The 69,285-nt window shown below is 44.2% G+C and overlaps 2 protein-coding genes across 2 annotated transcripts; both read left to right on the forward strand.

Moving 5' to 3' along the window:
• Positions 1-16,103: 16,103 nt before the first annotated feature.
• On the forward strand, positions 16,104-20,731 carry LOC138645147 (oncomodulin-like). Its single transcript, XM_069734226.1, has 5 exons — positions 16,104-16,156; positions 16,622-16,683; positions 18,546-18,678; positions 19,022-19,131; positions 20,580-20,731. The coding sequence occupies exons 2-5, from the start codon at positions 16,629-16,631 to the stop codon at positions 20,615-20,617; spliced, it is 336 nt and encodes a 111-aa protein (XP_069590327.1). The 5' UTR covers positions 16,104-16,156; positions 16,622-16,628; the 3' UTR covers positions 20,618-20,731.
• A 7,865-nt stretch (positions 20,732-28,596) lies between these two features.
• LOC138645148 (parvalbumin, thymic CPV3-like) lies at positions 28,597-49,838 on the forward strand. Its single transcript, XM_069734227.1, has 5 exons — positions 28,597-28,641; positions 31,533-31,600; positions 35,703-35,835; positions 47,170-47,279; positions 49,581-49,838. Exons 2-5 carry the CDS (start codon positions 31,540-31,542, stop codon positions 49,604-49,606), a joined length of 330 nt encoding a protein of 109 aa, XP_069590328.1. The 5' UTR covers positions 28,597-28,641; positions 31,533-31,539; the 3' UTR covers positions 49,607-49,838.
• The last annotated feature ends 19,447 nt before the right edge of the window (positions 49,839-69,285 follow it).

Genomic DNA, 69,285 nt, shown 5'->3' on the forward strand with positions numbered 1-69,285 from the left:
CACGTCAATAGCGTTAAACAGCTGCAGCGCCGGCCGCGGTTTTAGAGGGCCCCGGGCGAAAGAGTCTCAGTGGGCCCCCCCTTTAACACATAGCATGATTCATGATGCAGATACAGCAGAGAAATATAGCATAGCCACATAGCATATAACACAGCCCACGTAGCATATAGCACAGCCACGTAGTATATAACACAGACAAGTAGTATATTGCACAGCCCACATAGCATATAACACAGCCACGTAGTATATAACACAGCCATGTAGTATATTGCACAGCCCACGTAGCATATTGCCCAGACACGTAGTATATAACACAGCCATGTAGTATATTGCACAGCCACGTAGTATATAACACAGCCATGTAGTATATTGCACAGCCCACGTAGCATATTGCCCAGCCACATAGTATATTGCCCAGCCACGTAGTATATTGCCCAGCCACGGAGTATATTGCCCAGTCACGTAGTATATTGCCCAGCCACGTAGTATATTGCCCAGTGATGGAGTATACAGCACAGAGCCACGTAGTATACAGACTTAAAATAAAAAATAAACATATACTCACCCTCCGATGAATTCTGGCCCTGTATCGCACGAGGCAGCTTCCAGTCCCAGGGTTGGTATGAGCGTAGGACCTGTGATGACGTTGCGGTCACATGACCGTGACGTCATGGCAGGTCCTTCTCACATACCATCCTTGGCACCGGAAGCTGCCGCTCGCATGGAGCGGGCACTGGAGCGTTGCGAGGAGCGGGAAAGGCGATGGAGGGTGAGTATAGCAGGTTTTTTCATTTTTTTATTATTTTTAACATGACATATTTTTACTATTGATGCTGCATAGGCAGCATCAATAGTAAATAGTTGGGGACACACAGGGTTAATAGCAGCGGTAACGGAGTGCGTTACACCGCGGCCCGTTACCGCTGCTATTAACCCTGTGTGAGTGGTGACTGGAGGGGATTATGGAGCGGGCGCTGATTGTGGGGAGTATAGAGCAGGCGCCGGGCACTGACTGCAGCGGAGGGACTAATCGGACTGTGCCCGTCGCTGATTGGTCGCGGCAGCCATGACAGGCAGCTGCCGAGACCAATCAGCGACGACAGACAGAGGCCGCGACCAATGAATATCCGTGAAAGAAAGAAAGACAGAAGGACAGACAGAAAGACGGAAGTGTGACCCTTAGACAATGATGTAATATATATATATATATATATATATATATATATATATATATATATATATATACAGGTCCTTCTCAAAAAATTAGCATATAGTGTTAAATTTCATTATTTACCATAATGTAATGATTACAATTAAACTTTCATATATTATAGATTCATTATCCACCAACTGAAATTTGTCAGGTCTTTTATTCTTTTAATACTGATGATTTTGGCATACAACTCCTGATAACCCAAAAAACCTGTCTCAATAAATTAGCATATTTCACCCATCCAATCAAATAAAAGTGTTTTTTAATAACAAACAAAAAAACCATCAAATAATAATGTTCAGTTATGCACTCAATACTTGGTCGGGAATCCTTTGGCAGAAATGACTGCTTCAATGCGGCGTGGCATGGAGGCAATCAGCCTGTGACACTGCTGAGATGTTATGGAGGCCCAGGATGCTTCAATAGCGGCCTTAAGCTCATCCAGAGTGTTGGGTCTTGCGTCTCTCAACTTTCTCTTCACAATATCCCACAGATTCTCTATGGGGTTCAGGTCAGGAGAGTTGGCAGGCCAATTGAGCACAGTAATACCATGGTCAGTAAACCATTTACCAGTGGTTTTGGCACTGTGAGCAGGTGCCAGGTCGTGCTGAAAAATGAAATCTTCATCTCCATAAAGCATTTCAGCCGATGGAAGCATGAAGTGCTCCAAAATCTCCTGATAGCTAGCTGCATTGACCCTGCCCTTGATGAAACACAGTGGACCAACATCAGCAGCTGACATGGCACCCCACACCATCACTGACTGTGGGTACTTGACACTGGACTTCAGGCATTTTGGCATTTCCTTCTCCCCAGTCTTCCTCCAGACTCTGGCACCTTGATTTCCGAATGACATGCAAAATTTGCTTTCATCAGAAAAAAATACTTGGGACCACTTAGCAACAGTCCAGTGCTGCTTCTCTGTAGCCCAGGTCAGGCGCCTCTGCCGCTGTTTATGGTTCAAAAGTGGCTTTACCTGGGGAATGCGGCACCTGTAGCCCATTTCCTGCACACGCCTGTGCACGGTGGCTCTGGATGTTTCCACACCAGACTCAGTCCACTGCTTCCTCAGGTTCCCCAAGGTCTGGAATCGGTCCTTCTCCACAATCTTCCTCAGGGTCCGGTCTCCTCTTCTCGTTGTACAGCGTTTTCTGCCACATTGTTTCCTTCCAACAGACTTACCATTGAGGTGCCTTGATACAGCACTCTGGGAACAGCCTATTTGTTGAGAAATTTCTTTCTGGGTCTTACCCTCTTGCTTGAGGGTGTCAATGATGGCCTTCTTGACATCTGTCAGGTCGCTAGTCTTACCCATGATGGGGGTTTTGAGTAATGAACCAGGCAGGGAGTTTATAAAAGCCTCAGGTATCTTTTGCATGTGTTTAGAGTTAATTAGTTGATTCAGAAGATTAGGGTAATAGGTCGTTTAGAGAACCTTTTCTTGATATGCTAATTTATTGAGACAGGTTTTTTGGGTTATCAGGAGTTGTATGCCAAAATCATCAGTATTAAAACAATAAAAGACCTGACAAATTTCAGTTGGTGGATAATGAATCTATAATATATGAAAGTTTAATTGTAATCATTACATTATGGTAAATAATGAAATTTAACACTATATGCTAATTTTTTGAGAAGGACCTGTATATATATATATATACATACATACATATATACTTCTCACCTGTGTCTTGCCTCTCTGTTGTTTTCTGTCTCTGTTCTCACATCTTTTCTGTCTCCCGCTCTGATTTTCATATTTCCTTCTGCCTCTTCTTCCTGCTTGTCCGTGGCTCCGCCCCGACATTTAGCCCCGCCCCTCCATGGCTCTTCGCATTGTGAGAGCTGTGACGCTGCTGGAGGGGCTGGATCGGAGCTTCTGCTGCTGACTGCAGGTGCGGGGTTGAGTCACAGCGTGTGTGACTGTGTGCCCCTGCTACACTGCAGCCAGCAACTCTGCACGGCCGCGCGCACTGCCACGCTCTGCTCCAGTCCTCATAATGCTGGGAGGAAGGAGCAGAGAATGAGTGCGCGCAGCCACGCTGATAGCCGCCCCCGCATTGTGCCGCCCGGGGCGGCCCGCCCCCCCCCCGCACCCCCCTTCCTACGCCACTGGGCGTTCCTCACATCAGAGGGACTCTTTGAAAATCTCGTTATGCCGTTTGGGTTAACTAACGCCCCTGCTATTTTCCAGAACTTTATCAATGTGGTGTTTTCAGACCTGATAGGCCGTTTTGTTGTCATTTATTTGGATGGTATTTTGGTATATTCCCAGGACAGTCAGTCTCACTTGCAACATCTACGTACAGTTCTCCAGAGACTCAGAGAGAACCAATTGTTTGTGAAATTGGAAAAATGTTCATTTTTCGTTCAAGAACTGTCTTTTTTGGGGCTGATTGTGTCCAGTATGGGGTTTCGTATGGATCCTAAGAAGGTGCTGGCAATTGCAGACTGGGTTCAGCCTCGAGATCTCAAGGGGCACCAGCGCTTTTTAGGGTTTGCAAACTATTACCGGAGATTTATTAAAGGTTTCTCACAAGAGGTTAAACCACTGACGGATCTTTCCCGGAAGGGTGCAGACGTAAAATATTGGTCGGGACTTGCTAAGGAGTCCTTCTCTGCACTTAAGAAATGTTTCATGTCAGCCCCGGTGTTGGTTCAGCCTGACCCGTCCAGACCTTTTATTGTGGAGGTGGAAGCTTCTGAAGTGGGGGTGGGGGCAGTGTTGTCCCAGGGTCCGGTCACCCTCACTAATCTTAAACCCTGTGCCTTTTTCTCCAAGAAGTTCTCTTCCGCCGAGAGAAACTATGATGTAGGCAATAGAGAACTTCTTGCGGTCAAGCTGGCATTCGAAGAATGGAGGCACTTTTTGGAAGGGGCGACTCACCCTATCACTGTTATCACGGATCACAAAAATTTAGCATACCTTGAATCTGCTAAGAGGCTTACTCCTAGACAAGCCCGTTGGTCACTTTTTTTTTCACGATTCGATTTCTCCATTACTTTTCGACCGGGGTCCAAAAATGTTAAAGCGGATGCCCTGTCCAGAAGTTTTGACCCGGTGTCTCCCCCCGAGCCGCCGTCCTCCATTCTTCGCCCGGGGGTGGTAGTAGCGGCGATCTCGTCTGAGTTGGAACAAGAAATTTTGAGGGCTCAGTTCCTAGCTCCGACAGCTAGACCAGGGGATAAATTGTTTGTTCCAGATTTATTGCGGCCTAGACTTCTGCAGGAGTTTCATGGGTCTAGGCTCAGTGCTCATCCCGGTATCACAGCAACTAGAGAGGCTGTAACCAGGGTGTTTTGGTGGCCTTCACTTGGGTCTGATGTTAAGAGATTCATTTCTGCTTGTGGTGTTTGTGCCCGTTCCAAAAGCTCGCATAGCCGGCCGGCTGGGGAACTCATACCTTTACCCGTTCCTGATAGACTATGGACTCATCTCTCCATGGACTTTATTACCGGTCTTCCACCTTCCAGGGGTAATACCGTGATCTGGGTGGTGGTGGATAGGTTTTCCAAACAGGCCCATTTCATTCCCTTGGCAGCATTGCCCTCAGCAGAAACTTTGTCAAGGTTGTTTGTGCTGCATGTGGTCCGTTTGCATGGGGTACCCCTGAATGTTGTGTCTGGCAGAGGGGTGCAGTTTGTGGCCAAATTTTGGAGGGCATTCTGTAAGAAATTGGGCATCTCACTCTCCTTCTCGTCGGCATATCACCCGGAGAGCAATGGTCAGACGGAACGCACCAATCAATCCCTGGAACGGATTGATCCCTGGAATCTTTGTTGAAACCCATGGGGTCTGTCAAGGAGGACTCAGAGTCTGTTGTTCCTCCAGTGTTAGTGGAGGGTCACTGGGAGTACGAGGTCGGACATATTGTGGACTCTCGGCGAGTGCTGTAATGAAAGGCAATTCAGTATCAGAATGGACATGGAGGTCAGAGCACATACAGTGATCTGACAATAACCCAAAATCATAGAACGAGCTCTGAGACGTGGGAACTCTGCAGACCGCAATCCCTAATCCTCTCCAAACAACACTAGAGGCAGCCGTGGATTGCGCCTAACTCTGCCTATGCAACTCGGCACAGCCTGAGAAACTAACTAGCCTGAAGATAGAAAATAAGCCTACCTTGCCTCAGAGAAATACCCCAAAGGAAAAGGCAGCCCCCCACATATAATGACTGTGAGTTAAGATGAAACGACAAACGTAGGGATGAAATAGATTCAGCAAAGTGAAGCCCGACTTTCTTAACAGAGCGAGGATAGGAAAGATAACTTTGCGGTCTACACAAAACCCTAAAGAAAACCACGCAAAGGGGGCAAAAAGACCCTCCGTACCGAACTAACGGCACGGAGGTACACCCTTTGCGTCCCAGAGCTTCCAGCAAAACAATAAGACAAGCTGGACAGAAAAAATAGCAAACAAATAGCAAAGAAGAACTTAGCTATGCAGAGCAGCAGGCCACAGGAATGATCCAGGAAAAAACAAGTCCTACACTGGAACATTGACAGGAAGCATGGATCAAAGCATTAGGTGGAGTTAAGTAGAGAAGCACCTAACGAGCTCACAAGATCACCTGAGGGAGGAAACTCAGAAGCCGCAGTACCACTTTCCTCCACAAACGGAAGCTCCCAGAGAGAATCAGCCGAAGTACCACTTGTGACCACAGGAGGGAGCTCTGCCACAGAATTCACAACAGTACCCCCCCCTTGAGGAGGGGTCACCGAACCCTCACCAGAGCCCCCAGGCCGACCAGGATGAGCCACATGAAAGGCACGAACAAGATCGGGAGCATGGACATCAGAGGCAAAAACCCAGGAATTATCTTCCTGAGCATAACCCTTCCATTTAACCAGATATTGGAGTTTCCGTCTTGAAACACGAGAATCCAAAATCTTCTCCACAATATACTCCAATTCCCCCTCCACCAAAACCGGGGCAGGAGGGTCAACAGATGGAACCATAGGTGCCACGTATCTCCGCAACAATGACCTATGGAATACGTTATGTATGGAAAAAGAATCTGGGAGGGTCAGACGAAAAGACACAGGATTAAGAACCTCAGAAATCCTATACGGACCAATGAAACGAGGTTTAAACTTAGGAGAGGAAACCTTCATAGGAATATGACGAGAAGATAACCAAACCAGATCCCCAACACGAAGTCGGGGACCCACACGGCGTCTGCGATTAGCGAAACGTTGAGCGTTCTCCTGGGACAAGGTCAAATTGTCCACTACATGAGTCCAAATCTGCTGCAACCTGTCCACCACAGTATCCACACCAGGACAGTCCGAAGACTCAACCTGTCCTGAAGAGAAACGAGGATGGAACCCAGAATTGCAGAAAAACGGCGAAACCAAGGTAGCCGAGCTGGCCCGATTATTAAGGGCGAACTCAGCCAAAGGCAAAAAGGACACCCAGTCATCCTGATCAGCAGAAACAAAGCATCTCAGATATGTTTCCAAGGTCTGATTGGTTCGTTCGGTCTGGCCATTAGTCTGAGGATGGAAAGCCGAGGAAAAAGACAAGTCAATGCCCATCCTACCACAAAAGGCTCGCCAAAACCTCGAAACAAACTGGGAACCTCTGTCAGAAACAATATTCTCTGGAATGCCATGCAAACGAACCACATGCTGGAAGAACAAAGGCACCAAATCAGAAGAGGAAGGCAATTTAGACAAGGGTACCAGATGGACCATCTTAGAAAAGCGATCACAGACCACCCAAATGACTGACATCTTTTGAGAAATGGGAAGGTCAGAAATAAAATCCATAGAAATATGTGTCCAAGGCCTCTTCGGGACCGGCAAGGGCAAAAGCAACCCACTGGCACGAGAACAGCAGGGCTTAGCCCGAGCACAAATCCCACAGGACTGCACAAAAGTACGCACATCCCGCGACAGAGAGGGCCACCAAAAGGATCTAGCCACTAACTCTCTGGTACCAAAGATTCCAGGATGACCAGCCAACACCGAACAATGAAGTTCAGAGAACTCTATTCGTCCACCTATCAGGGACAAACAGTCTCTCCGCTGGGCAACGATCAGGTTTATTCGCCTGAAATTTTTGCAGCACCCGCCGCAAATCAGGGGAGATGGCAGACACAATTACTCCTTCCTTGAGGATACCCGCCGGCTCAGATAAACCCGGAGAGTCGGGCACAAAACTCCTAGACAGAGCATCCGCCTTCACATTTTTAGAGCCCGGAAGGTACGAAATCACAAAGTCAAAACGGGCAAAAAACAACGACCAACGAGCTTGTCTAGGATTCAAGCGCTTGGCAGACTCGAGATAAGTCAAGTTCTTATGATCAGTCAATACCACCACGCGATGCTTAGCTCCTTCAAGCCAATGACGCCACTCCTCGAATGCCCACTTCATGGCCATCAACTCTCGGTTGCCCACATCATAATTTCGCTCAGCAGGCGAAAACTTCCTGGAAAAGAAAGCGCATGATTTCATCACTGAGCAACCAGAACCTCTCTGTGACAAAACAGCCCCTGCTCCAATCTCAGAAGCATCAACCTCGACCTGGAACGGAAGAGAAACATCTGGTTGACACAACACAGGGGCAGAAGAAAAATGACGCTTCAACTCTTGAAAAGCTTCCACAGCAGCAGAAGACCAATTGACCAAATCAGCACCCTTTTTGGTCAAATCGGTCAATGGTTTGGCAACACTAGAAAAATTGCAGATGAAGCGACGATAAAAATTAGCAAAGCCCAGAAACTTTTGCAGACTTTTCAGAGATGTCGGCTGAGTCCAATCATGGATGGCTTGGACCTTAACCGGATCCATCTCGATAGTAGAAGGGGAAAAGATGAACCCCAAAAATGAAACCTTCTGCACACCAAAGAGACACTTTGATCCCTTCACAAACAAAGAATTAGCACGCAGGACCTGAAAAACCGTTCTGACCTGCTTCACATGAGACTCCCAATCATCCGAGAAGATCAAAATGTCATCCAAGTACACAATCAGGAATTTATCCAGGTACTCACGGAAGATGTCATGCATAAAGGATTGAAACACTGATGGAGCATTGGCAAGTCCGAACGGCATCACTAGATACTCAAAATGACCCTCGGGCGTATTAAATGCAGTTTTCCATTCATCGCCTTGCCTGATTCTCACCAGATTATACGCACCACGAAGATCTATCTTAGTGAACCAACTAGCCCCCTTAATCCGAGCAAACAAATCAGATAACAATGGCAAGGGGTACTGAAATTTAACAGTGATCTTATTAAGAAGGCGGTAATCTATACACGGTCTCAGCGAACCATCCTTCTTGGCCACAAAAAAGAACCCTGCTCCCAATGGCGACGACGACGGGCGAATATGCCCCTTCTCCAGGGTTTCCTTCACATAACTGCGCATAGCGGTGTGCTCAGGCACGGATAAATTAAACAGTCGACCTTTTGGGAATTTACTACCAGGAATCAAATTGATAGCACAATCACAATCCCTATGCGGAGGCAGGGCATCGGACTTGGGCTCATCAAATACATCCCGGTAATCAGACAAGAACTCTGGAACCTCAGAAGGGGTGGATGACGAAATTGACAGAAATGGAACATCACCATGTACCCCCTTGACAACTCCAGCTGGACACCAACATGGAATTCCAATCCAATACTGGATTATGGGCTTGTAGCCATGGCAACCCCAACACGACCACATCATGCAGATTATGCAACACCAGAAAGCGAATATCCTCCTGATGTGCAGGAGCCATGCACATGGTCAGCTGGGTCCAGTACTGAGGCTTATTCTTGGCCAAAGGTGTAGCATCAATTCCTCTCAATGGAATAGGACACTGCAAGGGCTCCAAGACAAACCCACAACGCTTAGCATATTCCAAGTCCATCAAATTCAGGGCAGCGCCCGAATCCACAAACGCCATGACAGAATACGACGACAAGGAGCATATCAAGGTAACGGACAGAAGAAATTTTGACTGTACAGTACCAATGGCGGCAGACCTAGCGAACCGCTTAGTGCGCTTAGGACAATCAGAGATAGCATGAGCGGAATCACCACAGTAGAAACACAGCCCATTCAGACGTCTGTGTTCTTGCCGTTCAACTCTGGTCATAGTCCTATCGCACTGCATAGGCTCAGGTTTAATCTCAGGTAATACCGCCAAATGGTACACAGATTTACGCTCACGCAAGCGTCGACCGATCTGAATGGCCAAAGACATAGACTCATTCAATCCAGCGGGCATAGGAAATCCCACCATGACATCCTTAATGGCTTCAGAGAGACCCTTTCTGAAAATGGCTGCAAGCGCAGATTCATTCCATTGAGTGAGCACGGACCATTTTCTAAATTTCTGGCAATATAGCTCTATCTCATCCTGAGCCTGACAAAGAGCCAGCAAATTTTTTTCTGCCTGATCTACTGAATTAGGCTCATCGTACAGCAATCCAAGCGCCAGGAAAAACGCATTGATATCACTCAATGCAGGATCTCCTGACGCAAGAGAAAACGCCCAGTCCTGAGGGTCGCCACGCAAAAAAGAAATGACGATCCTAACCTGTTGCGCTGGGTCACCTGAGGAACGAGGTTTCAAAGCCAGAAACAGTTTACAATTTTTCTTGAAACTCAGAAATTTAGTTCTATCTCCAAAAAACAAATCTGGAATAGGAATTCTCGGTTCTAACAAAGAATTCTGAACAACAAAATTTTGAATATCTTGAACTCTTGCCGTGAGCTGATCTACACATGAAGACAGACCTTTAATGTCCATTGTAACACCTGTGTCCTGAACCACCCAAATGTCTAGGGGAAAAAAAAGACAAATCACAGTGCAAAGGAAAAAAAATGGTCTCAGAACTTCTTTTTTCCCTCTATTGAGAATCATTAGTACTTTTGGCTTCCTGTACTGTTATGCTAAGCAATTCAGTAACACAATGTACATAGCGATCAGAGCACATACAGTGATCTGACAATAACCCAAAATAATAGAACGAGCTCTGAGACGTGGAAACTCTGTAGACCGCAATTCCTGATCCTCTCCAAACACAACTAGAGGCAGCCGTGGATTGCGCCTAACGCTCCCTATGCAACTCGGCACAGCCTGAGAAACTAACTAGCCTGAAGATAGAAAAATAAGCCTACCTTGCCTCAGAGAAATACCCCAAAGGAAAAGGCAGCCCCCCACATATAATGACTGTGAGTAAGATGAAAAGACAAACGTAGGGATGAAATAGATTCAGCAAAGTGAGGCCCGATATTCTAGACAGAACGAGGATAGGAAAGATAACTTTGCGGTCTACACAAAACCCTAAAGAAAACCATGCAAAGGGGGCAAAAAGACCCTCCGTACCGAACTAACGGCACGGAGGTACACCCTTTGCGTCCCAGAGCTTCCAGCAAAACAAATAGACAAGCTGGACAGAAAAAATAGCAACAAATAGCAAAGAAGCACTTAGCTATGCAGAGCAGCAGGCCACAGGAATGATCCAGAGAAACACAAGTCCAACACTGGAACATTGACAGGAAGCATGGATCAAAGCATCAGGTGGAGTTAAGTAGAGAAGCTGCTAACGACCTCACCAGACACCTGAGGGAGGAAACTCAGAAGCTGCAGTACCACTTTCCTCCACAAATGGAAGCTCCCAGAGAGAATCAGCCGAAGTACCACTTGTGACCACAGGAGTGAACTCTGCCACAGAATTCACAACAGATGTCACAGTACAGAGATAATACACAATGATGTCACAGTACAGGGATAATACACAGTGATGTCACAGTACAAGGATAATACACACAGTGATGTCACAGTACAGGGATAATAAACATAGTGATTTCACAGTACAGGGATAAGGCTATGTGTACACGTTCAGGAATTCATGCAGAAAATTCCTGTGGAAATCCTGACATTTCTGCCAGATTTCCGCATGAAATCCGCATGCATTTTTTTTGCGCGGTTTTGACGCGGTTTTGACGCGGTTTTTGCTGGACATTTCCCAATGCATTAGACAGTGGAAAATACGCAAAAAAAACGCAAAATTAATGAACAGGTTCATTATTTTTCCGCAATGCGTTTTTCATGCGGAAAAACGCACATCATGTGCGCAGAAATTGAGGATTCCATTATAAATGATGGGATGCTTAATGTATGCAGATTATTTGTGGTTTTATAGCATTTTTATAGCGCAAAAATGCTAAAAAACCGCAAATAATCTGCAACGTGTGCACATAGCCTAATACACACAGTGATGTCACAATACAAGGATAATACACACAGTGATGTCACAATACAGGGATAATGCACACAGTGATGTCACAGTACAGAGATAATACACACAGTGATGTCACAGTACAGGGGTAATACACACCGAGATGTCACAGTACAGGAATAATAAGCATAATGATGTCACACTACAGGGATAATTAACATAGTGATTTCACAGTACAGAGATAATAATCACAGTGATGTCACAGTACAGGGATAATAAACACATTGTGAGGGCAAGCCCACCATAGAATTCCCATGGTTCCCCCAGTAGGACATTTCGAGCCTGATGTGTGACAAAAAAAAATAACATTGAACATGTTTTAAAAATGCAATTGGAGGCTTAGGAGTATTTTTTATTCAGTGAATCTGGTGAATTGGAATTATAAAATATTCATTCATCTCTGATAGACTTCAATTATCAAACAGAATCCAAGACATACAACTCTGGACTCCCCTTGGGCTTTTTTGTCGACTACAGTATATGCCTTTGAAGCTGGGAACACTAGCGTAGTAGACTATTCAAAATAGATCAGAGAGCCCCCCACTGATCAGCAAGTTACCAATAATCAAACTTCTTTACGTTTGGGTCATGAAGTTCTCCAGTACACGAAGGTCATGAAGTCATAAATCACTTGAAGTACCTTAACATTTGCCAATTAATTATAAGGAACAAGCGAATGTGATTAATTATAAGGGAGTAGTCTAATAAAACCACAATGTTTGGGTTCAGAGCAGGAAGAAAACTTGATGAACCCTCAACAGGTCACAGAGGTGTCTTCAAAAAATCTAACCTTGTAGTTTAGATGCAGGCATGTCAGGTTTGGTCTTAGAGGGAATCTGTCACCCCATTTTTCGCTTATAAGCTAAGGCCACCGCCATCAGGGGCTTATCTACAGCATTCTATAATGCTGTAGATAAGCCCCCGATGTAACCTGAAAGATAAGAAAAACAAGTTAGATTATACTCACCCAGGGGCGGTCCCAGTCCTATGGGCGTCGTGGTCCGGGTCCAGCTCCTCCCATCTTCATACGATGACGTCCTCTTCTTTGCCAGGAAAGGTCAGAGAGACCCGGCGCCTGCGCACTGCAGTACTTTGCTCTGCCCTCAACAGGGCAGACAAAGTACGCCTGCGCAGGAGCCACAACAGGAAGCAAAGAACAGGACAACATCGTATGAAGATAGGAGGCGCCGGACCGCGATGCCTGTCGGACCGGACCGCTCTGGGACCGCCCATGGGTGAGTATAATCTAACTTATTTTTCTTACCTTTCAGGTTACATTGGGGACTTATCTACAGCATTACAGAATGCTGTAGATAAGCCCCTGATGGCGGTGGCCTTAGCTTATAGGCAAAAAATGAGGTGACAGATTCCTTTTAAGACTTATGACTTATACAAAGAGCATGAACAAAAGAGAAATTTAAATTAAATCCATATTTAATTGACTGCCATTTGCCTTCAAAGCAGAATCAAAGCATTGGTTCTTCTAGTTACACTTCAACATAATGTTGAAGGAACTTGTCAGGGAGGTTGTTCCAAACATCTCGGAGAGCTAACTACATATCTTGGGTGGATGAAGGCTTAAACAAATTCTTCTCTCTTTTCATGTAATACAACCCAGATCTGATGACGTTGAGATCAGGGCTCTCTGGAGGCAATATCTCACTTCCAGGACACCATGATTTTCATTAATATCTAATGATATTTCTTAATGACATTGGTTGTATGTTTGGTTCCATTGTCCTGCTGCAGAATAATTTTGGAGCCAATCAGAAGCCTCCCTGATGGTATTACTTCATTGTATTCATTGTATTTCTTAGGATTGAGGACACCTGACCAAATACACAACTCCATTTGCTGAAATGCAGCCACAAGCTTGCAGAAGTCTACACTGTACTTCACCATTGTCTGCAGACCCTCATTACTGTGCTTCTCTCCAGCACTTTGGTGAACAAGTTGCTTTGCTCTGCTGCTTAATATTTACATTTGACTCATCAGTTCAGAGCACCAGTTGCCATTTTTCTGCACCTCAGCTCCCATGTTTTAGTGCATAATTGAGTTGTTTGGTCTTGTTTCCATGTCGAAGGTATGGCTTAAGGCTTCAATTCTTCCATAAAGACCACTCCTGGCCGTCCACTGCATCTGCAGTCCTCAACGTTGGCCATTTCTTAGTACTTCTTCAAATGAGCTGGAACAGCACATGTTGAAAACCCAGTCTGCTTTAAAATCTTTGTCTGATGCAGTATAACTACCTTGTGTCTTGTTTCTGTGCTTCTTCTTGCCATCATATATGACCTGTGACATGAATTTGTGTATAAGAACCTCACCTTTTCAGCACAGCTGGGCTGTTCCTCACTCAATTCTAAACCACTTGCACTGCTCTTAGTTTCAGCAAAAGGGAACCTGTCATGTTCGATAGCGCTATTAACCTGCAGATATAGGGTGAATCTACAGGTTAATAGCATTATGAAGGTGCCCCGTAGCTGGACTGGAAGTGCAGCATCTGGTGGAAAATGAACTTTATTTCTTCTTACACCCACGAGCTTTTAGTCATGCAAGAGTGGCCAGACGTGACACTTCTTTTTTTTTTTAAGTAAACTTTTCTGTTGCATAGGATAAGTCCACTTGTGGTTAGTTACCATTTGGTATATATGTCTGGAAAATCTCTATGCCCAATGTAATGTGCAAATAGACAATTACCAGTATGAGCAAGGAATGTGCCAAGCAAGTATCCTGTATACATTGGTATACTAATGGAGCGTCCCCAGACGCAGGGCCGTGGGTTACTCGGTACCGGTCCTCTCTGGCTCAGTTCTGGGGTTGTCACGGTGGCTGGATCCGGTCCGTGACCCTGCTAAGGGGCGTCCAATAAAAGGGATGATGAAAGTCGGCTAAGGTTTCGTGACGCCACCTGTGGTATTCGATCAGGTCGACCGATGCTGCTCGGGGTCCAATGGGGTGATGTGATGGCAGCTAGATGGTATACCTTCCCACAGGTGAAGTGAGTCCCCAGGGCTTCCAGTGGTGTAGGTGGCGATGGCGTGAGGTGCAGTCAATAACAAGGACACAGGGTTGCAGTCTCTTTACCTCTTTACTGGTGACTTCAGGATCCTCAATCCAGAGCACTGTTAACAGGGCTGTCTGAGACCGGCCGGTCCGAAGGCACATCCAGAGTTCCCTTTGCAGGTGGAAATCAGTGCCTACCACTAGCGCCTGTGTGTTGTAGTTCTTCCCTGCTGAGCATTCGGGATAGTCCTCACAACTTCTGTTCTCGTTCTTTCTAGTTCTTTCTATTCTCCGTCCCCCAAGTTTGTTATGGCTAGGACGCCACCCGTTTGATGGGAAGGCTCGGAGCTATTCTGGGACCCTAGAAACGCCCCTCTCCACGGTTGCCCCCTATGTCTGCTTAGGTGATGTAAGGTAGACAGCCAACCTATAATTAACTGTCCTGCGGTATTTGAAGTAAGGCATAAAGTCAGTTACTTCCTCGGTGTTCCGGTCACCGGCTACGCGCCTCAGTAGGATGTTGCCGTTCTCGGGGCACGACTCCTACTGGCTCTCCTTTGTGCTTGATCTCGTTTCTCACTGTCCACGATATCCTTCGCTTCGTGTCCTTTCTTTAGATGCTGCCGCAAGGTAGTGCAGGCGCAGCTCTGTAACGATCTGTCCTTATCGCTAAGTCTCTGCCAGGTTCCCACGCCTGACAGGGACTCCTCTGAAGTCTCCCCCGCAACACCCCCTGCCACGGGATGTTGCTTGGGCAAAACCCAGTCAGCTTCTCCCCTAACTTCCTATCCATCCCCTAGTTTTACCAGTGTGAGGAGTGGCCTAATAAATAAAACCTTTTGCTCCCCCTAGTGGCCGGAGTGTGAAGTGTAATGTGTGCTTGTGATACTTGGTCAGATGAACTCTTTTAGTGCCATCAGACGTACCATCACTCCCCTTAGTGGCAGAGCAACATTACTGCAAAGACCAGGTCTCTGGGGCGCTGCACTAATATCTCAAAATTGTAGAATTATCAGCAAATAAAAAAATTTACAAATAATGCACATTATAATTTTTTAATGCTAGTAAGGGAAAAACATACACATCTGTAATGACATCCAATTGGGCATGTCTGGGTCATATATTTGGCTGACCGATTCAATCAATCACACCAACCATGATTGTCAAAAAAGTTGTAAGCCTAGCCACAAAGGGAAGAAATAAAAAGTGCTATATAAGGAAACATTAGATTTACTGTACACAATTCTATAGAAATACTGATGCAGAATTATCAATGTTTTAATTTATGTTTTATTTTCATTTTTACCGCAGTAAAAAAATTAGAAAAATTTGGCACATCTACAAAAACCCTGCTCTTTTTGTAAGAAGTTTCTGGGGAAAGACTAAAAACTGTAATTCACTGTGTCAATAATATCACCCCAAATTAATAAAATTACAGTAACTTTTCTGTAATTACTAAAATATGTTTATCAGCATTAAATAACTAAGACTTTATTGTCACAGTAGAATTTGCAATCAGACATGATGCAATCAGGATTGTAAACTTTTATTAATTATAACTTTGTTACTTTATCATTGTGAAATTAGGGAGTAAGAAGATGTGTCCCACCCTCTATGTGCTATATATTGAGCTAGATGTTATACTAGAATCATGGAATATTTACTACACTGAGAAAACAAGTAAAGTAACATGTAAGTATCTCAAAATATATGGCCAACCTGATAGAATGTGGATAACTGCCATAGGGCAGAAAAGTAAATCTAGAAAATGTTCTGCATTCTTAAGATTGTATTTTTATTGTTTTATGTCTATGTGGAAGTTAATATTAGGCATATATATATGACAGTATGTGTTGCATACATTAAGCAAGCGGTATAAGATTACTGTGCGGTAACATAAATTAAGGCCATCATGTGAACCCCTTTGCCATCCCTCTCTTTCTTAAATCTAAAATAGCATTTGGAACCGTTTTTCTTTCCTGATCTATCAAAATGATAAATAATATGTATGGTTTTATCTTTGGTAATATCTCACTGCTAGGATTTTTCTATTTTTACCCATTTTTCTAATGTATAGATAGCATAGCAAAATACTTGTATTGTACCCCATGCAATGTATATGTCCTTGATTCTTCATGTATATTTATCCATGTATAGATAAAAGATGTGTTCCATTTTAAGTGACTCTGATATCAAAGCAGCTCTCAATGAGTGCAAAGGTAAATATCTCTTTCTGAATTATTTGCTGTTATATAAAGCAAACCTGTTATTTTAAATCATTAGCACTTTTTATTATTGCTACATACTGACCTGGTGATTTCTGAAGACTTACTCTGTTTAGACTATGTTAGCATTTATGTTACTAGCAGATAGATCGAAGTTGGCCTGAATTAGGCATATATGCAGATGAAGTCAAAAGAGTACACCTCCATTCACTGCGTATGCAAAGTGGCACAAGGAGCACTGTTCTCTGCTCATCTGCACAATGTGCATGCACCAGATGCTGGTATAGGACAGTCAGAGAATTAACTCGAGTAACACTAGACCCCAGATGCCTTTTAACATGAAGGTGATTTAGTGCCACAAAACGTTTTAAAGAAAAAATGATAGATAGATTATATATATTAGATAGAAAATAGATACATAATAAATAGATAGATAGATACATAATAGATAGATAGATAGATAGATAGATAGATAGATAGATAGATAAAAGATATATATTAGATAGAAAATAGATAGATACATAATAGATAGATAGATAATAGATAGATCATTGATAGATAATAGATAATAGATATGTAGATAGATGACAGACAGATAGATAATAGATAGATCCGTTTGAAGATTAGAACATTTTTCAAGTCTCATCTTGCACTGAAATGTTGCCTTTATGGGCTATTAAATCATACTTTTTTTTTCTACTTTTCAATCGCTGCCTCCATTTATTGTCTTTATATTGGAGGAACAGTAATTGCCTGTGAGGCTTGGAACCTCTGTTTTCTTTTGCTGGTGCTGCTTCTTTTTTTTTTTTTGGGGGGGGGGATGGATGGATGGATTGACAGATAGATAGATAAATAGATAATATATAGATAGATAAGAGAAATAAATAGATAATAGATAGATAGATAATAGATAGATAGATACTAGATAGATAGATAGATAGATAGATAGATAGATAGATAGATAGATAGATAGATAGATAGATAGATAGATAATAGATACACAGAAAGAAAAAAGATATTAAAATATTTATATTACATAAATAGACATGAGATAGATGAATGAGACAGATGAATAGATAACTAGATATATAGATAATAGACGGATAGATAGATAGATAGATAGATACATAAGAGATAGATAAATCATAGAAAGACAGGGAAAAAATATTTATATTAGCTAAATAAACATGAGATAGATGAATAAGACAGATGGATTGATAATAGATAGATAGATAGATAGATAGATAATAGATGATAAATAGATAATAAACAGATAGATAGATAGATAGATAGATAGATAACAGATAGATAATAGATAGATGATAGATAGATAATAGATAGATGATAGATAATAAATAGATAGATGATTGATGATAGATAATAGATAGATACTAAATTGTAGAGCCCAGACGTAGCTAAGATTAAAATAAGACATTTAAATCTAAATTATAATTGATATATTATTGAAATACAATACAGACAATACATCGGCTTTCTCCTAAACAAGAGATTGATGTAAACAGAAATAATTGAGCTCACATAACCTATCTGCCCCCACTAATGTGATGACGAGCAGCTAATGTACAGTATGCGCTGTGGCGATAGAAATCCACCAGGACCCCTGAATGTGGATGAACCTAAAGTTCTCTCACATCCTATAGAAAGTTGATTTATTTATACATTATTATCTGTCAAGATGGAAACTAGAGATAAGGACACTTCTTTATTGTTTCACTGCTGATTGAAAGCTTTTATTTGGAAAATCCCTTTACATTTATTCCTTTTGTATAATTTTAAATGATAGAAGGATACGAGCAAAGTAAAATCTTATTTCTACCATTTATTTCTGGCTTCAGAACCTGGAACCTTTAAGGCAACAAAATTCTTCCAGACCTCTAAGATAAGTGACCTGACACCTCCGCAAGTCAGAGAAGTCTTTGACTTATTGGACACCAATGGGGATGGAAGTCTGGACGGGGCAGATGTTGGGTAAGATCTTCACATCTTCACGTTCTGTATCAATGGTTTCCGATGTCTCTGCTTGATGTCATTCATCAAGAACCTTTACTGTTCACTTCCAGTTACTAAAACCATTCGTGGTCACGGGACGGTGGTCACACAATACATACGCAGTGTTCACGCCGTGTCAGATGATCAGGACGGATTTTTTTGGCTTCTGCAAGTAAAATGTGAAGATAATTGCAGATTCGTGGAGATTTTGAGAATATTTTACATTCATAATACATTAGAAAATTATAAACAAATTTGCTAATTATATAGAAATATGCTAAATTGGCCAGAAAAATAAAGTGTTTTTGCTTTTTTTCTTTAGTGATTTCCTTCAAAAATTCCAGCCATCGGCAAGACCTTTAACAGAAGAAGAAATATGTAACTTCTTTGCGGAAGGTGATCCAGATAATGATGGGAAGATCGGAGTCTGTGGTAAGTGCATAATAGCATAATAGAAGGATAGCAGTGTCAAAATACAAATTATAGGGGATCTGTAAGAATGACAGACTGTTTTGTATGTGGGAATATTGTCTCATAAAGAATTGATGAAAAAACGGAGACACGGATGACACTGATGGAAAAAACGGAGACACGGATGACACTGATGTTAAAACAGACACACGGATGACACTGATGGTAAAAACAGACACACGGATGACACTGATGTTAAAACAGACACACGGATGACACTGATGGTAAAAACGGAGACACGGATGACACTGATGGTAAAAACAGACACATGGATGACACTGATGGTAAAATTGGAGACACGGATGACACTGATGGTAAAAATGGAGACACGGATGACACTGATGGTAAAAATGGAGACACAGATGACACTGATGGTAAAAATGGAGACATGGATGACACTGATGGTAAATATGGAGACACAGATGACACTGATGGTAAAAATGGAGACATGGATGACACACTGATGGTAAAAATGGACACACGTATGACACTGATGGTAAAAATGGAGACACAGATGACACTGATGTAAAAATGGAGACATGGATGACACTGATGGTAAATATGGAGACACAGATGACACTGATGGTAAAAATGGAGACACAGATGACACTGATGTAAAAATGGAGACATGGATGACACTGATGGTAAATATGGAGACACAGATGACACTGATGGTAAAAATGGAGACACAGATGACACTGATGGTAAATATGGAGACACAGATGACACTGATGGTAAATATGGAGACACAGATGACACTGATGGTAAAAATGGACACACGTATGACACTGATGGTAAAAATGGAGACACAGATGACACTGATGGTAAAAATGGAGACACAGATGACACTGATGTAAAAATGGAGACATGGATGACACTGATGGTAAATATGGAGACACAGATGACACTGATGGTAAATATGGAGACACAGATGACACTGATGGTAAAAATGGAGACATGGATGACACACTGATGGTAAAAATGGATACACGTATGACACTGATGGTAAAAATGGAGACACAGATGACACTGATGTAAAAATGGAGACATGGATGACACTGATGGTAAAAATTGAGACACGGATGACACTGATGGTAAAAATGAACACAAGAATGACACACTGATGATACCATTACAATTTTATCACATACATGTTTCCACACGAACCTCTGAAGGAGGCCTTAATACCATTTTCTCTGACTATATGGAATTAGAACAATTAAACACAGATTCTGGTTGATTGATGTGGGCAGCAGAGACACTTCACAATTTCATGAGACTTAATATTTTATTGCCCTTTCACCACTACAAATAAGTATGAATATAGAGACATAAGAAGCTGTCGTTATCTACATTGAGGACTTTCTATAGATGATTGATTAATTCACTATTTAAATTTGTTTTTGCAGAATTCCAAGACCTGGTTGTAAAGTCAGCGACAAAATAAGAGGATCAATGTCGTCTCCATTTGCTTTTTAATAAGAATATTTCTGGATGTGTTATCAATCTGAAGCAAATAAAAAGTCATAACATTGTCAGCATTATCAGTGGGATTGTGTGTCGCGGTCAGGCCTCTGCGCACCGGCGGCGGTCCACTCTGTTACTATTGGGTTTGGGTTGAACTGGTCCAAGATCCGGGTTTAAGATTCACATTAGCGGATTGTTTTCCAGACAGTATAAAAAAATAAAAGCTGAGGTTATATTGATTGATACAAGTTACACAACCAATTTTTTAGCAAAATTATGGGAGACTTAAAGGGATCCAGTCAACAAACTCATGCTGCCCAAAGCGCGGCCGACATGAGTCAGACATATACGTTTTACTCGGGAACGCAGTGGAGAGAACGATCAGTGTTTGGTCAGTATTTAACATCAGTAAGCCAAAATCAGAAGAAAAGTAGAATAGAAACCCGTCACCACTTCTGTGTTTATCACCCACTCCTGGTTTGGCCTATTACTGACCAAATACTGACCGTGCGAACGTGGCTTAAAACCACCTGCTGAGTTGAGCATAAATATTGCAACTTATTAAGGTGTTTACACCAGATTTCTGGAGTAATCACCTTGATGTATCGGCCCCTATATGCCAAGAGGATTGGGAAACACAGCTGGGCATGACAGTAGCTTCTCCATCACAAGTTCAGACATTTATGTAATGTCTAAGACCCCTTTAATACTTGTTTTACATTTAGTAATTTAATTAATTGTTTGGGTATTTTTTGGGGGTGGGGTGTTAAAAGGGGTTTTCAACTACTAGGACAACCCATTCTCAGATGCTATATTCCCTTGTAGAACAAACATATAAATGGCCTATGCTCAGCTACGGAGCTGTTCCAGTGACCTCCGCACCTAGTCCCCCACGTTGTTATGTCACGTCAGCCCTGAAGCCAATCAATGGCCGCCTCACCCTCATTTCTTTCTGACAAACTTTACACCCGGAAGAAGTGAGAGCTGCTGCAGCTCACTAACTTCCTCCGAACATCTGTTCCATCCGTCAGAGGTGAGAGTGACGTAGCCGCTGATTGTTTGCAGGGCCCATGTGGCCTTACATTATGTGAGCCCCGGGAGACCAGGCGCCGACGTTGCTGGAATATCGCCAGCGTGAGAAGCGAGTATAGTCTGCCCACTATGAGGGTTCTCTGGTGCCAGCATTGAGAGTAAGAGTTCATGTGACTGCAAATATGCGATTTGCACACTTCCGGTCACATTCCAAGTAGACATGTCAAGCCTTGCTCAAAACACTTGCATAGAGGGAGGCCGTACATGTCTAGTCGGCATGTACTTGCAGACAAGGGCTCGTCGCTCCTGGCTCTGGCACCAGAGAATCCTGACAGCTCACACTATGCACACTAAGAGGATCAACACGTATGCAGCATCCTAAGGCTGGAGAACCCCTTTAATGCTAAATCCACTCTCCATGAGCCAATTCACAAAACAAGCACAGTGTGTTAACTCTTTAGGCTTTTACAATGAGCCGATTCTCCAAACAAGCACAGTGTGTGAACTCTTTAGGTTTTTACATTCAGCACGCCAGCCATCACTCATGCTAGTCTGTGCCACGTTGTCTCCATGTTAATCTTGGGGCATTACTCCCACAAAATGTATTGATTCACACATAATGAATCCCTTGCATCATATATGCTGCACTGAATCCTGATAGTGTGAGATGAGAGCGCTATCACGATGCCCTTGTTTTCCTCACGCGGGTCATGTTATTGCATGTATGCGATTTACACACTTGCCATCACTTACCGACCAGTTTTTCAATTATTTTCTGCTGAGAGATTATTGAGACTAGCCGTCAGGTGACCACAAGTATGCAAATTGCGGACCACTCTTCAGTCCGCACGGGGAATACAGGGGAACGGTAATAGTGACTTATGTACCAGAGAACAAAAGGATTGTGTGTTTAAGTTCAGACTTCGTAAACCCTATCTTACCGGACATCTATTCGGAAGAGTTGGGAGGCCCTTATACATATCAGATGACAGGATCGGCCAACTGTAATCTATAGTTGTAGCCAAAACTTTTGAGACCGACACACGTTTTGGTTTTCACACAGTTTGCTGCTTCTTAAATCTTAGTCGGATGTTTCTATGGTTAATAACTTCCAATGATCAGCATTTCATAAATTATTACATTTTTATTGACAAATTCATCAAGTTTTTGCAAAAACTCAATATCTACAGCATTGATCCTTATTTCTCCGGACATCTGCCCTTCGCCCTGGCAGCTGGATATCAACTTCTGGACCAAATCCTCAATGATGACCACACATTCTTGTCTAATCAGAGTTCGGAATTTATCACAATTTCTGTGGTTTTTATGTCCACCCGTTTCTTGAGAATTGACCACACAGATTGTTAATGGGATTCAGATCTGGGGAGTTCCCTGTCCATGGACCCAAAATTTCATTATTATTTTTACTGAGACACTTTTGACTTGTGACATGGTCTCCATCATGCTTGAAAAAGTCTTGTTCATCACCAAATTGCTCTTGAATGGTTGGGAGAAGTTGCTCTTGGAGGATGTTAGATCCAATCATTAATACAGGTCAGTGCTCTTAGTCAAAACTGTGAGTAAGCCCCTTCCATGGATGAAAAGCAACAGCTCACATGAATGGTCTCAGGCTGATTTACTGTTGTCATGACACAGGACTCAAGGCAGCGATCAAATTTTCTTCCCTGAACAGTTGGAGCGCCCCCAGACACAGGGCCATGTGTTACTCAGTACCGGTCCTTTCTGTCTCAGTTCTGGGGTTGTCACGGTGGCTGGACACTGTCCGTGACCCTGCTAAGGGGCGTCCAATAAAAGGGGTGATGGTAGTTTGTCAAGGTTTCGTGACGCCACCTGTGGTGTTCGGTCAGGGCGACCGACGCTGCTTGGGGTCCGCTGGGGTGATGGAATGGCAGCTAGATGGTAAACTTTCCCACAGGTGAAGTATGTCCCCAGGGCTTCCCAGTAAGGTGGATGATGATGGTGTGAGGTGCAGACAATAACGAGGACACAAGGTTGCAGTCTCTTTACCTCTTTACTGAAGACTTCAGGATCCTCAATCCAGAGCACGGTTAACAGGGCTGTCTGAGACCGGCCGGTCCGATGGCACATCCAGAATTCCCTTCGCAGGTGGAAATCGTTGCCTACCACTAGCGCCTGTGTGTTGTATTGCTTCCCTGCTGAGCATTCGGAATAGTCCTCACAACTTCTGTTCTCGTTCGTTCGTTCTTTCTAGTTCTTTCTAATTCTTTCTCTTTCATCCCAGATGTTTCTAGTTTCTTGTCCCCCAGGTATGTTATGGCTAGGACGCACCCGTATGACGGGAAGGCTCGGAGCTCTTCCGGGACCCTAGAGACGCCCCTCTCCACGCGTTGCCCCCTATGTCTGCGTAGGAAATTTAAGGTAGACAGCCAACCTATAATTAACTGTCCTGCGGAGTTTGAAGTAAGGCATAGAGTCAGTTACTTCCTCGGTGTTCCGGCCACCAGCTACGCGCCTCAGTAGGATGTTGCCGTTCTCCGGGCACGACTCCTACTGGCTCTCCTTTGTGCTTGATCTCGTTTCTCACTGTTCCACAATATCCTTTGCTTCGTGTCTCTTTCTTAGGATACCGCCGCGGGGTGTGCAGGCGCGGTTCCGTAACGTTCTATTCTGGTCGCTAGGTACCTGCCAGGTTCCCACGCCTGACAGGGACCCCCTGAATCTTCTCCCTGCAACACCCCCTGCCACGGGATGTTGCCTGAATCCAACCCAGTCAGCTTCTGACTAACTTCCTATCCAACCCCTAGTTTTACCAGTGTGAGGAGTGGCCCAATAAATAAAGCCTTTTTCTCCCCCTAGTGGCCAGAGTGTGAAGTGTAATGTGTGCTGGTGATACCTGGTCAGAAGAACTCCTTTAGTGCCATCAGACGTACCATCACTCCCCTTAGCGGCAGAGCGTCATACTGCAACGACCAGGCCTCTGGGGCGCTGCACAATCATTCTTCCAGATGTCCCAAATAATCTGAAGGTGTATTTATTAGAAAATAACTTTACCCCAGGCGTCTGCAGTCCAATCTCTGAACTTCCTCCAGAATTTTGTTTTGTCCTTGATGTTTTTCTTTGAGTGAAGTGGATTTTTTGTGGGCCTTCTTGACGTCAGACCAACCTCCAAAAGTATTAGGCTCACTGTATTTGCAGCTCCACTGACACCTGCCCGCTCCATTCCTGAGCAAGCTCTGCATTGGTGTTGGACCGATTCCATAAATGAATCCTTCTTGGGAGCCTTAAAGCCTCCTTCACAGCAATTGAACTTCTCACTTTGAAGTTCTTCATGATCTGATAAATGTTTGATCTAGGGAAAATCTTACAATTAGCAATGTCTGTGCCAGAAAAGCTCTTCTGATGTAAAGCAATGATAACTGCCTGCACTTGTTTACTTGAAGGTAACCGTATTTAATAGAAGAACAATGATTTCAAACACCAGCCACCTTTAAAGCAACCGGTCTGCTCCGATAATTCAATCATAAGGAAAGTGACCTCAGCTGCCTTGTCCTCAATAACACTTCCCCGTGAGTTATCAAGAAGATCAGATTACTGAAATGATGTAAGCCGCTCATGTGGCAAGGCTGAAAATCAGTGGAAATGGGCTTTTTTTGTTATATTATTTTTCTTGGAAAGGAATGACATTCCATTGTAAGTGACAAAGAGATCCTATCCCTCCTTGTTCTAAAACAAACTTAAACACCCTTGACAATAATATATACATTGTTAACGTGTAAAGACTCTCTATCAGTTACAAAAGTTCTGCGCAGGTCTTGAACTAGACGAGGGATCAGAACTCCAGCTTTTGAGAGCCACATTCAGCTCCGTATGACATAGATTTCTTCTTCTTTGCTCATTGAATATTCTTATGGACAGTGCAAAAATTGCCATATAGCTTGAAGTGCTATGAGTTACAGTCACAGAATACTAAATTTACACCCATTAAGAAAAATTTAAAAAATTACACATATTTGGTATTTTGGGGTTCAGAAATATCTGATCTATCAAAATATAAAATAAATTAATCCAACTGGTAAACGGCGTAATGAGTGAAAAAATTAAAAAGCCAGAATTACGGATTTTTGGACGCCACAACATTGAAATAAAATGCAATAAGAGGCGTCCAAAACATCGTATCTACCCCAAAATGGTATTAGTAAAAACATCAGCTCAGGGCGCAAAAGATAAGCCCTCACTCAGCACCAGATACCAAAAAATAAAAACGCTACAGGTCTCGGAAGATGGCGACAAAAATGAAATTATTATTTTTTCAAATTTCCAATTTTTTTTCATCACCTAAATAGAAAAACTCAGGGCTGGCTCCAGGTTTTCGAGGGCCCCGGGCGAAAGAGTCTCAGTGGGCCCCCCCCCCCTTTAACACATACCCCGATTTATGATGCACAGATACGGCAGAGAAATGTATAGTACAATGCCAGATTTCGCTTCTTACATGAGTGACAGCTATTGTAGATTCTGCAGTGTGTATATATACAGGAGGAAAGGTGCTGTGCAGTGTATATATACAGGAGAGGTGCTGTGCAGTGTATATATACAGGAGGAAAGGTGCTGTGCAGTGTATATATACAGGAGAGGTGCAGTGTATCTATACAGGAGGAAAGGTGCTGTGCAGTGTATATATGCAGGAGAGGTGCTTTTCTGTTTTGAGTTTTTCTATGAAACAAAGACTTTTCTACATAAACAACGTTGTTTGGTTTTGCGGCCCCAACAGATCTGTGCTACAAAGTAACAGGCGGCTCGGGCATTAATGAGGGGCCTGATGCTGAATCCTTTCCACAAACCCTAATGACCCAATTAGTGCCCTGTCATTAGAAGCTCATTAAACACCTCCCTGTCCTGAGTAGTCATGTACAGTATGGGGGGATCCTGCAGCCCACCCCCTGACTGCTCCATACCATACACTGCCCTCTGTCGCTCTCACTATTATCCTGTGCATTTCTCTGTCATCGTTACCCCATGTTACACTTGTCACCCCCCAATACAGAGTAGCAGGGCAGCGAATGTCACCCCCTCCCGGACCCTAATGGCAGCAGGAAATGTCTGCTCCTCTATTGGGTTGGAACCTGATTTAATCAAGGAATAATGTGGATTTGTTGCCGGTGGCTGCAGGGGAAGGGTTAAGTGATGCCATGTCCTTGGTGGGAGCAGTGGCAGCTGCTGGGACCTGGACAGACACAACCAATGTTGCTGTGACTGCACAGTGTGATGTGGAGGAGAGAAGCTGAGACTCCGAAGCAGAAATCACCCACATGCCAGCACTGGGCAGAGTCCCTCCAGTCACCAGCCTGGGGCCACGGGGCCCCAACCTACAGCCCACAGCTCAGATTTATCCATGGCAGCAGCTCCCCTTCCTCCTGGCATCTGGTTAACCCCATTTATGCGGGTCAGATTGTTATCTTTAAGGTTCAGCAATAACCTTCATACAGATGGGAAGGGGTTAAGCTTCTTCCTACCCCACTGGTGCAGGTTTGGTGCAGCATGCATGTATTCTGGGAGAGCTGGGTGGCTGCAGGTTGCAGGCTGCACCCCACCAGCTGCTCCTCCAGACATCACCCACATTTTTAGGCAGCGGAGACAGACAGCAGACTGAGCCACAACTGCAACCACTGCTGGATACCTTTGCACTCAGGCACTGGTAGGACGGAGCTCCTCGGAATCTGCCTGATAAACTTCAGCACTGTCTGCAGCCACCCAGGGGGGAGAGCAGAGAACGTGCTCTCTCCGCCCACAATGTCACACTGGCTGCCTTCTGTTAACCCCTATGTGTGCCTGCCTGGCTGCACTGACTGAGTGAGAAGATGCTTGTGTCAGAGCTGGCACATAGGGGTTAAGAGAAAGCAGCCAGCAGTGACTTTGTGGGGGGAGAGAGCATGTTATCTCCTGCTCTGCTCTCCCAGCTGTATCTATGACAGTGGGCCCCCCTCTCTCCCCAGGGCCCCGGCATTTGCCTGGGATGCCGGGTGCTGACGCCGGCCCTGGAAAAACTACACATGTTTGGTATCTGTGTACTCATACTGACCTGGGGAATCATATTGCCTGGTCAGTTTTATCACATAGTGAATCCAGTAAATAAAATCCCCCAAAAAACAATTGTTGAATTGCATTTTTTTTTGCAATTTCAACTCACTTGGATTTTTTTCCCCTTTTCCAATGCGTTATATGATAAAATCAATGGTGTCATTCAAAAGTACAACTCGTCCCTCAAAATAACAAGCCCTTATTTAGCTATATGGCCAGAAAAATAAAAAAGAATATGGCTTTTGGAAGAAGGGGATGAAAAAACGGGAAAAAAAAAAAAAAGAAAATCGACGAGTTGTGAAGGGGTTTTATGACTGATGTTATATTAGTACATGGGTAAATGATAACTTTGCGAAGCTTTAGTTTGATTAGTAACCACCCTGGGATAGGGTGAGCTAGCCACAGGGATTAAGTAAACCTGTATATACTACGTGCATAAAAAATGGATGCCTTCCTTTCCGCTATGCGTGAAACTCTAACTTTCCGTTGTGAAATATTGACCTAATATTAATATTGACCTAAAATTAAAGTAAAATCTGAATATACAAAACACTATAATAAATACAAAATACATATATATGTCTTGGGTTCAGCAACAGATACAATGCATGTGACCCAAGATTAAGATTAGTCGTAGGAAGGTATTGGGATAACGTTATCGATAACAATGGACATAAAACCTTTCTTAAGAACTACCCATAGGTCCATGTGTATTCCATGCAGGTATAAATAGCAGAGGTTGATTAGTTGGGTAAGAAACATGAGCTTGTCACCAAATCGTGCACTTGATCCCTGAATTGGTAACCCAAGGAACGCTTATTGTCACCTGTGGAATCCTATATAAACCGGTCTTTTTCCTTCCATCTCCAGTTCTATCACCGTACCTACAGCCATCCTCGTCCTCGACAATTCAAGGTACAGTAAGACGCTTCTTTCTGCTGGGTTAGAATATAGATGTCGTTTTTTCATACTTGTATCTTCTTTTTTTTTCATTTCTTTTTTTTTCTTTTTCATTTTGTTTTTTTCTCTCCATATTTTAAGCACATACGCCTAATTGATAATTACCTTAAAAAAATGCTATTTGTATCTATAAAAATAGTATAAAAGCTGAGAAACATTTGACTATGTTGTTAACAAAATTTTAACAGTAATTTAAATATAAATGCATGCTTATTTTTTTTTATTTTTATTTTTTTTAAAAAGGCATGGAAAAAAGTTTGGCGGGGTGCTGCGGCGCGCTGTGGCGCACACCGGTAATCCTAGCTACCATGGGAGGCTTGGGCTGTGGGGTCACTTGAGCTCGTCAGTTCTGGTGCATCCTGTGCTAGGTGGATCAGGGGTCTTCTCTGTCCTCAGTATCAATATGGTGACTCTGAGCCAGCTGCCGGGAGGAGACACTAAGTTGGTGGAGGATGGGGATGTCCTTGGTCAAAAAAAAATAAAAATTCCCATAATGGATGATAAAAGCACTTAATAAATATATAGAAAAAAAGTTTGCCAAAAACGTACATATGGAAAAACTGTTTATAACTAAAGGACAACCATAAACCAATAGCCTGTTATATAAGCCTTCAAAATATAGATTGTGTATTTTTTTCTTTTTCAAATAACATTTTAATAAAAAAAGTCTATTTTATTCAATTACAGAGATAAGAATCTTTATTATTTCTACTATATTACTATTAATTATAACCATAAATTTTAGTGACTTGACTATATTTGAAAATTAATTCTGCTTAAAAGGGTTTTGTTAAAGATGTTGTCTATTGCTTTAACATTGATGAGCTATCGTTAGGATAGGTCATTGATGTCCGATCTGTGGGGGTGCGACACCCGGTACCCCGCCGATCAGCTGCTCTCGGCGCCGGTAGTAGCCAGAAGTGGTCAGCTATGGAGCTGCTCCGTCTACTGATAGTGGCCGCGGGCGGTAATGCACATCAGCCTCCTATTCAAATCCATAAAGAGTGGATGTGCAGTACCCGGCCGCGGCCACTAGACGGAGCAGCTCCATAACTGAGTACTTCCGGCCACCAAGACCAACTGATCGTCGGGGGGTACTAGGGGGTCGCACCCCTACATAGACGACCTATCCTGAGGAATGTTACAGTAGTGGACAACCTCTTTAAGTTGTATCTTCGGGAGAGTGCAGCTTCCAGCTTTGTCAGGGGGCAGTGCGTCACGCCACTGGTCCACACCATGCACACTCCCAGGCTCCAAGCAAAGGCAGCTGCATGGGAGAAACACAGGGACACCGATCTAGAAATCAGAGTGGCGCGAGCAGGCGGTAACGTATAGAGATTGCTCGTGCCAACCGCTCCTTTCTTAGGTAACTGGACAGACTGGGCTTACAGGGTGTTCGTTAACCCAGGCAATGAGTTGGCCTCTACAAAATTAAAAATCCTTCCCTTCTCGGGAAAGGATAGAATTTTTAATTAGGGTGTAAACTGAAAAGTTGTTTGTTTTTAGAATCACTTTGTAATTTTACCCATTTATGAACCTCAGACAACCTCTTTAAGGGCTTCTTAAGGATATGTATTTTCCTTTATTAAAATAATTTTGAAGTTGTGGGTCACCAGCGCTGCTGATATTGTCTCCAATTCATGAAAGGGTATCAGTGCGGTTTTTTCTCTACGCGTTTCGCAGTGTTCTTTCTTCTTCAGGAGTTCCACAGAGGGATTTCCTATTTTCTTGAATTAGCTCTCTTATTTTTCACAAAAAGAGCTTTTGATTATTATATTTGTAAAATAGAAAAATATATATATTCCCTCCACCACACACTAAACTGAGTCTATACACGCACTGCCTTCCTCCTATACTATGAAGTGTATGAAACAACCCTACATTGCATGTACTGACCTTATCACTGCACGACATCCACAAATAAGAGGGTACAGAGTTGGGCAATGTTGCATGTTTTTTTTTTTTTAGTGTAAAGCCTTCTTAGGAAGGTCACATAAAATCATATATCCTACAGAACCTATTCATATTATAATAAATAAACTAAATCTCATCATTTCCTTGATTTATTCCCTATAGCAATGTAATGTTAAAATTTTTATAAATTCTGTTTTTCTTGAAAACTTTCAATTTTGAAATAATAGTTTCCACAAAAAGATATGAATTACGGTAATTAGATCTAATATAACGAGCAAGTTATTGAGAACATGAAGAATCTGAGAATAAAGTAATAATCACAATAGGTAGATATAGCTACAGTAATAGGGTTGCAGTATGGAAGTGTCCTGAAGGTCAAGGGAGGCAACAAAGTGGGTAACCTCAGTCCCGCGGGCCGTTTATAGCCGTCGATGACCTTTAATCCGGCCCCCAAGCAGATTTCTGGGGACTGCAGTACTTGGGCCTGTAGTTGTATTTTGCTGACCACGGGCCCATTAATTTCTTCTTGCTCTGTGAGCACGCACACGCAGCATTGACTACTAAGCAATCAAAAATTACACCCTGACACCAATACCAGCGGGAGGACGTACCTTGTGGGTGGAGGTAGGGCGCAACTTGTCCGGCCCCCGAAGAATGGTATAAACATCCAAATGGCCCCTGGCAGAAAAAAAAAGATTCCCCACCCCTGCTTTAGATGATATTTCATTTCACACTATTCTGTTGGGGAAATATATGATGAAATGAGCCTTCTTTTGGTGATAAAGGTAAATTAATGGGAGTTATCTGTATACTGCACATCGTCTAATTAAAAGGGACTTTTCATGATTTATAAGGGGAGCGGTATAGAAGGACTTTTTCGTGAGTGCACGTATATTACCCATGTTTCCTACTTTCATGGTGTCTCTTAACAGATTCAACATGACCCTCACGGATATCCTCAGCGCTTCCGATATTGCCGCTGCCCTGAGAGAATGCCAAGGTAAAGTCAAGATTTTTTATTTTCCTAATGTTCCATGAAACAAAGAAAAGCAAAATTACAAGTCTTCCCTAGGAGGGATAATGTACATTTCTAAACATGTTCATCCAAAGAAAGGCAGTGACCTATTTCATACTGGGACACAGGACACCAAAGTAAAAAAAACAAAAACAAAATGTGCGTAATCTGCTACGCTACTCCCTACAACGAATGGGGCCCGATGGAAAGGTTGGGTCTATGCGCCTGGAGCTTTCCTGGGTCATAAAACTGCAGTTCACAAGAAGCTCAAGGACTTGTTCACGCACATGTCTTTCAGTACATGGGCTTCCCATGTGGCCCTGTGGGGTGCACTTATATAGTGCTGAGCAGCTCACCTGGGTGTCACCAATAGGCTGTAGGCCAGACCCTGTACATCACACGTTCCTGTGTGACTGGCGCCCAATATAAGCCTTATCCCAGTGCATTTATTATGCTAGGTCACCACCCCACCATGAATGGTCATTGTGTGAGTGGTCGTTTCATCAGCATTTCGCACCTATGATGCCCCCGCCTTTACCATGGAGCACTGTGAACAAGTGGTGGTAATTGCGGCAGTCTTTATTCTGTGATGTTGTTTGAATTTTACGTCCTTTTCAGTGAATGTTTGCTAAATCTGATGTATCTTTATACTGTCTAGTCTTAGTTTGCGCCACCTATTAGTTGACTTACTTTGTGCCAGAAATTTGTACCTAAATTTTGCCACTCGGTATTATTTTTTAGATTATTATTATTATTATTCTCCAGCGCTTTACACACATTATCATCGCTGTCCCCGATGGGGCTCACAATCTACGTTCCCTATCAGTTTATCTTTGGAGTGTGGGAGGAAACTGGAGAACCAAGAGGAAACCCACATAAACATGGGGAGAACATACAAACTCCTTGCAGATGTTGTACTTGGTGGGATATGAAACCCAGGACCACAATGCTGAAAATAAACGGCGCTAACCACTGATCAACTATACAGTGCTAACCACTGAGCCACTGTGCTTCCCCCACATATAAATACATCCCACTCTATATACTCCCAGCCACAACCACAAAAAATGTCTGAAAACATAATAAATATGGTGCAAGTCGTGAGAGTCAGTTTTTGGTGCGTTTAGCTGGATAAAGTGTTTCCTTTTTGAGTCAGATCTTCACATCAGATATTCTACACTAGCTACTGAACCCGTTCTACGCCCGGGTGGCGACCATTTATATTGGTATATGGTCTCCATCCTGGTATGTCCTGCTCCATCCTGCGCCCCCATCCTGTCATGTGCTGCTCCATCCTGCGCCCCCATCCTGTCATGAGCTGCTCCATCCTGCGCCCCCATCCTGTCATGTGCTGCTCCATCCTGCGCCCCCATCCTGTCATGTGCTGCTCCATCCTGCGCCCCCATCCTGTCATGTGCTGCACCCATCCTGCGCCCCCATTCTGTCATGTGCTGCTCCCATTCTGCGCCCCCATTCTGACATGTGCTGCTCCCATCCTGCGCCCCCATTCTGACATGTGCTGCACCCATCCTGCGCCTCCATTCTGACATGTGCTGCACCCATCCTGCTCCTCCATTCTGATATGTGCTGCACCCATCCTGCGCCTCCATTCTGTCATTTGCTGCTCCCATCCTGCGCCCCTATCCTGTCATGTGCTGCTCCCATCCTGCGCCCCCGTTCTATCATGTGCTGCTTCCATTCTGCACCCCCATTCTGTCATGTGCTGCTCCCATCCCGCACCCCCGTTCTGTTATGTGCTGCTTCCATCCCGCACCCCCGTTCCGTCATGTGCTGCTGCCATCCTGCGCCCCCGTTCTGTCATGTGCTGCTCCCATCCTGCGCCCCCGTTCTGTCATGTGCTGCTGCCATCCTGCTCCCCTGTTCTGTCATGTGCTGCTCCCATCCTGCGCCCCCGTTCTGTCATGTGCTGCTTCCATCCTGCACCCCCGTTCTGTCATGTGCTGCTGCCATCCTGCACCCCCGTTCTGTCATGTGCTGCCCTATTCTGTCATGTGCTGCTCCCATCTTGCGCCCCTATCCTGTCATGTGCTGCTCCCATCCTGCAACCCCGTTCTGTCATGTGCTGCTCCCATCCTGCGCCCCCGTTCTGTCATGTGCTGCTCCCATCCTGCGCCACCGTTCTGTAATTTGCTGCTCCCATCCATATGCCCCATACGCTGCTCCATAAAGGTTTATGGCCCCCCTAAGATGCTCCATAGTATATGCCTCGTACACTGCTCCATAAAGGTTTATGGCCCCCATAAGATGCTCCATATTATATGCCCTGTACACTGCTCCATTATGGTTTATGGCCCCCATAAGATGCTCCATAGTATATGCCCCGTACACTGATCCATTATGGTTGATGGCCCCATAAGATGCTCCATAGTATTATATGCCCCGTATGCTGCTGCGATATATAAAAAAAAATAACATACTCACCTATCGTCGCTGGGCGCCGAGTGCTGGGGGGCCTGAGCAGGCGGGGACACCGGCGCGCTGTGGGGGTCAGGTGCCGGAGTCGCCGCTAGCTCAGGCCCCCCAGCACTTGCTATACTCACCTGGTCCTGATCCAGCGCTGCGTGCCGCTCCGTGTTCCGGGTCCTCTGGCTGTGACTGTTCAGTCAGAAGGTGGCGCGCATTAAGCGCGTCATCGCGCCCTCTGAACTGTGAACATCACAGGCAGAGGATGTGGAGGACGGAGCGGCGGGCAGCGCTGGAATGGGACAGATGAATATAGCATACTCACCCTCCTGGTGCTTCCCTGCTATCCGTTGGAGATCGCGGTGTGCGTTCAGTGCTTACGCACACCGCGATCTCCTGGGAGCGTTGCTCTGTGGGGTCCAGACTGCGCCGGCGCTTGCGCAGTCTATAAAGGCTTCCGACAGAGTGACGCTCCCAGCCTTATATTATAGATGGTGCCGAAAAGTGCGGACTGCTGCTTCAGGAATCGGCGCCGTTGAGGACAGACTGCAGTATTAAAGAAAATGGAGCCGAAAAGTGCGGACTGCTGCTTCAGGAATTGGCGCCTGCGCAGTCTGCGCTTTCCGGCGCCATTTTCTTGAAGACACACTGAGGTATCCAACAAAATGGCGCCGGAAAGCGCGGACTGCGCATGCGCCGATTCCGGGAGCAGGGAGACATTCATGGCCCGGAGTCAGGGGGCCTAAAAGTAAGAAATTGCTGTGGCATGAAGTGCCACAGCGTAATGAGGGCGGGATCCTGTGCACACGCTACCTGATTCCTTTCCGCCGCCATTTTCTTGGTCCTGCTGCCGGAATCGGCGCCTGCTGTGTGTCTTCAAGAAAATGGCGCCGGAAAGCGCGGACTGCGCAGGCGCCGATTCTGGCAGCAGGACCAAGAAAATGGCGGCGGAAAGGAATCAGGTGGCGTAAGTAACAAATTGCTGTGGCATGAAGTGCCACAGTATCATCAGGGCGCAATCATGTGCACGGTGTCCCCACGTCCGGGTTGTCCCCCTGCTCCCGGCAGTCTGCACTTTCCGGCACCATTTTTTTTTTCCTGACACTGGCTATATTGTAACGCTAGGAGCGTCGTGCCTGCTCAGTCTATAAAGGCTTCGGACAGAGTGACGCTCCCAGCGTTATATTATAGATTATTCCCGTTGGTGATTTTTGAAGTTACATGAAATCTTGTATATGTATCCTGTCTGAAAATATGTTCATAATAAGAGTTTATTAACAGTCAGATGGCCAAATAAATCAGACGAGGATCGCAACCCAATCCTCGGACTGGCCATCGGCTCTCCATACCTGAGCGTGAGAGCTGCATAGAAATACGTGCTGTCATGCTCGGGTAGGGAAAGCCGACGGCCAGTCCGAGCATTGCGCTGGGTTCTATAATGCTGTGTCGGAACGGATCAGTGGCTAAGCTACGTGCCGCACCGCTCCATTCATTCCCTGAAGGACTGATGGAAAAAGCGGAGTGCAGTTACTGCTCTGCTGCAGCCGCGCAGCGGGATAGTTTAGAGCCGGGATTTGGGATCCTTTTGGATAGGTGATAATATCAGGAATAATTGATGAAAAAATACTTAAGTGTTTTGTTTTGTTTTTCCTGTGATTTTCAGCCCCTGAATCCTTTAATTTCAAAAAATTCTTCCAAACTTGTGGACTGACTAAAAAGACTGGCGCTCAAGTGAAAGAGGTCTTCCGAATTCTAGATAATGATCAGAGCGGGTTCATCGAAGAGGAAGAGCTCAAGTAAGCCGTAGTGCGTCTTATACAGATATATAATGCTAATATCACCAGGACAGTCATTATTATTAGCGATCCTAATATCACCAGGACAGTCATTGTTATTAGCGACCCTAATACCACCAGGACAGTCATTATTATTAGCGACCCTAATATCACCAGGACAGTCATTATTATTAGCGATCCTAATATCACCAGGACAGTCATTATTATTAGCGACACTAATATCACCAGGACAGTCATTGTTATTAGCGACACTAATATCACCAGGACAGTCATTATTATTAGCGACCCTAATATCACCAGGACAGTCATTGTTATTAGCGACACTAATATCACCAGGACAGTCATTATTATTAGCGACCCTAATATCACCAGGACAGTCATTATTATTAGCGACCCTAATATCACCAGGACAGTCATTATTATTAGCGATCCTAATATCACCAGGACAGTCATTGTTATTAGCGACACTAATATCACCAGGACAGTCATTATTATTAGCGATCCTAATATCACCAGGACAGTCATTGTTATTAGCGACACTAATATCACCAGGACAGTCATTGTTATTAGCGACCCTAATACCACCAGGACAGTCATTATTATTAGCGACCCTAATATCACCAGGACAGTCATTATTATTAGCGACCCTAATATCACCAGGACAGTCATTATTATTAGCGACCCTAATACCACCAGGACAGTCATTGTTATTAGCGACACTAATATCACCAGGACAGTCATTATTATTAGCGACACTAATATCACCAGGACAGTCATTATTATTAGCGATCCTAATATCACCAGGACAGTCATTATTATTAGCGACCCTAATATCACCAGGACAGTCATTATTATTAGCGATCCTAATACCTCCAGGACAGTCATTATTATTAGCGACCCTAATACCACCAGGACAGTCATTATTATTAGCGACCCTAATATCACCAGGACAGTCATTATTATTAGCGACCCTAATATCACCAGGACAGTCATTATTATTAGCGACCCTAATACCACCAGGACAGTCATTGTTATTAGCGACCCTAATATCACCAGGACAGTCATTGTTATTAGCGACACTAATATCACCAGGACAGTCATTATTATTAGCGATCCTAATATCACCAGGACAGTCATTATTATTAGCGACCCTAATATCACCAGGACAGTCATTATTATTAGCGATCCTAATACCTCCAGGACAGTCATTATTATTAGCGACCCTAATACCACCAGGACAGTCATTATCATTAGCGACCCTAATACCACCAGGACAGTCATTATTATTAGCGATCCTAATATCACCAGGACAGTCATTATTATTAGCGATCCTAATATCACCAGGACAGTCATTATTATTAGCGATCCTAATACCTCCAGGACAGTCATTATTATTAGCGACCCTAATATCACCAGGACAGTCATTATTATTAGCGATCCTAATACCACCAGGACAGTCATTATTATTAGCGATCCTAATATCACCAGGACAGTCATTATTATTAGCGACCCTAATATCACCAGGACAGTCATTATTATTAGCGATCCTAATACCACCAGGACAGTCATTATTATTAGCGATCCTAATATCACCAGGACAGTCATTATTATTAGCGACCCTAATATCACCAGGACAGTCATTATTATTAGCGACCCTAATACCACCAGGACAGTCATTATTATTAGCGATCCTAATATCACCAGGACAGTCATTGTTATTAGCGACACTAATATCACCAGGACAGTCATTATTATTAGCGATCCTAATATCACCAGGACAGTCATTATTATTAGCGATCCTAATACCTCCAGGACAGTCATTATTATTAGCGATCCTAATATCACCAGGACAGTCATTGTTATTAGCGACACTAATATCACCAGGACAGTCATTATTATTAGCGATCCTAATACCACCAGGACAGTCATTGTTATTAGCGACACTAATATCACCAGGACAGTCATTGTTATTAGCGATCCTAATATCACCAGGACAGTCATTATTATTAGCGATCCTAATATCACCAGGACAGTCATTATTATTAGCGATCCTAATATCACCAGGACAGTCATTATTATTAGCGATCCTAATATCACCAGGACAGTCATTATTATTAGTGATCCTAATACCACCAGGACAGTCATTGTTATTAGCGACACTAATACCACCAGGACAGTCATTGTTATTAGCGATCCTAATATCACCAGGACAGTCATTATTATTAGCGACCCTAATACCACCAGGACAGTCATTATTATTAGCGACCCTAATACCACCAGGACAGTCATTATTATTAGCGACCCTAATATCACCAGGACAGTCATTATTATTAGCGACCCTAATATCACCAGGACAGTCATTATTATTAGCGACCCTAATATCACCAGGACAGTCATTATTATTAGCGATCCTAATACCTCCAGGACAGTCATTATTATTAGCGACCCTAATACCACCAGGACAGTCATTATTATTAGTGATCCTAATATCACCAGGACAGTCATTATTATTAGCGACCCTAATACCACCAGGACAGTCATTATTATTAGCGACCCTAATATCACCAGGACAGTCATTATTATTAGCGATCCTAATACCTCCAGGACAGTCATTATTATTAGCGACCCTAATACCACCAGGACAGTCATTATTATTAGCGACCCTAATACCACCAGGACAGTCATTATTATTAGCGATCCTAATACCACCAGGACAGTCATTATTATTAGCGATCCTAATATCACCAGGACAGTCATTATTATTAGCGATCCTAATATCACCAGGACAGTCATTATTATTAGCGATCCTAATACCACCAGGACAGTCATTGTTATTAGCGACCCTAATATCACCAGGACAGTCATTATTATTAGTGATCCTAATATCACCAGGACAGTCATTATTATTAGTGATCCTAATACCTCCAGGACAGTCATTATTATTAGCGACCCTAATACCACCAGGACAGTCATTATTATTAGTGATCCTAATATCACCAGGACAGTCATTATTATTAGCGACCCTAATATCACCAGGACAGTCATTATTATTAGCGATCCTAATACCTCCAGGACAGTCATTATTATTAGCGACCCTAATATCACCAGGACAGTCATTATTATTAGCGATCCTAATACCTCCAGGACAGTCATTATTATTAGCGACCCTAATATCACCAGGACAGTCATTATTATTAGTGATCCTAATATCACCAGGACAGTCATTATTATTAGCGATCCTAATATCACCAGGACAGTCATTATTATTAGTGATCCTAATATCACCAGGACAGTCATTATTATTAGCGACCCTAATATCACCAGGACAGTCATTATTATTAGCGATCCTAATATCACCAGGACAGTCATTATTATTAGCGACCCTAATACCACCAGGACAGTCATTATTATTAGCGACCCTAATATCACCAGGACAGTCATTATTATTAGCGACCCTAATATCACCAGGACAGTCATTATTATTAGCGATCCTAATATCACCAGGACAGTCATTATTATTAGCGATCCTAATATCACCAGGACAGTCATTATTATTAGCGACCCTAATATCACCAGGACAGTCATTATTATTAGCGACCCTAATATCACCAGGACAGTCATTATTATTAGCGACCCTAATATCACCAGGACAGTCATTATTATTAGCGATCCTAATATCACCAGGACAGTCATTATTATTAGCGATCCTAATACCACCAGGACAGTCATTATTATTAGCGATCCTAATACCACCAGGACAGTCATTATTATTAGCGATCCTAATATCACCAGGACAGTCATTATTATTAGCGATCCTAATATCACCAGGACAGTCATTATTATTAGCGACCCTAATATCACCAGGACAGTCATTATTATTAGCGACCCTAATATCACCAGGACAGTCATTATTATTAGCGACCCTAATATCACCAGGACAGTCATTATTATTAGCGACCCTAATATCACCAGGACAGTCATTATTATTAGCGACCCTAATATCACCAGGACAGTCATTATTATTAGCGACCCTAATACCACCAGGACAGTCATTATTATTAGCGACCCTAATATCACCAGGACAGTCATTATTATTAGTGATCCTAATATCACCAGGACAGTCATTGTTATTAGCGATCCTAATATCACCAGGACAGTCATTATTATTAGCGACCCTAATATCACCAGGACAGTCATTATTATTAGCGACCCTAATACCACCAGGACAGTCATTATTATTAGCGACCCTAATATCACCAGGACAGTCATTATTATTAGCGACACTAATATCACCAGGACAGTCATTATTATTAGTGATCCTAACAGTGGCGTAACTACAAAGTGAGGGGCCCCGATGCGAACTTTCAAATGGGCCCCCCCCCTTCGCCAAAATATTTCCCACCGAAATTCACATTTTCCCTATTCATTTCGCACACTATAGTCGTGTTGCAATGTTGTGTAGTCTGACCTAATACTGCCCTGTACTCGCTGAGAAAAATGATTTTATAACTAACATGTCCCTATAGTAATATGTCCTCCCTCGCTCTAATTCCAAGCGCACTCCCGCCATTTGAAATTTGTGTGCTGTTTCTTCCTGGTATGACGCTGCAGTGCGTCATTTCCGGACCTGTGCAGTGTGGGGGTGTATTCGGTGTACTGGTCGGCTCCGGAGCATGCGCACTGCACATTCTGATGCTGGCGAGTACACACAATACTCCCCCACAGTGCACATGCTGGGCTCTGCCCACAGCCGTGTACAGCCCGTACACACACGGCTTCGCTCCGAGAACCAGTACACACACGGCTCTGCTCCGTACACCTTGTACACACGCGGCTCTGCTCCGTACACCTTGTACACACGCGGCTCTGCTCCGTACACCTTGTACACACGCGGCTCTGCTCCGTACACCTTGTACACACGCGGCTCTGCTCCGTACACCTTGTACACACGTGGCTCTGCTCCGTACACCTTGTACACACACGGCTCTGCTCCGTACACCTTGTACACACACGGCTCTGCTCCATACACCTTGTACACACACGGCTTCGCTCCGAGAATCCGTACACACACGGCTCTGCTCCGTACACCTTGCACACACACGGCTCTGCTCCATACACCTTGTACACACACGGCTTCGCTCCGAGAACCCGTACACACACGGCTCTGCTCCGTACACCTTGTACACACACGGCTCTGCTCCGTACACCTTGTACACACACGGCTCTGCTCCGTACACCTTGTACACACGCGGCTCTGCTCCGTACACCTTGTACACACGTGGCTCTGCTCCGTACACCTTGTACACACACGGCTCTGCTCCGTACACCTTGTACACACGCGGCTCTGCTCCGTACACCTTGTACACACGCGGCTCTGCTCCGTACACCTTGTACACACGCGGCTCTGCTCCGTACACCTTGTACACACGTGGCTCTGCTCCGTACACCTTGTACACACACGGCTCTGCTCCGTACACCTTGTACACACGCGGCTCTGCTCCGTACACCTTGTACACACACGGCTCTGCTCCGTACACCTTGTACACACGCGGCTCTGCTCCGTACACCTTGTACACACGCGGCTCTGCTCCGTACACCTTGTACACACGCGGCTCTGCTCCGTACACCTTGTACACACGCGGCTCTGCTCCGTACACCTTGTACACACATGGCTCTGCTCCGTACACCTTGTACACACGCGGCTCTGCTCCGTACACCTTGTACACACACGGCTCTGCTCCGTACACCTTGTACACACGCGGCTCTGCTCCGTACACCTTGTACACACGCGGCTCTGCTCCGTACACCTTGTACACACGCGGCTCTGCTCCGTACACCTTGTACACACGCGGCTCTGCTCCGTACACCTTGTACACACGCGGCTCTGCTCCGTACACCTTGTACATACGCGGCTCTGCTCCGTACACCTTGTACACACACGGCTCTGCTCCGTACACCTTGTACACACGCAGCTTTGCCCCATACACCTCACACACACGCTTCTCCGCTCCGTCCACCCCGTCCACACGCGGCTCCGCTCTATACACCTCTTAAACACGCAGCACCACTCCATACACCCCATACATACACGAATCCGCTCACCTCTTTCACCCTCGGCTCAGCTTTGTAGATCTCGTACACACCTGACTCCGCTCCGTACACCTCGTACACATTGCTCCACTACACACATACACAGCTCCGCTCTGTACACCTTGTACACACACGGCTCTGTTACATAAACATCCCCTCATTCAGCACCATGACAATCAAGCACAGCAGAGTCCTGCATAGTGCATACACTGAGGCCACTGATCATGTGACCCCTGACTCCTCCCCTCCAGTGACCTCATCATAGGTCCTGTGCACATAGAACAGGTAGGTGTGTGTGTGTGTGTGTGTGTGTGTGTGTGTGTGTGTGTGTGTGTGTCAGGTGTAAGCAGCACATCACTCACCAGCTGCTGCCTTCTTTCATCTCTCCAGCTTCAGTCAGTGACAGCCCAGCCGTTCTGCTAGGTCACATGTCCTTCACGGACACGCCCACTCGCCCCACACTGCTGAAAGTCTGGGGAAGCTGTGGGCGTGGCCAGCAGGATGCGTGCGTGACTTGTCTCCTAGTCCTTTGTTTCCCCTGCTACTTGTTTTCTGGACTGCACGGGCCCTGAAAGCGCTGCGGGCCCCGTCGCAGTCGCGACCCCTGCGACCGCAGTTGTTACGCCCCTGGATCCTAATATCACCAGGACAGTCATTGTTATTAGCGATCCTAATATCACCAGGACAGTCATTATTATTAGCGATCCTAATATCACCAGGACAGTCATTATTATTAGCGACCCTAATACCTCCAGGACAGTCATTATTATTAGCGATCCTAATATCACCAGGACAGTCATTATTATTAGCGACCCTAATATCACCAGGACAGTCATTATTATTAGTGATCCTAATACCACCAGGACAGTCATTATTATTAGCGATCCTAATATCACCAGGACAGTCATTATTATTAGTGATCCTAATACCACCAGGACAGTCATTGTTATTAGCGACACTAATACCACCAGGACAGTCATTGTTATTAGTGATCCTAATACCACCAGGACAATCATTGTTATTAGTGACACTAATACCACCAGGACAGTCATTATTATTAGCGATCCTAATATCACCAGGACAGTCATTATTATTAGCGACCCTAATACCTCCAGGACAGTCATTATTATTAGTGATCCTAATACCACCAGGACAGTCATTATTATTAGCGACCCTAATATCACCAGGACAGTCATTATTATTAGCGACCCTAATACCACCAGGACAGTCATTATTATTAGTGATCCTAATACCACCAGGACAGTCATTATTATTAGCGACACTAATATCACCAGGACAGTCATTATTATTAGCGACACTAATATCACCAGGACAGTCATTATTATTAGTGATCCTAATACCACCAGGACAGTCATTATTATTAGCGACACTAATACCACCAGGACAGTCATTATTATTAGCGACACTAATATCACCAGGACAGTCATTATTATTAGTGATCCTAATACCACCAGGACAGTCATTATTATTAGCGATCCTAATATCACCAGGACAGTCATTATTATTAGCGACCCTAATACCTCCAGGACAGTCATTATTATTAGCGATCCTAATATCACCAGGACAGTCATTATTATTAGCGACCCTAATATCACCAGGACAGTCATTATTATTAGTGATCCTAATACCACCAGGACAGTCATTGTTATTAGCGACACTAATATCACCAGGACAGTCATTATTATTAGCGACACTAATATCACCAGGACAGTCATTATTATTAGCGACCCTAATATCACCAGGACAGTCATTATTATTAGTGATCCTAATACCACCAGGACAGTCATTGTTATTAGCGACACTAATATCACCAGGACAGTCATTATTATTAGTGATCCTAATACCACCAGGACAGTCATTGTTATTAGTGACACTAATACCACCAGGACAGTCATTATTATTAGCGACACTAATATCACCAGGACAGTCATTATTATTAGTGATCCTAATATCACCAGGACAGTCATTATTATTAGCGATCCTAATATCACCAGGACAGTCATTATTATTAGTGATCCTAATATCACCAGGACAGTCATTATTATTAGTGACCCTAATATCACCAGGACAGTCATTATTATTAGCGACCCTAATATCACCAGGACAGTCATTATTATTAGCGACACTAATATCACCAGGACAGTCATTATTATTAGCGACCCTAATATCACCAGGACAGTCATTATTATTAGCGACCCTAATATCACCAGGACAGTCATTATTATTAGCGACCCTAATATCACCAGGACAGTCATTATTATTAGCGATCCTAATACCACCAGGACAGTCATTATTATTAGCGATCCTAATATCACCAGGACAGTCATTATTATTAGCGACACTAATATCACCAGGACAGTCATTATTATTAGCGATCCTAATATCACCAGGACAGTCATTATTATTAGCGACCCTAATACCACCAGGACAGTCATTATTATTAGCGACCCTAATATCACCAGGACAGTCATTATTATTAGCGACCCTAATATCACCAGGACAGTCATTATTATTAGCGACCCTAATATCACCAGGACAGTCATTATTATTAGCGACCCTAATATCACCAGGACAGTCATTATTATTAGCGATCCTAATACCACCAGGACAGTCATTGTTATTAGCGACACTAATATCACCAGGACAGTCATTATTATTAGCGACCCTAATATCACCAGGACAGTCATTATTATTAGCGACCCTAATATCACCAGGACAGTCATTATTATTAGCGACCCTAATACCTCCAGGACAGTCATTATTATTAGCGATCCTAATATCACCAGGACAGTCATTATTATTAGCGACCCTAATACCACCAGGACAGTCATTGTTATTAGTGACACTAATATCACCAGGACAGTCATTATTATTAGCGACCCTAATATCACCAGGACAGTCATTATTATTAGCGACCCTAATATCACCAGGACAGTCATTATTATTAGCGATCCTAATATCACCAGGACAGTCATTATTATTAGCGATCCTAATATCACCAGGACAGTCATTATTATTAGCGACCCTAATATCACCAGGACAGTCATTATTATTAGCGACCCTAATATCACCAGGACAGTCATTATTATTAGCGACCCTAATATCACCAGGACAGTCATTATTATTAGCGACCCTAATATCACCAGGACAGTCATTATTATTAGCGACCCTAATATCACCAGGACAGTCATTATTATTAGCGATCCTAATACCACCAGGACAGTCATTATTATTAGTGATCCTAATATCACCAGGACAGTCATTATTATTAGCGACCCTAATATCACCAGGACAGTCATTATTATTAGCGACACTAATATCACCAGGACAGTCATTATTATTAGCGATCCTAATATCACCAGGACAGTCATTATTATTAGCGATCCTAATATCACCAGGACAGTCATTATTATTAGCGACCCTAATATCACCAGGACAGTCATTATTATTAGCGACCCTAATATCACCAGGACAGTCATTATTATTAGCGATCCTAATATCACCAGGACAGTCATTATTATTAGCGATCCTAATATCACCAGGACAGTCATTATTATTAGTGATCCTAATATCACCAGGACAGTCATTATTATTAGGGCAAGCTTAAACGGGTTGACCATTACTTTTTAATTGATGGCTGGATAGGTCATCAGTATCTGATGATTAGAGGTGCAACAACTCGCACTCCCACCAATCAGCTGTTACCGTTGCCTGGAACACAGAAGCTCCGTCATTTCTATAGTGGCCGCAGCCGGGTACACAGTTGTTAAGTAGGGTTGAGCGACCTTCACTTTTATAGGATCGGGTCGGGTTTCACGAAACCCGACTTTTGGAAAAGTCGGGTCGAGTGAAATCGGCCGATCCTATAAAAAAGTCGGGGTCAGGGTCGGCCGAAACTCGAAACCCAATGCAGTGCATTGGGTTTCCATGGTTCCCAGGGTCTGAAGGAGCGGAAACTCTCCTTCAGGCCCTGGGATCCATATTTAAGTGTAAAATATAGAATTAAAATAAAAAATATCCTTATACTTACCCTCTGACGCGCCCTGGTACTAACCGGGAACCTTCCTTCCTTAGAATCAGCCTTCCAGGACCTTCGGTGACGTCGCGGGTGACGTCGCGGCTTGTGATTGGCCGCGCGGCCGCCCATGTGACCGCTCGCGCGGCCAATCACAAGCCGCGACGTCACCCGCGACGTCACCGAAGGTCCTGGAAGGGCTGATTCTTAGGAAGGAAGGCTGTCGGAAGGAAGCAGGGCGCTTCCGAGGGTGAGTATATTCCTATTAGGTATATACTCCCCCTCGGAAGCGCCCTGCTTCCTTCCGACAGCCTTCCTTCCTAAGAATCAGCCCTTCCAGGACCTTCGGTGACGTCGCGGCTTGTGATTGGCCGCGCGAGCGGTCACATGGGCGGCCGCGCGGCCAATCACAAGCCGCGACGTCACCGCGACGTCACGGCAAGGTCCTAGAAGCGCGGATTCGAAGGAGGAAGGCTGCCGGTTAGTACCAGGGCGCGTCAGAGGGTAAGTATTGCAATATTTTTTATTTTAATTCTATATTTTACACTTTAATCTGAATTCCGATACCAATTCCCGATATCTTAAACATATCGGGAATCGGGATCGGAATTCCGATTCCAGATTCAAAAGATCGCCGACTTCATGGCCGACCCCCCACTGGGGTCGGGTCGGGTTTCATGAAACCCGACCTTGCCAAAAGTCGGCGACTTTTGAACAATTTCGACCCGTTTCGCTCAACCCTATTGTTAAGTTGTTAATTTGGCTGCAGTGAAAAGTATGGGGGACACATAGTCTGAACTTACTGTTAAAGGGGTAAATGCAAAAAGCTTGTTTTGCATAATTAAAATGTCATCAATTCCCAGTATTTAATTACAGGGCTCTAGCTAGGTTTATTAGGTGAATCTGAATGGTCTGCCCCCATACAATATTGCAAACTCCATAGACAATATCCTTCATGAGCACTTGGTATTTGTACGTGCCCCATAAATCAATAGCCCCAATAACATACTTTGCCCATTTTGGCTCTCCGTGGAACATCATGGTCTTGTTCTGTAGTACAGAGGTGATGGCCCCCTGTAGGGGAACGTTCCCATCAGACCTGTATCCATCAGCGTAGAATGTGATGGTGGAAACAGTGGTGTGGGAACACATAGGAAATCTTCATTATTCACAAAGAAGCTCACATTATTGTATTTTTCCCCCTCAAGGTTTTTTCTTCAGCGTTTTGAGCCAAGTGCCAGAGAACTAACTAACACAGAAACTAGAGAATTTGTGTCTGCTGCCGACCACGATGGGGATGGGAAGATTGGAGCTGAAGGTGAGCGGTACACATCACCTCACCAGTAATAATGTCTCACATTCTGGGCTCCTTCTTGGTGTGATGTCCCCCATCCTGGGCCATTTTCTGGTGTAATTTTCCCCACCCGGGCCCTTTCTGGTATAATGTCTCCCATCCTGGGTCCCTTCCTGGTATAATATCCCCCATGTTGGGCCCATTCTCAATATGATGTCCCCCGTTCTGCAGCTGTAAAAAAAAAGATCAAAGGATTGTCCGTCGGCGTGTATTGCAGTGCAGGGAGCCAGCGGGTCTCTGCGCAGCAATACATTTCAGCTGAATGTGCTTTTACACATGTACATCCAGCTGAACTAGATGCTGGCATCAATGGTCACCCCTCCGGCATGGGCCCGATCTCACACTCTGTGACAGCGATTGACACGCACCTGGCTGTAGAACCCTTTGAGTTTATGGCAGCATTCAGTCTATTAGAGTAGGAGGCTTTCAGCATGGAACATCGAGAACTGGCAATTGTTGCCCACACTTCCTTGCAGTAACGCTCCAAATCTGTCAGACTGCGTGAACAGCGCTCTTTTCAGGGCACCTACAAATTTTCAATTGGATTCAGATCTGTACTCTGGCTGAGCCTTTCCAAACCTTTGACCTTCTTCTGGCGAAGCCATTCTTTTGCTGATTTGTGGGTATTCTTAGGGTCATTGTTGTGCTGAAAGGTGAAATTCCTCATCTTTTTAGCAGAATTAATGTTTTGATGCAAAATTGACTGATGTTTGGAACTGTTCATAATTCTCTTCACCTTGAATAAAGCCCCAGTTCCAGCTGACAAAAAGCAACCCCCAATATATATTATGGCCTCTACCATGCCTCACTGTGGGTATGGGGATCTTTTGGTGATGTGCAGTGTTGGTTTTGCCCCAAACTTACCTAATGGAATGATGGACAAAAAAATTAAATCTCTTGCCTCATTAGACCATAACACACTTTCCCACAAGCTTTTGGCAAACGTGAAGGTTTTGGCAAAACATAGCTGGGCTTGAAGGTTTTCCTTTGTAAGAAAAGGCTTCCGTCTTGCCATTCTACCCCACAGGCCCGGCAAATGAAGAATACAGAAGACTGTTGTCACATGTAGTACACAATCAGTACTCCTTCAGCTCCTTTAACGTTGCTGTAGGTATCTTGGCAGCCTGCCTGACCAATGTTCCTCTTGTCTTTTCGTCATTTTGTTGAGCGATGTCCAGTTCTAGGTAATGTCACTGTTGTGCCACTTCTTGAAGATCATCTTCACTGTATTCCATGGTATTCCTAAGGACTTGGAATATTTTTTGTACCTTTCTCCTGATTTATAAATTTAAAAAAATTGGATCCCTTTGCTGTGTTGTAAGCTGTTTACGCACCATGGCTTTTTCTGTAAAATGCAAATAAGAAAATTTCAAGAAAATCCCACTAGGACTGCAAAACTTTATATGATCTTAATGAGAATTACCGTGAATGATGGCAGCTGTGTACTGACTACTTATCATATGTTTAAGTGTGAATGGCTAATTCTGAACACAATCACAGTAAACTATAAGAGATTTTTTACACTTACGCAACCACATTATTTTAGTTTAGTTATTTTTAATTTTACACTTCAAAATTTTTTAAGTTCTTTTTCTCAATTGATTCGTACAGATTATAGGTGACATTAAAAGTGGAAAAAGTTCTGAAATTATGTTTCTTGATATGATTTTTTTACATGACATTAACCTGGCAATTTTTAATAGGGGTGTGTAGACTTTCTATATCCACTGTAGAATATTTTACATTCAAATGGGGGGTAACATTCACATTACCTTTCTGTTACAAATAAAATCAGAGTAACCTGTTGCTGGAACCCATACAAATCAGTGAGCGGCGGTGGAATCTGCCTTCAAACGTTGATATTTCCTGCAGTGCCACTGCTGGTGAAATTAGGTATTACACCGTTCCGATTTAAATCAATGAGCTGAGGATGTGATGGGTAAGAGATGGTCTTTCTTGCTACTCTACCACATGAGAGGTCAAAGCGACCATGAGATTGGGGCCCCATGTTCTGGAGATCCCAGGTGTGTCATCAATCCCAATATTATAATTATGATACCCTGGTTAGTTTTTTAAGGGGTATCTGAAATATCTGCCTCATCAAAGCAAAAACCTAGATAGGTGCAGATCCCGGGAGACAGCATGAGATGAGAAAAGCCTTTTAAACATCTTGGTTTATGATGTTTCTTACTGTACATTATTGTACTTATTATGAGATAAAATGTTGATGATGACGACCCAACCCTTTGTCTTCGATGGTTATAGAATTCCAAGAACTGGTTCATTCCTAAAGAAGAAGTGGATTCCAGGCGTGCACACAGCTCAGTGAACTCACCAAGGAAAAACCCGAATGTAGAAGACATAATAAGGAGCGAGGCGTCATCCCACCACCTCCATGTCATCCCTCAGTGAGGGGGCATAGGAACCAGCTTGGTGGATGTGATGATGTCGGGTGATGTCTCATGTGGAATGTACTGATGGTCACTGAACGTATCGATGGAACAATAAAACATATACAACTTATCTGTGATTGCGTCACTCTGCTTATTGATAGGTATGGGTAGAGCGTAATCAAGGGTGACTAATATATAGGCGCTTTCACAGACGCCTACTACGCTCATACAGTTGTAGCCTAAATTGACGGTCTTTGTAAACTTATATAAGGCCCCGAAATCCATGTACTATTTATAATACTAAAAATAAGAAAAAACAAAACCATAAGCTGGTATACATGCAAAGTGTAAGGCTATGTTCACACGTTGCGTTTTTCCAGATTTTTAAGGTATTTTTAATGAAAATTTTCAGGTGCGTTTCACAGCTCCAGGAAAGTTTAAGAGAGCAGGTTTTGCCTTCACAAAAAAAAGCAGCAAAAACGCAACATGCGAATATAGCCTAAAGGTACCGTCACATTTAGCGACGCTGCAGCGATATAGACAATGATGCCGATCGCTGCAGCGTTGCTGTTTAGGTCGTTGTGTGGTCGCTGGAGAGTTGTCACACAGACAGCTCTCCAGCGACCAACGATGCCGAAGTCCCCGGGTAACCAGGGTAAACATCGGGTTACTAAGCACAGGGCCGTGCTTAGTAACTCGATGTTTACCCTGGTTACCATTGTAAAAGTTAAAAAAAACAAACAGTACATACTTACATTCCGGTGTCTGTCCCCCGGCGTCAGCTTCCCTGCACTGTGCCAGCGCCGGCCGGCCGTAAAGCAGAGCGGTGACGTCACCGCTGAGCTCTGCTTTACGGCCGGCCGGCGCTGACACAGTGCAAGGAAGCTGACGTCGGGGGACGTGACAGACATCGGAAGATAAGTATGTACTGTTTTTTTTTTTAACTTTTACAATGGTAACCAGGGTAAACATCGGGTTACTAAGCGCGGCCCTGCGCTTAGTAACCCGATATTTACCCTGGTTACCAGTGAACACATCGCTGGTGCCGATCCAGCGATGACAGCGGGTGATCAGCGACCAAAAAAAAGGTCCTGATCATTCCCAGCGACCAACGATCTCCCAGCAGGGGCCTGATCGTTGGTCGCTGTCACGCATAACGATTTTGTTAACAAAAAGCAACGATATCGTTAACGAAATTGTTATGTGTGAAGGTACCTTAGGAACACGTTCACTCTGTGGCCATTTAAAAGGCAAAAAACAAGAAAAAAAACTAACAAAAATGAGCATATACCCAACAGCAAGTTATTAAGTAAATAGTAATAGTCCATGTAAATAACATCGGGCACTTAGGAATCAATAGTTTGAACAAAAAAGCATAATAGCCATCCCACCGCCACAAGGTGTACCCATCGGTATTACTATTTACTTGCTGTAGGGTATATGCTCATTTTCATTTTTTCTTGGGTTTTACTTATAATACTAGTGTATTTTATGTGGAAGATGGGGGCTCCAGTTGCAATCTACAGACCCAATAGCTGCCCCCGATAATCTCTGCACCCTTCATAAAACAAGACAGTCTTCCCGATTCTGCAGGTTGCAACAAGCGAATTAGTCCTACGGAATAGGACTCATTTCCGTGCAGGCAGTTCAAAATGCGGAAATCCAAGGATCGGCCTCAGATTTCTAAAACGGATTCTTTGTCAAGTTAGAGACTGTAAAAACCTTCACTTGAATACTTTAGGCTATACCTATATACTAAAGGGAATATGTTAGCAGGGTTTTGCTATGTAATCTGTGAGCAGCACAAGAGACCCCGAATCTAACGATGTGTCACTTACTGGACTGTTTTTAATTCAATATAATCAGTGTATTATCAGCAGGAGATTATCACTAGGGAATTATCTGTCTAGAGACTGCTAATCCAACCACACCCCTAGCAGCTTTCTGTCAATGTACACACAAAGCTGCCAATCAGTAGTGTGGACGGGGTTATACACAGCTCAGTATTCAGAGATCTGCTAGATCTGTAACAGCTGCACCCCGAAAACTAAGGGATACATCACTAGAATCAGGGGTCTCGGCCCCTATAGTATGATGTTGTTGGATTACATAAAAAAAAGTGTGCTCACAGATTCCCTTTAAGCACTCGTCCATAATAAAAGCTAAAAGAATTTGCAGCAATTATTCAGTGGCTGAAATTGGCATTAGAGGCCTCATCTATTCGTTAAATGTTCGATAAAGTGATTAAGGATAAAGGAGATTTCAGAATATACACAGAATATTCCTTACAAAACAATATATCATCCGTTTGCGTAATTTAAAAAAAATCCACGTTTTTCTTATCAATTAAACAGTAAAAAATGGAGAGCACTCAGATGTGTTCGGTTCACGGATCCATAGTCTAAAATGTGCGAATTTGATCAGTAAATTGGATTCTTTTTTTTTTTTTGTGGACATGTGAACATCATCTTAGACTCCAGTGACTTTTTCTATCTGTGAAAAGCACGGAGAGACAACATCCATGACACATGGTCATAATATGTGATGATCGGTGATAAAATCCATCGGCGGCAGAGAGCTCTCCCGTGGCTTTCTATAATGTAGCGTGAGATCATGGCTTGCAGCCTCTGAATAGAAGCAAGGTTTTTACTGTCCGAAAATGAAGAACTAAGGAAACGAAACACAGAGAATATTAGCAACATGTATCACTTCTCATTTAGACAGGGATATGGCTTTATTTGCATAAAACTCCTTTAAGACACAAAGATGTCTCCAGGGAGTCATAGTTCAACAGTAAAATGAAAAAAAAAAAAACAGAATGAAAGATCTGTAAAATGTTGGTATAGAGACAAGTCCGGACCAAGAAGTTCCAAACACAGTGGTGAAAAATAAAGACTCTAGGGCTGGACGGATAAGATTGTTTGTAGGTTGCTCTGTCAGTTTAGGCACTGTGCTCCACCAACAGCACCTCTAGGACTCAGCTGGATAACCCCTTTTTTTTTTTTGTTTCAATAATTATTATTTAAAGAATAATACATAGATCTCCCAACATGGGAGTTTTGAAAGTACAACAAGGGGCCGCTCTTACATCGTTAGTGTCATAAAATATCCACTATAATGGACCCATGCGTATATACGTATAAGACAAGACAAAGACAAGACAGAGACAAAAGGGTAAGTGGGTTAGGACATGAATCATAAGAAATCCGCTTTACAGTATTCTTTACCACACAACAGTACACTTTAGGTCAACACCGACAGAGTTCAGATTTTAGGTTACAACTCATAGCGTGGGATAGGCAAAAAGATAGTAAACAGAAAAAAGAATCCACACTCCTATATCTATCGCTAGATAGTAATCTGCGGTCTCCAGTTCTCCCCTCACGAAGAGAGCGTAAGGGCAAGCGTCAGCTGATCCCCAGAGTTCAAATCCAGCCACGGGGTCCACACCCGGAGAAAGTGGTTCCAATCATCAGTTCTCATTGCTTGGATGCGCTCATACATCATAATTGTATTCATTCTAGTCCTGACTTGGGGCATTGAAAGTGACAGTGTCCTCCATTTTGATGCTATGTGTATTTTAGCTGCCATGCCCAACAAGATCACCAGTCTAAAGAGAGTTTTGGACACTCCCTGTGGCTTTAATCCGAGTAAAAATGTCCGTGGGTCCAATGGTATCTCTCTTCCAGCCATCCTATCAATCATAAGCTTCACCTCCTCCCAGAGACTCGCCTGTTGTGAATTCTGTTATCGAACTCCCTCCTGTGGTCGTGAATGGTACTTCGGCGAGTTCTGTCCATGGACTCCCTCTGGTGGCTGTGAGTGGAGCTGCTGCTTCTGAGGTTCCTTCCACAGGTGATGTGGGTTATTCTTTGGCTGGCTGCTCTATTTAACTCCATTCAGATCGTTACTCCATGCCAGCTGTCAATGTTCTTGTACTGGTTCAGTTCGCTCTTGGATCTTTCTGGTGACCTGTCTACTCCAGCAGAAGCTAAGTCCCTGATAGTTAATTATTTGTTCATTGTTTCCTTGTCCAGCTGGTTATCATGATTTTTCCTTGCTAGCTGGAAGCTCTGGGATGCAGAGTGGCACCTCCGCACCGTGAGTCGGTGCGGAGGTCTTTTTGCACACTCTGCGTGGTCTTTTGTAGTTTTTTGTGCTGACCGCAAAGATACCGTTCCTATCCTCAGTCTATTTAGTAAGTCTGGCCTCCCTTTGCTGAAACCTGTTTCATTTCTATGTTTGTGATTTTCATCTTTACTCACAGTCAATATCTGTGGGGGGCTGCCTTTTCCTTTGGGGAATTTCTCTGAGGCAAGGTAAGCTTTATTTTCTATCTTTAGGACTAGTTAGCTCTTAGGCTGTGCAGAGGCGTCTAGGTCGTGTTAGGTACGCTCCACGGCTATTTCTAGTTGTGTGATAGGATTAGGGGTTGCGGTCAGCAGAGTTCCCACTTCCCAGAGCTTGTCCTGTGTGAGTTTAACCATCAGGTCGTTCCGGGTGCTCCTAACCACCAGGTCCATAACAGTACAGCTGGCATAAAGTATTAATGCATCTCAATAGAGGGATAAGAGAAGTTCTGAGACCATTTTTTTTTTCTCTGCAGTGTTTTTTGTCTTTCTTTTCCCCTTAACCTCTGGGTGGTTCAGGACACAGGTGTAGATATGGACATTCAAGGTCTGTCCTCTTGTGTGGATCATCTCACTGCAAGGGTACAAAACATTCAAGATTTTGTGGTTCAGAATCCGATGTTAGAGCCTAGAATTCCAATTCCTGGTTTGTTTTCTGGAGATAGATCTAAGTTCCTGAATTTCAAAAATAATTGTAAACTGTTTCTAGCTTTGAAACCCCGCTCCTCTGGTGACCCCGTTCAACAAGTAAAAATCATTATTTCTTTGTTGCATGGTGACCCTCAAGACTGGGCATTTTCCCTTACGCCAGGATATCCTGCATTGCGTGATGTAGATGCGTTTTTTCTGGCGCTTGGATTGCTTTATGATGAACCAAATTCAGTGGATCAGGCAGAGAAAATCTTGCTGGCTTTGTGTCAGGGTCAGGATGAAGCGGAGGTGTATTGTCAGAAGGTTAGAAAGTGGTCTGTGCTTACTCAGTGGAATGAGTGTGCCCTGGCGTCAATTTTCAGAAAGGGTCTTTCTGAAGCCCTTAAGGATGTCATGGTGGGATTTCCCACGCCTGCTGGTCTGAATGAGTCTATGTCCTTGGCCATTAAGATCGATCGGCGCTTGCGTGAGCGCAAAGCTGTGCACCATTTGGCGGTATTCTCTGAGCATAGGCCTGAGCCTATGCAGTGTGGTAGGACTTTGACTAGAGCTGAACGGCAAGAACACAGACGTCGGAATGGGCTGTGTTTTTACTGTGGTGATTCCACTCATGCTATCTCCGATTGTCCTAAGCGCACTAAGCGGTTCGCTAGGTCTGCCACCATTAGTACGGTACAGTCTAAATTTCTTTTGTCCGTTACTCTTATTTGCTCTCTGTCGTCCTATTCTGTTATGGCATTTGTGGATTCAGGCGCTGCCCTGAATTTGATGGACTTGGAGTATGCTAGGTTTTTTCTTGGAGTCCTTGCAGTATCCTATTCCATTGAGAGGAATTGATGCTACGCCTTTGGCCAAGAATAAGCCTCAGTACTGGACTCAATTGACCATGTGCATGGCTCCTGCACATCAGGAGGATATTCGCTTTTTGGTGTTGCATAATCTGCATGATGTGGTCGTTTTGGGGTTGCCATGGCTACAGGTCCATAATCCAGTATTGGATTGGAAATCTGTTATGTAGGCAATCCAGTGACACAGTGTGCCAGCAATCAGAGCACATACAGTGATCTGACAATAACCCAAAAACAATAGAACGAGCTCTGAGACGTGGAATCTCTGTAGACCGCAATACCTGAACCTATCCTAAACACAACTAAAGGCAGCTGTGGATTGCGCCTGTCACTACCTATGCAACTCGGCACAGCCTGAGGAGCTGACTAGCCTGAAGATAGAAAAACAAGCCTGACTTGCCTCAGAGAAATACCCCAAAGGAAAAGGCAGCCCCCCACATATAATGACTGTTAGCAAGATAAAAAGACAAATGTAGGGATGAAATAGATTCAGCAAAGTGAGGCCCGATATTCTAGATAGAGCGAGGATAGCAAAGAGAACTTTGCAGTCTACAAAAAACCCTAAAGCAAAAAACCACGCAAAGGGGGCAAAAAGACCCACCGTGCCGAACTAACGGCACGGCGGTGCACCCTTTGCGTCTCAGAGCTTCCAGCAAAAACGAATAGACAAGCTGGACAGAAAAAGTAGCAACAAAAACAAAGAAGCACTTATCTAAGCAGAGCAGCAGGCCACAGGAAAGATCCAGAAGCTCAGGTCCAACACTGGAACATTGACAAGGAGCAAGGAAGACAGAATCAGGTGGAGTTAAATAACAAAGCAGCCAACCAGCTCACCAGAACACCTGAGGGAGGAAGCTCAGAAGCTGCAGTACCACTTGTGACCACAGGAGTGAATTCAGCCACAGAATTCACAACAGTACCCCCCCCTTGAGGAGGGGTCACCGAACCCTCACCAGAGCCCCCAGGCCGACCAGGATGAGCCACATGAAAGGCACGAACAAGATCTGGAGCATGGACATCAGAGGCAAAAACCCAGGAATTATCTTCCTGAGCATAACCCTTCCATTTAACCAGATACTGGAGTTTCCGTCTAGAAACACGAGAATCCAAAATTTTCTCCACAATATACTCCAATTCCCCCTCCACCAAAACCGGGGCAGGAGGCTCAACAGATGGAACCATAGGTGCCACGTATCTCCGCAACAACGACCTATGGAATACATTATGTATGGAAAAGGAGTCTGGGAGGGTCAGACGAAAAGACACAGGATTGAGAATCTCAGAAATCCTATACGGACCAATAAAACGAGGTTTAAATTTAGGAGAGGAAACCTTCATAGGAATATGACGAGAAGATAACCAAACCAGATCCCCAACACGAAGTCGGGGACCCACACAGCGTCTGCGATTAGCGAAAAGTTGAGCGTTCTCCTGGGACAAGGCCAAATTGTCCACTACCTGAGTCCAGATCTGCTGCAACCTGTCCACCACAGAATCCACACCAGGACAGTCCGAAGACTCAACCTGTCCTGAAGAGAAACGAGGATGGAACCCAGAATTGCAGAAAAATGGAGAGACCAAGGTAGCCGAGCTGGCCTGATTATTAAGGGCGAACTCAGCCAACGGCAAAAAGGACACCCAATCATCCTGGTCAGCAGAAACAAAACATCTCAGATATGTCTCCAAGGTCTGATTGGTTCGTTCGGTCTGGCCATTAGTCTGAGGATGGAAAGCCGAGGAAAAAGACAGGTCAATGCCCATCCTACCACAAAAGGCTCGCCAAAACCTCGAAACAAACTGGGAACCTCTGTCAGAAACAATATTCTCAGGAATGCCATGCAAACGAACCACATGCTGGAAGAACAAAGGCACCAAATCAGAGGAGAAGGCAATTTAACCAAGGGCACCAGATGGACCATTTTAGAAAAGCGATCACAGACCACCCAAATGACTGACATCTTTTGAGAAACGGGAAGGTCAGAAATGAAATCCATCGAAATATGTGTCCAAGGCCTCTTTGGGACCGGCAAGGGCAAAAGCAACCCACTGGCACGTGAACAGCAGGGCTTAGCCCTAGCACAAATCCAACAGGACTGCACAAAAGTACGTACATCCCGTGACGGAGATGGCCACCAGAAGGATCTAGCCACTAACTCTCTGGTACCAAATATTCCAGGATGACCAGCCAACACCGAACAATGAAGTTCAGAGATAACTTTAGTAGTCCACCTATCAGGGACGAACAGTTTCTCCGCCGGACAACGATCAGGTTTATTCGCCTGAAATTTTTGCAACACTCGCCGCAAATCAGGGGAGATGGCAGACACAATGACTCCTTCCTTGAGGATACTCGCCGGCTCAGATGAACCCGGAGAGTCGGGAACAAAACTCCTAGACAGAGCATCCGCCTTCACATTTTTAGAGCCCGGAAGGTACGAAATCACAAAATCGAAGCGGGCAAAAAATAACGTCCAACGGGCTTGTCTAGGATTCAAGCGCTTGGCAGACTCGAGATAAGTAAGGTTCTTATGATCAGTCAATACCACCACGCGATGCTTAGCTCCTTCAAGCCAATGACGCCATTCCTCGATCGCCCACTTCATGGCCAGCAACTCTCGATTGCCCACATCATAATTACGCTCAGCAGCCGAAAACTTCCTGGAAAAGAAAGCACATGGTTTCAACACTGAGCAACCAGAACCTCTCTGTGACAAAACCGCCCCTGCTCCAATCTCAGAAGCATCAACCTCGACCTGGAACGGAAGAGAAACATCTGGTTGACACAACACAGGGGCAGAACAAAAACGATGCTTCAACTCCTGAAAAGCTTCCACAGCAGCAGAAGACCAATTAACCAAATCAGCACCCTTCTTGGTCAAATCGGTCAATGGTTTGGCAATGCTAGAAAAATTACAGATGAAGCGACGATAAAAATTAGCAAAGCCCAGGAATTTTTGCAGACTTTTCAGAGATGTCGGCTGAGTCCAATCCTGGATGGCTTGGACCTTAACCGGATCCATCTCGATAGTAGAAGGGGAAAAGATGAACCCCAAAAATGAAACCTTCTGCACACCGAAGAGACACTTTGATCCCTTCACAAACAAAGAATTAGCACGCAGGACCTGGAAAACCATTCTGACCTGCTTCACATGAGAGTCCCAATCATCTGAGAAGATCAAAATGTCATCCAAGTAAACAATCAGGAATTTATCCAGATACTCACGGAAGATGTCATGCATAAAAGACTGAAACACAGATGGAGCATTGGCAAGTCCGAACGGCATCACTAGATACTCAAAATGACCCTCGGGCGTATTAAATGCAGTTTTCCATTCATCTCCTTGCCTGATTCTCACCAGATTATACGCACCACGAAGATCTATCTTAGTGAACCAACTAGCCCCCTTAATCCGAGCAAACAAGTCAGATAACAATGGCAAGGGATACTGAAATTTAACAGTGATCTTATTAAGAAGGCGGTAATCAATACATGGTCTCAGCGAACCATCCTTCTTGGCTACAAAAAAAGAACCCTGCTCCCAGTGGTGATGACGATGGGCGAATATGTCCCTTCTCCAGGGATTCCTTCACATAACTGCGCATAGCGGCGTGTTCAGGCACGGATAAATTAAATAATCAACCTTTAGGGAATTTACTACCAGGAATCAAATTGATAGCACAATAACAATCCCTATGCGGAGGTAGGGCATCGGACTTGGGCTCTTCAAATACATCCTGATAATCAGACAAGAACTCTGGGACCTCAGAAGGAGTGGATGACGAAATAGACAAAAATGGAACATCACCATGTACCCCCTGACAACCCCAGCTGGATACCGACATAGAGTTCCAATCCAATACTGGATTATGGGTTTGCAGCCATGGCAACCCCAACACGACCACATCATGCAGATTATGTAGCACCAGAAAGCGAATAACTTCCTGATGTGCAGGAGCCATGCACATGGTCAGCTGGGTCCAGTACTGAGGTTTATTCTTGGCCAAAGGTGTAGCATCAATTCCTCTCAACGGAATAGGACACCGCAAAGGCTCCAAGAAAAACCCACAACGTTTAGCATAATCCAAATCCATCAGATTCAGGGCAGCGCCTGAATCCACAAATGCCATGACAGAATACGATGACAAAGAGCATATCAAGGTAATGGACAGAAGGAATTTGGATTGTACAGTACCAATGACGGCAGACCTATCGAACCGCTTAGTGCGCTTAGGACAATCAGAAATAGCATGAGTGGAATCACCACAGTAGAAACACAGACCATTCAGACGTCTGTGTTCTTGCCGTTCAACTCTGGTCATAGTCCTATCGCACTGCATAGGCTCAGGTTTAATCTTACACAATACCGCCAAATGGTGCACAGATTTACGCTCGCGCAAGCGTCGACCGATCTGAATGGCCAAAGACATAGACTCATTCAAACCAGCAGGCATAGGAAAACCCACCATGACATCCTTAAGAGCCTCAGAGAGACCCTTTCTGAACAAAGCTGCCAGCGCAGATTCATTCCACAGAGTGAGTACTGACCACTTCCTAAATTTCTGACAATATACTTCTATATCATCCTGACCCTGGCACAAAGCCAGCAAATTTTTCTCAGCCTGATCCACTGAATTAGGCTCATCGTAAAGCAATCCGAGCGCCAGGAAAAACGCATTGACATTACTCAATGCAGGGTCTCCTGGCGCAAGAGAAAATGCCCAGTCCTGAGGGTCGCCGCGCAAAAAAGAAATAATAATCAAAACCTGTTGAATAGGATTGCCAGAAGAATGAGGTTTCAAGGCCAGAAATAGCTTACAATTATTTTTGAAATTAAGAAACTTAGTTCTATCACCAAAAAACAAATCAGGAATAGGAATTCTTGGTTCTAACATAGATTTCTGATCAATAGTATCTTGAATCCTTTGTACATTTGTAACGAGATTATCCATTGAAGAGCACAGACCCTGAATATCCATGTCCACACCTGTGTCCTGAAACACCCAAATGTCTAGGGGAAAAAAAAGACTGAACACAGAGCTGAGAAAAAAAAATGATGTCAGAACTTCTTTTTTCCCTCTATTGAGAATCATTAGGTTGGCTCCTTGTACTGTTATGTAGGCAATCCAGTGACACAGTGTGCCAGCAATCAGAGCACATACAGTGATCTGACAATAACCCAAAAACAATAGAACGAGCTCTGAGACGTGGAATCTCTGTAGACCGCAATACCTGAACCTATCCTAAACACAACTAAAGGCAGCTGTGGATTGCGCCTGTCACTACCTATGCAACTCGGCACAGCCTGAGGAGCTGACTAGCCTGAAGATAGAAAAACAAGCCTGACTTGCCTCAGAGAAATACCCCAAAGGAAAAGGCAGCCCCCCACATATAATGACTGTTAGCAAGATGAAAAGACAAACGTAGGGATGAAATAGATTCAGCAAAGTGAGGCCCGATATTCTAGATAGAGCGAGGATAGCAAAGAGAACTTTGCAGTCTACAAAAAACCCTAAAGCAAAAAACCACGCAAAGGGGGCAAAAAGACCCACCGTGCCGAACTAACGGCACGGCGGTGCACCCGTTGCGTCTCAGAGCTTCCAGCAAAAATGAATAGACAAGCTGGACAGAAAAAGTAGCAACAAAAGCAAAGAAGCACTTATCTAAGCAGAGCAGCAGGCCACAGGAAAGATCCAGAAGCTCAGGTCCAACACTGGAACATTGACAAGGAGCAAGGAAGACAGAATCAGGTGGAGTTAAATAACAAAGCAGCCAACGAGCTCACCAGAACACCTGAGGGAGGAAGCTCAGAAGCTGCAGTACCACTTGTGACCACAGGAGTGAATTCAGCCACAGAATTCACAACAGAAATCTATGTCTGTGTCCGGCTGTGGTTGTCAGGGGGTACATGGTGATGTTCCATTGCTGTCAATTTCCCCTTCCACTCCTTCTGAAGTCCCTGAGTTTTTGTCAGATTACCGGGATGTATTTGAAGAGCCCAAATCCGGTGCCTAACCTCCTCATAGGGATTGCGATTGTGCTATTAATTTGATTCCTGGTAGTAAGTTTCCTAAGGGCCGATTGTTTAATTTATCTGTGCCAGAGCACGCCGCTATGCGGAGTTATATAAAGGAATCCTTGGAGAAAAGTCATATTCGCCCGTCGTCATCACCGTTGGGAGCAGGGTTCTTTTTTGTGGCCAAGAAGGATGGCTCTTTGAGACCTTGTATTGATTACCGCCTTCTTAATAAGATCACAGTCAAATTTCAGTACCCTTTACCGCTGCTGTCTGATTTGTTTGCTCGGATTAAGGGGGCTAGTTGGTTCACCAAGATAGATCTTCGAGGGGCGTATAATCTTGTGCGAATTAAACAGGGTGATGAATGGAAAACAGCATTTAATACGCCCGAGGGCCATTTTGAGTACCTAGTTATGCCATTCGGGCTTTCTAATGCTCCATCTGTGTTTCAATCCTTTATGCATGACATCTTCTGAGAGTACCTGGATAGACTCATGACTGTATATTTGGATGATATTTTGGTCTTTTCGGATGATTGGGAGTCTCATGTGAAGCAGGTCAGAATGGTGTTCCAGGTCCTTCGTGCGAATTCCTTGTTTGTGAAGGGGTCGAAATGTCTCTTTGGGGTTCAGAAGGTTTCATTTTTGGGTTTCATTTTTTCCCCTTCTACTATCGAGATGGACCCTGTTAAAGTTCAGGCCATTTATGATTGGACTCAGCGGACATCTGTGAAGAGCCTGCAGAAGTTCCTGGGCTTTGCTAATTTTTACCGTCGCTTCATCGCTAATTTTTCTAGTGTTGCTAAACCGTTGACTGATTTGACCAAGAAAGGTGCTGATGTGGTCAATTGGTCCTCTGCGGCTGTAGAGGCTTTTCAGGAGTTGAAGCATCGTTTTTCTTCTGCCCCTGTGTTGTGCCAGTCAGATGTTTTGCTCCCGTTTCAGGTCGAGGTTGATGCTTCTGAGATTGGAGCAGGGGCTGTTTTGTCGCAAAGAAGTTCTGATGGCTCTGTGATGAAACCATGTGCCTTCTTTTCTAGAAAATTTTCGCCTGCTGAGCGCAATTATGATGTTGGCAATCGAGAGTTGTTGGCCATGAAGTGGGCATTCGAGGAGTGGCGACATTGGCTTGAAGGAGCCAAGCATCGCGTGGTGGTCTTGATGGATCTCAAGAATTTGACTTATCTTGAGTCTGCCAAACGGTTGATTCCTAGACAGGCTCAATGGTCGCTGTTTTTCTCCTGTTTTGATTTTGTGGTTTCGTACCTTCCGGGCTCTAAGAATGTGAAGGCGGATGCCCTGTCAAGGAGTTTTGTGCCTGACTCTGCGGGTGTTCCTGAGCAGGCGGGTATTCTCAAAGAGGGGGTAATTTTGTCTGCCATCTCCCCTGATTTGCGGCGCGTGCTGCAGAAGTTTCAGGCTGATAGACCTGACCGTTGTCCAGCAGAGAAACTGTTTGTCCCTGATAGATGGACTAGTAGAGTTATCTCTGAGGTTCATTGTTCGGTGTTGGCGGGTCATCCTGGAATCTTTGGTACCAGAGATTTGGTGGCTAGATCCTTTTGGTGGCCTTCTTTGTCACGGGATGTGCGTTCTTTTGTGCAATCCTGTGGGACTTGTGCTCGGGCTAAGCCCTGCTGTTCTCGTGCCAGTGGGTTGCTTTTGCCCTTGCCGGTCCTGAAGAGGCCCTGGATGCATATTTCCATGGATTTTATTTCAGATCTCCCTGTCTCTCAAAGGATGTCGGTCATTTGGGTGGTTTGTGATCGCTTTTCTAAGATGGTCCATTTGGTACCCTTGTCTAAATTGCCTTCCTCCTCTGATTTGGTGCCATTGTTTTTCCAGCATGTGGTTCGTTTGCATGGCATTCCGGAGAACATCGTCTCGGACAGAGGTTCCCAGTTTGTTTCGTGGTTTTGGCGGTCCTTTTGTGCTAAGATGGGCATTGATTTGTCTTTTTCTTCAGCTTTTCATCCTCAGACAAATGGCCAAACCGAACGAACTAATCAGACTTTGGAAGCATATCTGAGATGCTTTGTTTCTGCTGATCAGGATGATTGGGTGTTCTTCTTGCCTTTGCCTGAGTTCGCCCTTAATAATCGGGCCAGCTCGGCTACTTTGGTTTCGCATTTTTTCTGTAATTCTGGTTTCCATCCTCGTTTCTCTTCAGGGCAGGTTGAGCCTTCGGACTGTCCTGGTGTGGATACGGTGGTGGACAGGTTGCAGCAGATTTGGACTCATGTGGTGGACAATTTGACATTGTCCCAGGAGAAGGCTCAACGTTTCGCTAACCGCCGGCGCTGTGTTGGTCCCCGACTTCGTGTTGGGGATTTGGTTTGGTTGTCATCTCGTCATGTTCCTATGAAGGTTTCCTCTCCTAAGTTTAAACCTCGTTTCATTGGTCCGTATAAGATTTCTGAAGTTCTCAATCCTGTGTCATTTCGTTTGGCTCTTCCAGCTTCTTTTGCCATCCATAATGTGTTCCATAGGTCGTTATTGCGGAGATACGTGGCGCCTATGGTTCCCTTCGTTGATCCTCCTGCCCCGGTGTTGGTCGAGGGGGAGTTGGAGTATTTGGCGGAGAAGATTTTGGATTCTCGTATTTCGAGACGGAAACTGGAAGGGTTATGGTCAGGAAGATAATTCCTGGGTTTTTGCCTCTGATGTTCATGCTGCCGATCTAGTTCGTGCCTTTCATTTGGCTCGTCCTGATCGGCCTGGGGGCTCTGGTGAGGTTTCGGTGACCCCTCCTCAAGGGAGGGGTACTGTTGTGAATTCTGTTATCGAACTCCCTCCTGTGGTCGTGAATGGTACTTCGGCGAGTTCTGTCCATGGACTCCCTCTGATGGCTGTGAGTGGAGCTGCTGCTTCTGAGGTTCCTTCCACAGTGACGTGAGTTATTGTTTGGCTGGCTGCTCTATTTAACTCCACTCAGATCGTTACTCCATGCCAGCTGTCAATGTTCTTGTACTGGTTCAGTTCGCTCTTGGATCTTTCTGGTGACCTGTCTACTCCAGCAGAAGCTAAGTCCCTGATAGTTAATTATTTGTTCATTGTTTCCTTGTCCAGCTGGTTATGATTTTTCCTTGCTAGCTGGAAGCTCTGGGATGCAGAGTGGCACCTCCGTGAGTCGGTGCGGAGGTCTTTTTGCACACTCTGCGTGGTCTTTTGTAGTTTTTTGTGCTGACCGCAAAGATACCTTTCCTATCCTCAGTCTGTTTAGTAAGTCTGGCCTCCCTTTGCTGAAACCTGTTTCATTTCTATGTTTGTGACTTTCATCTTTACTCACAGTCAATATATGTGGGGGGCTGCCTTTTCCTTTGGGGAATTTCTCTGAGGCAAGGTAGGCTTTATTTTCTATCTTTAGGGCTAGTTAGCTCTTAGGCTGTGCAGAGGCGTCTAGGTCGTGTTAGGTACGCTCCACGGCTATTTCTAGTTGTGTGATAGGATTAGGGGTTGCAGTCAGCAGAGTTCCCACTTCCCAGAGCTTGTCCTGTGTGAGTTTAACCATCAGGTCGTTCTGGGTGCTCCTAACCACCAGGTCCATAACACTCGCCACCACTGGGCATGTCCATCATATGTGTCTCATGTCCCCAGGTGTATCGCAACCCCTAAAACACCTATCCGAGATCTGAGGATAGATGGCATGAAGTCTCGTGGGCACTTGGTAAGTCCTGTGAAGGACTCTGAGAGAAGATTCAACCATAGATACCTGGTGAGAGCCCCTAGATAAATTGTCACAAGAGCGCCACCATTCCTCCAACGACATTTCGAACCCCAAGTCTTCTTCCCTCTGACTCATGAATCTTAGTTTTCCTTCCCCCTGTATTGTGGCAAAGGATGAGTACAATAGGGATATCACCCCCCTTCCCAAGGGATCACTCGAGCATTTTTGTTCAAATCCTGTTAATCTAAAAGGGTTTCTGCCCGGGACACTCCTCCTAACAAAATCAAGGATTTGGTTCATGCGGAACATTTCTCTAACCGGGGGCTCGTGTTTTTGAATAAATTCCTGTCTAGTCAGGGCAATATTATACGGGGAGCAAAGGTGTTTAATTGTGGTTAGACCTTTCAGGATCCACCAGGAGAAGGGTTGAGGATCAAGCCCCAGGGGAAACACTGGGTTATTAAATAGCGAATTTAACGGCGAGTCCTTAGTCTGCAATTTGTTCTTGAATCTCTCTTTCCTCCAGAGGAGCAAAGACTGTGCTGCAACGGGTGCAATGGTAGAGATTTGTTTTGGTAGTTTCGCTTCGGTCCACAATAGACCCAATAGGGAGTAAGGTTTTAGTAAAAATGACTCCAGGTGGACCCATCTAGGCCTGTCTATTGACGAACAAATTCTAGTCAGCTGGGCAATCTGGGCAGATTTAAAATAGTTGACGAAGTTAGGTAGAGAAAACCCTCCCCTCTTCCTGTGCAGAAACATTATTTGTTGTTTAATCCTCGGCTTTTTCCCTTGCCAAATAAATTTGGAGATCTTGGGATGTATGTCTAGCAATACCCTTGGGGGCACTGGTATGGGCAAAGAACGGAATAAATATAGAAACCTTGGGAGGGAAACCATCTTTATGGCATTTATTCTGCCTAGCCAAGACAGAGTTAATGATGACCACCTAGACAAGTCCTTTTGAAAGTTTTCTATCAGAGGGGCATAATTCCATTTATACAGGGTTGATCTATTAGACGTGAGGTTAATCCCCATATCCCCCCTTTTTTCAAAGCCAAACTAAGATACTAAGTGTGACTGGGTTTTTTCTGGTGTGTTCAGGAATAGAGCCTCTGATTTTTCAATATTTATTTTGAGCCCTGATATTACTTCAAAATCACGGAGTAGTGAAAATAAATTTGGGAGAGTGGTATGGGGGCTAGTGAGAGATAAAAGCAGGTCGTCAGCAAATAAACTGACTTTATACTGTTCCCCTAAATTAGTTGGCCCTAGTATATCCGGACTACACCTTATGGCTTCCACCAAAGGCTCCATTGCCAGAGCAAATAGCGCCGGTGAGAGGGGACATCCCTGTCTGGTTCCTCTCCTTATATTTATTGGAGTAGGATGTAATGATGGCAATTTGAGGTATGCTGTTGGCTTGTCATGTAACAAGGTTAGACAATTTATAAATTTTTGAGGTATGCCAAATACTGATAATATCCTAAAAAGATATGATCACGAGACTGAGTCGAATGCTTTTTCTATATCTAAAGCTAGCAACATGGTGGGCTGTGGGGAGTTAGCTGCTGTGTGTATTATATTTAAGTTACGCCTTATATTGTCTGGCCCTTGTCTCCTTGAAATAAAGCCCACTTGGTCCCTGTGTACAATATAAGGGAGCACTCTGTTAACTCTGTCTGTAAGGATTGATGTGAATATTTTGAGATCTACGTTGAGTAACGAGATGGGTCTATAATTTTTGGTTTGCTGATGATCCTTTTTGGGTTTGGGTATCACTGCTATATGTGCTATATAAAACTCCGGGGGCATTTGTGATCCATTCAATAATGCGTTACAAAATTTTGCAATGTGTGGTATAAGTATTTCCTTGTACTTTTTATAATAGGGTGCTGTGAGGCCGTCAGGCCCGGGGGCTTTGTTAATTTTAAATTTTTGAATTATCTCGTCTATTTCCTCCTCTGTTATGTCAGATTGAAGTACTTGGGAGGAATGTTCACTAATTTTGGGGAGCGAGAGATGTTGTAGAAACGAATCCAAAAGTGGAGGTGATGAGGAGGTAGGAGCCGAGTATAATTTTTGATAGAAGGTGTGAAACTCCTTATAGATTGCTTCAGGATGCGCAGTGATATGGCCATTATTACTCCTAATTGAGTAGATAGTGTTCAAGAGTTCTTTTTGACGTAGCTGTCGCGCCAGTAGTTTACTTGGTTTATTTGCCTGCCTATAAAAGGAGGCTTTTGTCCAAGCCATAGCCCTCTCTGCTCTGTGAGTAAGGACGGCATCTAATTGGAGTTTGACATCCCGTATCTGCTTAATCAAATATCGCGAAGGGAGTTGTTGGTTTGCCTGTTCTAGGTTTAGTAATTTGTTCTCTAGTTTAGATTGTAGCTCAGTTCTGTTCTTTTTTTTGTTAGAGGCCAGTTTAATTAGGGTGCCCGTGATAAATTTTTTATGCGCTTGCCATATGTTTCCTGGGGTTGTTTCCTCATTCACGTTAGTTTGAAAATAAAGCTTAAAGGGACACTGTCACCTGAATTTGGAGAGAACAATCTTCAGCCATGGAGGCGGGGTTTTTGGGTGTTTGATTCACCCTTTCCTTACCCCCTGGCTGCATGCTGGCTGCAATATTGGATTGAAGTTCATTCTCTGTCCTCCATAGTACACGCCTGTGCAAGGCAAGATTGCTTTGTGCAGGCATGTACTATGGAGGACAGAGAATGAACTTCAATCCAATATTGCAGCCAGCGGGTAAGGAAATGGTGAATCAAAAACCCCCAAACCCTGCCTCCATGGCTGAAGATTGTTCCCTCCAAATTCAGGTGACAGTGTCCCTTTAAGGTCATTTCTGATTTTATTTGAGATCTCTGGATCCGACAGTAGCGAGTCATTCAAGCGCCATCTAAATAGTTTTGATGAGTTTATATTTAATTTATACACTGAAAAGACCGCATCGTGATCGGACCAAGAGGACGGAATGTGGCGGGAAAACATTACTCCTGGTAACGTGTTAGCCGTGGTCATTTGCATGTCTATTCTCGAATACGTTTTATGTACATTAGAGAAAAAGGTGTACCCTCTCGTGGCCTCATTCATCTCCCTCCAAACATCAACTATCCTATACTCTTTCATTAATCTAAGTATCTTCCGTCTATCCCCCTTCGCAATGTCCGATCGTTTTATCGCTGTGCAATCTAGGGTGGGGTTCAGGGTGAAGTTGAAGTCACCACTCCAAATAAGGTGCTGGTAGGGTATTGCCGAGATCTTGGATAGTATTAATTTAAATACAAGTGCCTGAGTTGTTGCTGGCATGTAACTATTTATTATACACTAGATTGTGGCCCGATTCTAACGCATCGGGTATTCTAGAATATGCATGTCCCCGTAGTATATGGACAATGATGATTCCAGAATTCGCGGCAGACTGTGCCCGTCGCTGATTGGTCGAGGCAACCTTTATGACATCATCGTTGCCATGGCAACCATTATGACATCTACGTTGATACTGTGCCCGTCGCTGAATCAGAAACGTGGGATTTCTACGTCCTTTATGACATCATCGTCGCTGTGCCCGTTGCTGACGGCCTCGACCAATCAGAGACGCGGGATATCTACGTCCTTTATGACATCATCGTCGCTGTGCTCGCCGCTGATTGGTCGAGGCCTGGTGGCCTCGACCAATCAGAGAGGCGGGATTTCCAGGACAGACAGACAGACAGAAAAACAGACAGACAGACAGAAAGACGGAAAAACCCTTAGACAATTATATATATATATAGATATATTTTGCCCCTGTAGAGTACCGTACAAAATTATAAATCTGCCTTCCGGGTCTATAATGGTATTATCTATCTGAAATGCTAGACTATTTTTAAGGGGTATGGCCACTCCTCTAGTTTTATGCTCCCATGTAGCCAGGAAGAAACGGGAGTAGTTAGGGTCAAAATATTTAGGGCTAGAGGTCTTTGAAAAGTGAGTTTCCTGCAAGCATATAATGTCAGGTTTATGTTTGCGGTAGTCTATGAATGCTTTCTTATGCTTGATGGGTGAGTTGAAACGGTGTACGTTATGAGATATAATTCTACACATGGGTGTGAGTTTCGTTACCGCTCATCGTCGTCATTTGACTGTTGGTAGATCCCGCCTCTCTGTTCAGTGATCGGTTCCAGCATAAGCTGAGTTGTGGGGTACATTCACATCTGTATAGAAACACAAGGGCACAGACAACACAAGGGGAGACAACTACAAAAAACAAAAAACAT

The sequence above is a fragment of the Ranitomeya imitator genome, chromosome 7 (assembly GCF_032444005.1).
Source record: "Ranitomeya imitator isolate aRanImi1 chromosome 7, aRanImi1.pri, whole genome shotgun sequence".
NCBI lineage: Eukaryota > Metazoa > Chordata > Amphibia > Anura > Dendrobatidae > Ranitomeya > Ranitomeya imitator.

Bases quoted from the DNA above. Each gene is read 5' to 3' on its own strand.
- LOC138645147 (XM_069734226.1), top strand. From the start codon at position 16,629: ATGTGTTCCATTTTAAGTGACTCTGATATCAAAGCAGCTCTCAATGAG. The intron at 18,679-19,021 runs GTAAGATCTTCA...TTTTTTCTTTAG, and splicing joins CTGGACGGGGCAGATGTTGG to TGATTTCCTTCAAAAATTCC. The intron at 19,132-20,579 runs GTAAGTGCATAA...TTGTTTTTGCAG, and splicing joins TGGGAAGATCGGAGTCTGTG to AATTCCAAGACCTGGTTGTA.
- LOC138645148 (XM_069734227.1), top strand. From the start codon at position 31,540: ATGACCCTCACGGATATCCTCAGCGCTTCCGATATTGCCGCTGCCCTG. The intron at 31,601-35,702 runs GTAAAGTCAAGA...TGTGATTTTCAG, and splicing joins TGCCCTGAGAGAATGCCAAG to CCCCTGAATCCTTTAATTTC. The intron at 47,280-49,580 runs GTGAGCGGTACA...CGATGGTTATAG, and splicing joins TGGGAAGATTGGAGCTGAAG to AATTCCAAGAACTGGTTCAT.